Source organism: Cervus elaphus, chromosome 30 (assembly GCF_910594005.1).
Source record: "Cervus elaphus chromosome 30, mCerEla1.1, whole genome shotgun sequence".
NCBI classification, from domain to species: domain Eukaryota; kingdom Metazoa; phylum Chordata; class Mammalia; order Artiodactyla; family Cervidae; genus Cervus; species Cervus elaphus.
This window is the reverse complement of record NC_057844.1, coordinates 1,887,547-1,959,635: the sequence shown is the minus strand read 5'-3', so window position 1 is coordinate 1,959,635 and position 72,089 is coordinate 1,887,547.

Sequence of the window (72,089 nt, the reverse complement as noted above, 5' to 3'; positions counted from 1 at the left end):
TGATTATAGCAAATGTAGTCATATATGGTTTCCAATAATTTTTAATTCTTCAGGCTTTTATCAGAAATTGTTATGTGTTACTTAAAGTGTTCCCCCAAAGAGGGACAATTTCACAGTTTTCTTGAAAGTATATATTCATAATTGTTCTCAAATTGATAAATTACATGGCAGAGAAGATTTTAAGTGGGGTAATAAAAGATTTTTGATTTCCCAAGAAACTATACTTTCATTAATTCTTTTTTTAATTTTTTAATTTTTATTTTTTTATTTTTTAGTTGTGTTGCTTTTTACATAATTACAAAGTAGGTCATTGTATGGAGAGAATAATATATGTAATGCTCTAATAAGATGGTCAGATTATGCTCATGGTCTTGTATAGTAAATTAAAAATAGTGTTTAGCGTGATTTACTGTTTCCTGAATTTCTGGAAAGAAATCTCTCTTGTGCATTCTTGCTCTGCCTCTTTCCGTTTGAATTCAATTTCCCAAAAAATACTGTGGAAGAAATGGGATTTTAAAAGTTTCAAAGAAGGAAATTGCAGTTTCATAGTTACAGAGTGGAACACATGTGCAGCTGCACAATCATGCCAGGTCTTTGTGACTGCATGGACCGTAGCCCATCACGATCCTCTGTTCATAGAATTTTCCAGGCAAGAATACTGGAGTGTGCTGCCATTTCCTACTCCAGAGTGTCTTCCCCATCCAGGTATCAAACCTGTGTCTCTTCTGTGTCCTGCATTGGCAGCTGGACTCTTTGCCCCGGGCACCAACCAAGAAGCACAGAACGAAAAGCTGAGTCCAAAGGAAGGTAAGTGAATGAGAGAAAGATGGGAATTTGAATAGAAAAAAAAAGTCTACAGTATCCTTGCAAAGCTTCTGTCAATGAAATTATGAGTAATGGAAAATAACTCTGGAGACAATATGAAAATTAATAGACTTTGAATAGTTCTGAGTTTTATTTATTTATTTATTGCATTTCATTATGCCAATAATTTATGAAAAAATACTTTTATTTTTTCATTTCCTTGAGAAAAGTACATTCTTCTTTGCCACATCCATGAGGGTTCTCTTGACTTGCTGAATCTTAGGGTATAGATGAATGTGTTTAGCATGGGTGCAACTGAGATACTTAGCGCAGCTACTCCCTTGCTCAAAAGAGACCCTGTCCTTTGCTGATGGATTCATGTACATGAAAATGCAGCTGCCATAAGAGATGGAGATGGCAATCTTGTGGGAAGAACATGTGGAAAGGCCTTTGTCCTCTGAGTGATAGAAGGGATCCTCAAACATGTTCTGATGATATATGTATTAGTTCAGTTCGGTTCGGTCGCTCAATCATGTCCGTCTCTCTGCAACCCCATGGACTGCAGAACTCTAGGCTTCCCTGTCCATCACCAGCTCCCAGAGTCCACCCAAACCCATGTCCATCAAGTCGATGATGCCATCCAGTCATCTCATCCTCTGTCGTCCCCTTCTCCTTCTGCCTCCAATCCCTCCCAGCATCAGGGTCTTTTCAAATGAGTCAGCTCTTTGCATCAGGTGGCCAAAGTATTAGAATATCAGCTTAAACATCAGGCCTTCCAATGAACACCCAGGACTGATCTCCTTTAGGATGGACTGGTTGGATCTCCTTGCAGTCCAAGGGACTCTCAAGAGTCTTCTCCAACACCACAGTTCAAAAGCATCAAGTCCTTGGCGCTCAGGTTTCTTTATAGTCCAACTCTTCCATCCATACATGATTATTGGAAAAACCATAGCCTTGACTAGATGGACCTTTGTTGGCAAAGCAATATCTCTGCTTTTTAATATGCTGTCTAGGGTGGTCATAACTTTCCTTCCAAGGAGTAAGCATCTTTTAATTTCATGGCTGCAATCACCATCTGCAGTGATTTTGGAGCCCAGAAAGATAACGTCAGCCACTGTTTCCACTGTTTCCCCATCTATTTGCCATGAAGTGATGGGACCGGATGCCATGATCTTAGTTTTCTGAATGTTGAGCTTTAAGTCAACTTTTTCACTCTCCTCTTTCACTTTCATCAAGAGGCTCTTTAGTTCTTCACTTTCTGCCATAAGGGTGGTGTCATCTGCATATCTGAGGTTATTGATATTTCTCGCGGTAATCTTGATTCCAGCTTGTGCTTTCTCCATCCCAGCGTTTCTCATGATGTACTCTGCATGCAAATTAAATAAGCAGGGTGACAGTATACAGCCTTGACATACTCCTTTTCCTATTTGGAACCCATCTGTTGGTCCATGTCCAGTTCTAATTGTTGCTTCCTGAGCTGCATACAGGTTTCTCAAGAGGCAGGTCAGGTGGTCTGGTATTCCCATCCCTTTCAGAATTTTCCACAGTTTATAGTGATCCACACAGTCAAAAGCTTTGGCACAGTCAATAAAGCAGAAATAGATGTTTTTCTGGAACTCTCTTGCTTTTTTGATGATCCAGCGGATATTGGTAATTTGATCTCTGGTTCCTCTGCTTTTTCTAAAACCAGCTTGAACATCTAGATGTTCACGGTTCACATATCGCTGAAGCCTGGATTGGAGAATTTTTTTTTCATTTATTTTTATTAGTTGGAGGCTAATTACTTTACAATGTTGTAGTGGTTTTTGCTATACATTGACATGAATCAGCCATAGATTTACATGTGTTCCCCATCCTGATCCCCCTTCTCTACTCCCTCCCCATCCCATCCCTCTGGGTCTTCCCAGTGCACCAGCCCTGAGCTAGGAGAATTTTAAGCATTACTTTACTAGTATGTGAGATGAGTGCAATTGTGTGGTAGTTTGAGCATTCTTTGGCATTGCCTTTCTTAGGGATTGGAATGAAAACTGACCTTTTCCAGTCCTGTGGCCACTGCTGAGTTTTCCAAATTTGCTGGCATATTGAGGGCAGCACTTTCACAGCATCATCTTTCAGGATTTGAAATAGCTCAACTGGAATTCCATCACCTCCACTAGCTTTGTTCATATTGGTGCTTCTTAAGGCCCACTTGACTTCACATTCCAGGATGTCTGGCTCTAGGTGAGTGATCACACCATCATGATTATCTGGGTCATGAATATCTTTTTTTTTACAGTTCTTCTGTGTATTCTTGCCACCTCTTCTTAATATTTTCTGCTTCTGTTAGGTCCATACAATTTCTGTCCTTTATTGAGCCTATCTTTGCATGAAATGTTCCCTTGGTATCTCTAATTTTCTTGAAGAGATCTCTAGTCTTTCCCTTTATATTGTTTTCCTCTATTTCTTTGCATTGATCGCTGGGGAAGGCTTTCTTACTTCTCCTTGCTATTTTTTGGAACTCTGCATTCAAATGGGTATATCTTTCCTTTTCTCCTTTGCTTTTCACTTCCCTTCTTGATATATGTATTATTTCAGTTCAGTTCAGTCGCTCAGTCGTGTCTGAGTCTTTGCAACCCCATGAATCACAGCACGCCCGGCCTCCCTCTATCACCAACTCCAGGAGTTTACTCAAATTCATGTCCATCGAGTTGGTGACGCCATCCAGCCATTTCATCCTCTGTCGTCCCCTTCTCCTCCTGCCCCCAATCCCTCCCAGCATCAGGGTCTTTTCCAATGAGTCAACCCTTTGCATGAGGTGGCCAAAGTATTGGAGTTTCAGCCTCAGCATCATTCCTTTCAATGAACACCCAGGACTGAGCTCCTTTAGGATGGACTGGTTGGATGTCCTTGCAGTCCAAGGGACTCTCAAGAGTCTTCTCCAACACCACAGTTCAAAAGCATCTATTCTTCAGCAGTCAGCTTTCTTCACATTCCAACTCTCACATCCATACATGACCACTGGAAAACCATAGCCTTGCCTAAATAGACCTTTGTTGGCAAAGTAATGTCTCTGTTTTTTAATATGCTATCTAGGTTAGAGGGGAAATAATCACAAGTAAAATGGTCAATAGTACTGGACTTACAATAACTGAGCTGTATGAAGAACATGAGTAATGGGAATATGATTAGGAATGAAGCCAGCCAAGAGGCCAAGACAAGCATTGTGAAGACTATGATTTATGATGGTCATGTAATGCAATGATTTGCAGATGGCAATATAACAGTCATAGAACACGGCAGCCGGAAGGGAAAACTCAGTGACTCCCAAGAGAATGAAAAAAATTAAAATAAAATAACTGAGCCATGCAATCATTAAAAGAAATGGTTTTGTCTCCTGTAATAATGGTGGTCAGAAACTTAGGAATAGTGACAGTTGTGAATGACACTTCTAATATGGAGAAACTCCCGAGGAAGCAAGACACGGGGGTCTGGAGCTGGGCATCCTGCAGGGTCAAGGTGATCAAGGTCAGGTTCCCAGTGATGCTGAGCCTGTAGTTGATGAGCAGAAAGACAAAGATCACATGAAGTTAATGATCATCTGACAGTCCCAGGGATAAAGTCTGTTGTTTCTGTGTAGTTTATAATTTTTGTACTTCTTCTTTTGCATACATTTTGGGAGAAAAATAAAAAGAAGCCTCAAATAAAAGGGACTTATTCCTGAATAGCACTGGAATTTCTTTCTTTAAGTGTTATGCCATATTTGATTTGACTTGGGAGATCTTTAAAACAACTTAATAAAAATAGATAACTTGCTTTAATTTTTTTCACCATATGCTGGTCTGAATTTCTCATATAATTTTTCCTTTAAAACTTTAATTTACTGATTGAAGCCAGGCTAAAATTATTTTTAAAGAGCTAATCCAAATCATGGGCTTTCCTAGTGGGTCAGTAGTAAAGAATTTACCCGCAGTGCAGGAGACTCAGGTCCATTCTTGGTTGGGAAGGTCGGCTGGAGAAAGAAATGGCAATTCATGCCTGGGAAATCCCACAGACAGAGAAGCCTGGCAGGCTACAGTTCATGAAGTTGCACAAGAGTGGGACAGGACTTATCTGCTAAATGACAAAAATCCAAATCACGCACTCTGAATGGGAAGAGCAGGGCTTTTAACATAGGCCTTTCTAAGTGTTTGAAATACTGAAATAGAAATTCTACCTGTTGACTTTTTATTTTTTTTTTAATTAATTTATTTTACTTTACAATATTGTATTGGTTTTGCTATACATTGACTTGAATCCTCCATGGGTGTACATGTGTTCCTCATCATGAAACCCCCTCCCACCTCCCTCCCCATTACATCCCTCTGGGTCATCCCAGTGCACCAGCCCTGAGCACCGTCTCATGCATCAAACCTGGACTGGCGATTCATTTCACATATGATAATTTACATGTTTCAATGCCATTCTCCCATATCATCCCACCCTCACCCTCTCCCACAGAGTCCAAAACACTGTTCAATACATCTGTGTCTCTTTAGCTGTCTCTCATGCAGGGTTATCATAACCATTTTTCTAAATTCTATATATATGCTTTAGTGTACTGTATTGGTGTTTTTCTTCTGGCTTACTTCACTCTGTACAATAGTCTCCAGTTTCATCCATCTCATTAGAACTGATTCAAATGTATTCTTTTTAATGGCTGAGTAATATTCCATTGTGTATATGTACCATGGCTTTCTTATCCATTCATCTGCTGATGGACATATAGGTTGCTTCCATGTCCTGGCTATTATAAACAGTGCCACGATGAACACTGGGGTACACGTGTCTCTTTCAATTCTGGTTTCCTCCATGTGTATGCCCAGCAGTGGGATTGCTGGGTCAGATGGCAGTTCTATTTCCAGTGTTTTAAGGAATCTCCACAGTGTTCTCAATAGTGGCTGTACTAGTTTTCATTCCCACCAACAGTGTAAGAAGGTTCCCTTTTCTCCACACCCTCTCCAGCATTTATTGCTTGTAGACTTTGGATAGCAGCCATTCTGACTGGCATGAAGTGGTACCTCATTGTGGTTTTGGTTTGCATTTCTCTGATAATGAGTCATGTTGAGCATCTTTTCATGTGTTTGTTAGCCATCTGTATGTCTTCTTTGGAGAAATGTCTGTTTAGTTTTTTGGCCCACTTTTTGATTGGGTCTTTTATTTTTCTGGAATTGAACTGCTTGAGTTGCTTCTATATTTTTGAGATTAATTCTTTGCCAGTTGTTTTGTTTGCTATTATTTTCTCCCTTTCTGAAGGCTGTCTTTTCAATTTGCTTATAGTTTTGCTTTGTTGTGCAGAAGCTTTTAATTTTAATTAGGTCCCATTTGTTTATTTTTACCTTTATTTCCAATATTCTGGGAGGTGGGTCATAGAGGATCCTGCTGCGGTTTATGTTGGAGAGTGTTTTGCCTATGTTTTCTTCTAGGAGTTTAATCGTTTCTGGTCTTATGTTTAGATCTTTAATCCATTTTGAGTTTATTTTTGTGTATGGGGTTAGAAAGTGTTCTAGTTTCATTCTTTTACAAGTGGTTGACCAGTTTTCCCAGCACCACTTTTTAAAGAGATTGTCTTTCCTCCATTGTATATCCTTGCCTCCTTTGTCAAAGATAAGATGTCCATAGGTGCATGGATTTATCTCTGGGCTTTCAAATTTGTTCCATTGATCTATATGTCTGTCTGTGCCCGTACCATACTGTCTTGATGACTGTGGCTTTGTAGTAGAGACTGAAGTCAGGCAGATTGATTCCTCCAGTTCCACTCTTCTTTCTCAAGATTGCTTTGGCTATTCGAGGTTTTTTTGTATTTCCATACAAATTGTGAAATTATTTGTTCTAGTTCTCTGAAAAATACCATCGGTAGCTTGATAGGGATCACATTGAATCTATAGATTGCTTTGGGTAGTATACTCATTTTCATTGTATTGATTCCTCTGATCCATGAACATGGTATATTTCTCCATCTATTTGTGTCCTCTTTGATTTCTTTCACCAGTGTTTTATAGTTTTCTATATATAGGTCTGTTGTTTCTTTAGGTAGATATATTCCTAAGTATTTTTAAAAGCCTTTCCCATTGAGAAACTCCTCGTCTTTTCTTCAAACCCAGCAAAATTGTATTATTTCCCAATTTTTCACCTAATTTCTTGTATTTTTCTGTACTAGTTAATATAGTAAATCCAAGTATGTCAGAAAAAGATCATTCAGATGGATCCATCTAAAATGAAAGTCATTAGAGTAAAATCTTTCACAGTGTGACAGATTTCTAAGTTTTCACTAAGAAGACTTTTACCTTCCCAACCTCCTACCCCTCATCTGAAGCCACAGGTAATGCATTCATTGTCATGACCTCCTCAGGTATTAGAGGTGGGGTCCCTGAACTCCATGATCTAATGTCTGATGATCTGAGGTGGAGCTGATGCAGTAGCAATAAAAATAAAGTTCACCATAAATGTCACACTACTTGAATAATCCTTAAAACACCTATTCTGGTCCATGGAAAAATAGTCTTCCAGGAAACTGGTCCCTGGTGTCAAAAGTGTTGGGGACATCTTTAAAGAGTCCAGAGTATAGAAGAGGCAGATTGGATCTTTAGTAGACTGTGATTAATGATCTGTGTCATGGGCTAAGGAAACCAAATATTGCAGAGTTCCAAAGAATAGCCAGGAGAGATAAGAAAGCCTTCCTCAGGGATCAAAGCAAAGAAATAGAGGAAAACAATAGAATGGGAAAGACTAGAGATCTCTTCAAGAAAATTAGAGATATCAAGGGAACATTTCAGGCAAAGATGGGTTTGATAAAGGACAGAAATGGTATGGACCTAATAGAAGCAGAAGATATTAAGAAGAAGTGGCAAGAATACACAGAAGAACTGTACAAAAAAGATCTTCACAATCTAGATAATCACAATGCTATGATCACTGACCTAGAGCCAGACATCCTGGAATGTGAAGTCAAGTGGGCCTTAGAAAGCATCACTACAAACAAAGCTAGTGGATGTGATGGAATTCCAGTTGAGCTATTTCAAATCCTGAAAGATGATGCTGTGAAAGTGCTGCACTCAATATGCCAGCAAATTTGGAAAACTCAGCAGTGGCCACAGGACTGGAAAAGGTCAGTTTTCATTCCAATCCCTAAGAAAGGCAGTCCCAAAGAATGCTCAAACTATGCACAGCTGCACTCATCTCACACGCCAGTAAAGTAATGCTCAAAATTCTCCAAGCCAGGCTTCAGCAATATGTGAACCGAGAACTTCCAGATGTTCAAGCTTGTTTTAGAAAAGGCAGAGGAACCAGAGATCAAATTACCAATATCTGCTGGATCATCAAAAAAGCAAGAGAGTTCCAGAAAAACATCTATTTCTGCTTTATTGACTATGCCAAAGCCTTTGACTGTGTGTATCACAATAAACTGTGGAAAATTCTGAAAGAGATGGAAATACCAGACAACCTGACCTGACTCTTGAGAAACCTGTATGCAGTTCAGGAAGCAACAGTTAGAACTGGACATGGAACAACAGACTGGTTCCAAATAGGAAAAGGAGTACACCAAGGCTGTATATTGTCACCCTGCTTATTTAACTTATATGCAGAGTACATCATGAGAAACGCTGGACTGGAAGAAGCACAAGCTGGAATCAAAATTGCAGGGAGAAATATCAATAACCTCAGATATGCAGAGGACACCACCCTTATGGCAGAGAGTGAAGAGGAACTGAATAGCCTCTTGATGAAAGTGAAAGAGGAGAGTGAAAAAGCTGACTTAAAGCTTAACATTCAGAAAACTAAGATCATGGTATCTGGTTCCATCACCTCATGGGAAATAGATGGGGAGACAGTGGAAATAGTGTCAGACTTTATTTTTTTGGGCTCCAAAATCACTGCAGATGTTGATTGCAGCCATGAAATTAGAAGACAGTTACTCCTTGGAAGGAAAGTTATGACCAACCTAGATAGCATATTAAAAAGCAGAGATATTACTTTGCCAACAAAGGTCTGTCTAGTCAAGGCCATGGTTTTTCCAGTGGTCATGTATGGATGTGAGAGTTGGACTGTGAAGAAAACTGAGTGCCAAAAAATTGATGCTTTTGAACTGTGGTGTTAGAGAAGCCTCTTGAGAGTCCTTTGGACTGCAAGGACATGCAACCAGTCCATCCTGAAGGAGATCAGTCCTGGGTGTTCATTGGAACGACTAATGCTGAAGCTGAAACTCCAGTACTTTGGCCACCTTATGCGAAGGGTTGACTTATTGGAAAATACCCTGATGCTGGGTGGGACTGGGGGCAGGAGAAGGGGACGACAGAGGATGATGAGATGGCTGGATGGCATCACCGAATCGATGGGCATGAGTTTGAGTAAACTCCTGGAGTTGGTTATGGACAGGGAGGCGTGCTGCAGTTCATGGGGTCGCAAAGGGTGGGACATGCCTGAGCTACTGAACTGAATTGAACTGAAAGTAAAACTTAAAGCATTATCTTCCTGAAAACATTTTTTTTTCCTTCAAAATTTCTCCCATTTCAATGATATTAATGCTCTCTTTCTCTTTCCCTCTCCCTCTGTCTGTCTTTCTCTATATACATATATACAGCTTTCTAACCTATATTATATTTTTTCTTTATCTACATTAATATTTTGATAATAGAAAGTCACTATTACCTTGGAATTATCCAAGAAATAGCAAAGAAGGTCTTTTACTTTGTCTTCTAAATAACAGTTATGATAATAATATTGCATTATATAATAAAATTTAAAATGATGCATTTTAAAAAGAAGCAAAGAATTCCCTCCCTACATTAAACCAGTTCATTTTCATATCACTCATTCTGAGAATACTCATTAAATAGTAAAGTTTACACTCCAGTGTCAGAAGTTTTGGCAATAGATTATTTAATATCAAAATATAGGTTTGCTGATTTGTAACATGTAAAGCATCATAATATTGTGAAAATTTTCAGTGTTTTTTTCACTTACTAGTCTGAGACTTCTTTCACTCACTTCATTGAACAGCAAAGGGTATAGCTGCTGTTGAGTTAAGGAAAATTCCTGCTGAGATGTATCATAGTCAGTGCTACAGAGAGAATATGTGATGTTCACAAGAAAATGAACTTATTTTTTCCCTAATCCTCAAGGACTAGAGGGAAAAGAAAGGTGAAGAACACTTGCAAGAAAAAATAGGCATTAAAATTTCATATTCTGTAGACAAATGCATAGCAATTCAATTATGTGATAGGTATTTATAAACACAAAAGTCATTGTTCTCAATTATTAAGCCTCTGTAATTAACAACTCTGTATTACTCTGATCTATAAACATTTTCTAAGGTGTAATCTGTCATCCATTCCTAAAATTTCCTTGGTGAGTAATGAAGAATATTTCTAAGTTTCTAAGACGTAATTTCAGACTTGACTTCCTAACATCTATCCACATTTTTCCTTTAGTCCCATGGAGCTTAAGTTAACAAGCTTCATATTCTTTTCTATCCCTTTCTTTTCAATGAACTCTAATAATGGATACCCAACTGTCAAATCAAGCTTGTAGCTCGTTGAATTTGAAAATTAACCTATTATATAAATAAAGGCTTGCCATCGTGCTAAATAAAATAACTAGAAATGACTTTCAGGACATCTCTGTCATTCTAAAGTAAATTAAGGATGGCTCTTTTGACAAAAGAGTACTATCATTCCCCGAATTCTCCAATTTAAAGAAACAACAATATCTAAACAACTATTAGAGACAAAGACATTGTTTTTCCTTATTTTATATAAATATGCATGTGAGAAGCTTCCTAAATTCTGCAATATAATTGGAAACATAAATTAGCCTCCTGTATTGTCTACATGTACTGAATTCGTTTTTATTATGTTCAGCCTCCTAAGAAGTTTTAAGTGATGCTGCAAACATATTTATCCTTAAGGCATGTTGCACCCTCAAAATTACTGCACAGCATTCCAGTTGCTGATCTTTCCCTCTCCCTTGACCATAAGTTTTTGGTGTTTTTCTTTTTTTTTTTTTTTTGTGCAAAGTTAATTTGTCACAGAAGACAACAGAACATTGGTTTAATTTAATACCTTGGGTAAATTTTTATTTTAAAACAACTTGAATTTTTTTCCCTGGAATGATTTATTCCACTCCTGACAGTGTTTGCTGATTTCTAATATCATGTAAGAACTTCATCATAACTAAATGGAAACAAACTCATAAGAGGAATCAATTTAGATTATTTTCAGATTATTGCTTTAAGACTGCCTTTGATTAATCTTACAATTAGCTCAAAATTCTGTTTCCCTGATTCTTCTGGGGAAAAAAAATGACCTTACATTTTTCCTAATAAAAAAGGGGAGTCAAATTAAGTAGGTCAGTTCAAAGCACCAACCAGTAAGAATAGGAATAATGAGGAAAAACAGTAATCACGTAAAATCACTCTCAAAGTTTTTAGGTTTTCATAGAGATATTCTATTTCTCTCCTGATTGTCTCAGTTTGTTAACTAGTATCTATATTTGAAGAAAATTTTAACTTTAAAGGGAAAAACATGTTTTATAATAAGATGACATCAGGACTTAATTTTAATTTATAATGTGTTTGATTATGTGGCTTTGCATTCTGAGAGAAATGCATTAAAAATACAACTGTCTGAGTTTTAGGTTTTTTTGTTTTTCCACTATGAAAATGAATATAATTTCATGAAATAATTCTGTTGTTGTTGTTCAGTCTCTCAGTCATGTCAGACTCATTGCAACCCCATGGACTGCAGTATGCCAGACTTCCCTGTCCTTCACCATCTCCCGGAGCTTGCTCCAACTCATGTCCATCGAGTTAGTGATTCCATCAAACCATCTCATCCTCTGTTGTCTCCTCCTCCTCCTCCTGTGTTCAATTTTTCTCAGCATCAAGGTATTTTTTAATGATCGGCTCTTTGCATGAGGTGGCCAAAGTATTGGAGCTTCAGCTTCAGCATCAGTCCTTCCAATGAATATTCAGGATTGATTTCCTTTAGGATTGACTGTTTTGATCTCCTTGTAGTCCAAGGGATTCTCAAGAGTCTCCTTCAACACCACAGCTCAAAAGCATCAATTCTTGGGCACTCAGCTTTCTTTGTGGTCCAACTCTCACATCCATAAAGGACTACTGGAAAAAACATAGCTTTTGACTATACAGAATTTTGTCGGCAATGTAATGTCTCTGCTTTTCAATACACTGCTTAAGTTTGTCATAGCTTTTCTTCCAAGGAGCAAGCATCTTTTAATTTCATGGCTGCAGTCACCAAGTGCAGTGATTTTGAAGCCCAAGCAAATAAAGTCTGTTGCCGTTTCCATTGTTTCCCCATCTGTTTGCCATGAAGTGATGGGACTGGATGCTATGATCTTTGTTTTTCAAGTATTGAGTGTTAAGTCAACTTTTTCTCTCTCCTCTTCCACCTTCATCAAGTGATGGCTTATTTAAATTAAAAGTAAAGTATATAAAAACAAAGCTTTCATTGCCTTTTTCTTTACAATCTTATCTCTCCTTGTCATACAAATGCATCATATCAGCCAGTTAAATCATTAAAAAATATAGTGGCCATCATTTCAGTTTTAGGTTAAGTGATCCAGCACTTCTAAGAGTCACCCTCACACGCTGAAAACATTTGGAATTATTTTGTCTATAGATAATATTTAATACATCTCCTATTGTAGCCACGGTAGCAAAAATAGTGAATGGATGCAAGATTTGGAATTACTTGGTCCTTTATGGACATGACTCTATACGGTTTTAACCAGTATGAACCACATGTTGTTTTATCCACCGCATATGCCCCAGGCTCATGGGAAATATGCCAGTGAATCCAAAGTGCCACCAAAGGCCAAGAGGAAAATACTCTAAGGATTATAGACGTATTATCAACTTTTTTGCAACCATGGTTGCAAAAAAAGCCTGCCAGTTTCCCCTGTCCATTATTTTCCAGGCAAGAATACTGCAGTGGTTTACCATTTCTTTTTCCAGAGGATCTTCTCGATCCAGATTTGAACCCACGTCTCCTGCTTGGCAGGTGGATTCTTTACCACTGAGCCATCTGGGAAACACTTTCATGTTATGGTATCATCTAATAAATACATCACAGAAAAATGTATCTATATGATTATTTCTTTAAAAAATGCAATCATTTGAATAAATTGGACAAAGCAAAAGGATTGGTTTAATTTATAGTCACTGAATAATATGACTTATTGTATGAAATTTTCCTAACATCTCCTGCTCGATTTAGAATGAGTGCTAGTAAATAAAGCAGGACTCAAATGTTTTAAGGTACAATGCAAAGAAAATAATCAAAAGAAAATAACATTGGCATGAATATGGAGACTGTTTTAGAATTGTATTCATGATAATGATATTGATCACAATGAACTGAATCTTTCATCTTTTCCCTTTAATACACTTTCCACCTAAATATATTTACAAGAAGGAAAAAGGAGAAAAAGAGACAGAGAAATGAACCACACACCGTGATCACATGGTTTGTCCTCCTAGGCCTTTCTGATGATCCTGTCCTTCAGATTGTGATTTCCCTCTTTTTATTTATCACATATGTATTGTTACTGGAAACCTATTATCACCCTAACCTGAGTGGACTCCCATCTCCAGACACCGATGTATTTCTCCCTCCAAAACTTCTCTTTCTTAGGAATCTCCTTTACTACTGTGTGTATCCCTAGATTTCTGGGGGCAATCATCACCAGGGACAAGACTATTTCTTACAATTGTGCAGCCTAACTATTTTTCTCTATTTTCATGGGGGTGACTGAATTTCACATTCTAACCTCCATGTCCTATGACCACTACGTTGCCATCTGCAAACCCCTGCATTACACAACCATTGTGAGCAGGAAATTCTGCAGCCTGCTTGTGTCTGAGCTTGGCTAGGCAGGCTTCTTACCATCTTCCAACGCCTTATGCTTTTCCTCCAGCTGAATTACTGTGCTTCCAATTGAAGCACAGTAATCACTTTTTGATCACTTTTGGTGTGACTGTTTTCCCCTTTTACAATTGTCTTGTTCACATTGATCATCTTGTGTGTGACTGTTTCCCTCTTTTACAATTGTCTTGTTCAGATACATGACTTCCAGTGGTAATGGGATTTTTACTTTGCTTTTGTTAGTTTGCTGTTCATCTTGGCACTAGCGATTTTGTACTATATGTGCATTATTAGGGCTATTTAGAGAATTCCATCTGCTAGTCAGACAAAAAAGGCCATCTCTACTTGTTCTGCTCACATTATTGCCATTTTCATCTCCTATGGAAGCTGTATATTCATGTATGCTAATCCCTTGGCCAAAGAAATGGAGTAATTAATAAAAGGAGTAGCTATTCTTAGTACCTCTGTGGCCCCCATGTTGAACCCCTACATCTACACTCTTGAGAGACCAGCCAGTAAAAGAAGCCTTCAAAGACATGGTCTATAAAGCAATGTTTCCTGCCAATAAGTGAGATTTTGGTAAAAAATGAAGGCCACTTTAAATAAAAATTAGATTAAACCCTGAAAATCCTAAATATCTGTATAGCTATGCTTGCTGTTTATAGTCTCTTAACAGGCCACATAATAGTTAATATAATAATTTCCCAATGTTTCTTTCACTTCAATGCCTAAGTTTCTCCAGTGCATTGTTATTGGCATTTAAAATTATAGCAACTGTTATTTCTCATGCAGAATTTTCTGGAAATGAAACATATTTCCTTAAGACATAGCAAGATGTGAATAGATAGTTTTAATTCTGTTAATCAGTCCCTGAAAAGATACTATAATGCAACATCATACTTCAAATGTAGAGTTTGAAAATGAGTGTGTAATTTCCGGTGTGTTTTCAGGCTGGACGTTGACAATTTCCTATAGTTGAAGAATTTATATATTGACAATGATAAGGCACTAAAGAGATAAAAGTCCAAAGAGATAAAATGTACTTTAAATGTAGAGTTTTTTTTTTTTTTTGTAAAGTTCAGTACCTATTTTCAAGGTAAATATTTATATTATATACTAGTCATAGAATTCATATATTCTCTATCACTTTTGAAAAATATTTATATTCAAATAATTCAGAGTAAATGCAATAAAACTAAATCACTGCCACTTTCCTGAACTTAGTGATCATATTTATGACAATTGTTTTTCATTCTTGGTGAAGTGTTCACAAACCTCCAATTTTTTAGGGTCTACTTTTTGAAATTTGTTTTGTTTATTTGATTGGGTTATTTTCTCTTTCTTGTAAGTTGGTTGCTACCTACACATTTGACAAAACAGTCACCTCTCCCTGAAGACGGATTTGTTTAGGAGAACCCATAATCATTCGGTCCATCTAGAGTTTCTGGGAGCCTCTCAGATCTTTTCTAAGGATGTGTCTCCTCAGATTTGTGTTTGGAGATTCCTTGATAAACTAAGTGAAGGTGGGAAACATTTCTACTTTGATTCCATTGTATCCCTGTTTTTGTATAGTATCTAAAGATAGCGGGTCTGTAAAAAAAATATTTGTGGAATGAATAACAGAATGAATAACAGTGATTCAGTCAACAGATTATTTTTGTCACTTCTAATATTAGATTAAAAGGAATCTGAATTATAAAATCTTGTAAAATTCCTAGATTTTATGCTTTCTTTAATTTCTGGGGCCCAGTTTACCAATTGAATAACAAGGGACACTTGGACAATAGATCCTTCTCAACAACCTGTTCCATTATTTCTACCAAAAAATAATCTAAGAAGATTCTTGGAAAAGACTGACAATTTTAATGAACATTTTTCCAAAGTTTCTCATGTCTTTTTATGGGAATTCACTGAGCACCATCTTCTATCTCATTCTTCTTTTATTGTTCTAAAGTTCATGTTTTTGGATAATTCATTTTATACTTAATAGATTTGAGAGCTATTTTATGGAGACATTTTATTGTATAAGAAAGGAAACTGTAATGTTTACACATAAGATTCATTCATCTTAGTATTTCAGCCAACTAGGAGAAAAAATATTCTTCAGAGAAATACTGATTTAGGAAATTCAGGAAACCATTTCCATAACTTTTGTACATTTAGATATCTTCACATAGATACTATGCAAAATATTGCATATACCTCTGGCCTATTTCTCATGTTTTTCTATCCCTATGGCCATTGTCTGGCAAGTTTTCTGTTACAGTAGTGATACAAAAGTTGATAATATGTTTATAATCCTCAGTGTATTTTCTTCTTCGCCCTGGTTGGTACATTTCATTCACTGGAGTATATCCAGTGAGCCTTGGGCATATGTGGTGGATAAAGCAATACTTGTCTCATGCAGATTTAATTCCACATAGAAATAATATCCATAAAGGACCACATTAACTCCATATCTGCTTCCTTTCACTATTTTTGCTCTCATGGCTAAATGGAAAATGTATCCAAATATTTTCTATAATAACTATAGAAATAAAATAATTTCAAATGTATTGAGAAAGAATAACTTTCTAGAAGTGCTGGTTTGCTTAAATGAAAACTGAAACTGTTTCCAATACATTATTTGTAATTTCAACTGGCTGATATGATGCACAGTAGGACAAAGAGAGGTAAGATTGCAAAGTAAAAGGCAGTGAAGCTTTTCTAAGCACTGATTTATTAGTTCTTAGCTCAGCTTTTTTATCAGGTTCAGATAAATAATTGGAGTTGCCATTCCTTTCTGATGTATATCAAGGATTATGAAAAATGAACATGCTTACATTTCCTGTTTGTCATAGGAATATATTTTTTCATTAGTTTTCAGAAAATTATTCTCTGAGTTTGGTCTTCCTTACTGAATAAAGGTTTGCAAAGTAACACGTGGTTCTGTTTCAGACAAAAATAGTTTAGAATTCTATTTTGACCATTAACTAACTGTATGATTTTGTTCATATTATTTAACCTCTCAGTGTCAGTTTCTCCAAACTTAACATAGTGTTATTATAATGAGTAAATGAGATAAGTACATCAACTGCAGCACTGTCCCTTAAATGAGGCTCTTCATAAATAGTTACTATTGTTTTATAGTGAGACCATCTTTCTCAAATGTGATATCTGACATTATTTTTAGGAATAATGAAGAGAACAATATTTATGTGAGTAAAAGCTTTAAAAAATTATATAATTTAATTTTACTTTTAAATTAAATAAGCCCTTACAATAACTCAATGAGGCATTGTCCTCATTTTCACATTGGGGGAAGGGGGTAAGCACAGAATCCAAACCAAAAATTCAGAGATGGTTATATTTTTAACAAATTTCTCTCGGAATGCAAAGCCCCAATAATCCCACACATTATAAATTAACTCCTGATTAGTTCATTTGTTCAATCATGTCCAATTCTTTGGGATCCCATGGACTACAGGATGATAAGCTTCCTGTCCGTCACCAACTCACGGAGCTTGCTCAAACTCATCTCCATTGAATAGGTGATGCCATCCAACAATTTCATCCTCTGTTTTCCCCTTCTCCTCCTACCTTCAATCTTTCAAAGCATCAGGGTCTTTCCCAATGAGTCAGTTATTCATACGAGGTGGCCAAAGTACTGGAGCTTCAGCTTCAGTATCGGTCCTTCCAGTGAATATTCAGGACTGATTTCATTTAGGATGTACTGGCTGGATCTCCTTGCAATCCAAGACACTTAAAAGTCTTTCCCACATCACAGTTCAAAAGCATCAATTCTTTGGTGCTCAGCTTTCTTTATAGTCCAACTCTCACATCTGTACATGACTATGAAAAACCATAGCTTTGACTAGGCTGACCTTTGTTGGGAAAGTAATGCCTCTGCTTTTTAATATGCCGTCTAGGTTGGCCATAGCTTTTCTTCAAAGGAGTAAGCATCCTTTAATTTCATGGTTGCAGTCACCATCTGCAGTGATTTCGGAGCCCCCCAAAATAAAGTCTGTCACTGTTTCCATTGTTTCCCCGTCTATTTGCCATGAAGTGATGGGACCAGAAGCCTTGATCTTTGCTCTTTTGAGTGTTGAGTTTTAAGCCAGCTTTTTCACTCTCCTCTTTCACTTTCATCAAGAAGCTTGTTAGTTCTGCCATAAGGGTGGTGTCATCTGCATATCTGAGGTTATTGATATTTCTCTTGGCAATCCTGATTTCAATTTATGCTTCATCCAGCCCAGCATTTCGGATGATGCAATCTGCATATAAGTTAAATAAGCAGTGACAGTGTACAGACTTGATGTACTCCTTTCCCTATTAGGAACCAGTCTGTTGTTCCATGTCTGGTTCTAACTGTTGCTACTTGACCTGTGCACATTTCTCAGGAGGCAGGTAAGGTGATCTGGTATTCCCATTTCTCTCAGAACTTTCCACACTTTGTTGTGATCTACACAGTCACAGGCTTTGCCGTAATCAATAAAGCAGAAGTAGATGTTTTTCTGATATTCTCTTGTATTTTCGATGACCCAAAGGATGTTCGCAATTTGATCTCTGGTTCCTCTGCCTTTTCTAATCCAGCTTGAACTTCTGGAAGTTCATGGTTCATGTGCTGTTGAAGCCTCACTTGGAGGATTTTGCATATTACTTTGCTAGCGTTGAGATAAGTGCAATTGTGTGGTAGTTTGAGCATTGTTTGACATTGTCTTTCTTTGGAATTTAATGAAAACTGACCATTTCCAGTCCTGTGGCCACTGCTGAGTTTTCCAAATTTGCTGAGATATTGAGTGCAGCAGTTTCCCAGCATCATCTTTCAGGATTTGAAATAGCTCAACTGGAATTCCATCACCTCCACTAGCTTTGTTCATAGTGATGCTTCCTAAGGCTAACTTGACTTCAGACTCCAGGATGTCTGGCTCTAGGTGAGTGATCACACCATCATGGTTATCTGGGTCATAAAGATCTTTTTTGTATAGTTCTTCTGTGTATTCTTGCCACCTCTTCTTAATATCTTCTGCTTCTGTTAGGTCCATACCACCTGTCCTTTATTGTGCCCATCTTTGCATGAAATGTTCCTTTGATATATCTTATTTTCTTGAAGAAATCTCTAATCTTTTCCATTCTATTGTTTTCCTCAATTTACTGTATTTATCACTGAGGAAGGCTTTCTTATCTCTCTCTGCTATTCTTTGGGACTCTGCATTCAAATGGGTATATCTTTCCTTATCTCCTTTTCGTTTTGCTTCCCTTTTCTCAGCTATTTGTATGCCTCCTCAGACAACCATTTTGCCTTTTTGTATTTCTTTTTCTTGGAGATGGTCTTGATCACTGCCTCCTATAGAATGTCGTGAACCTCCATCCATAGTTCTTCAATCATTCTGTCTATCAGATCTAATCCCTTGAATCTATTTGTCACTTCCACTGTATAATTGTAAGGAATTTGATTTAGTTCATAACTGAATGTTCTAGTGATATCCCCCACTTTCTTCATTTAAGTCTGATTTTGCCAATAAGGAGTTCATGACCTGAGCCACATTCAGCTACTGTTCTTGCTTTTGATGACTGTATAGAGCTTCTCCATCTTTGGCTGCAAAGAATATAATCAATCTGATTTCAGTATTAACCATCTGGTGATGTCCATGTGTAGAATCTTCTCTTGCGTTGTTGGAAGAGGATGCTTGCTATGACCATTGCGTTCTTTTGGCAAAACTCTGTTATTCTTTTCCTGCTTCATTTTGTACTCCAAGTCTAAACTCGCCTGTTAGTCCAGGTATCTCTTGACTTCCTACTTTTCCATTCCAGTCCCCTATAATGAAAAGGACATCTTTTTTGGGTATTAGTTCTAGACGGTCTTGTAGGTCTTCATAGAACTGTTCAACTTCATCTTCTTCTGCTTTAGTGACTGGGGCATAGGCTTGGATTACTGCGATGTTGAATGGCTACTTTGGAAAAGAACAGAGATCATTCTGTCGTTTTTGAGATTGTACCCAAGTACTCCATTTTGGTTTCTTTTGTTGACTATAAGGACTATTCCATTTTTCTTAAGGGATTCTTCCCACAATAGTAGATACAATGGTCATCTGAATTAAATTTGCCCATTCCAGTACATTTTAGTTCACTGATTCCTAAAATGATATTCTGTCTTGCCATCTCCTGTTTGACAACTTCTAATTTACCTTGATTCAAGGACCTAATATTCCAGGTTCCTATGCAATATTGTTCTTTACAGCATCAGACTTTACTTCCATCGCCAGTCACATCCACAACTGGGCCTTGTTTTGCTTTGGCTCCATCTCTTCATTCTCTCTCTGATGTTATTTCTCCACTGCCTTCCAGTAGCATATTGGGCACCTACTGATCTAGTGAGTTCCTCTTTCAGTGACCAATCTTTTTGCCTTTTCATACTGTTCATGGGGTTCTCAAGGCAAGAGTACTGAAGTGGTTTGCCATTCCTTTCTCCAGTGGATGACATTTTGTCAGAATTCTCCAATGTGACCCATCCATCTTGGTTGGCCCTGCTTGGCATGGTTCATAGTTTCTTAGAGTTAGACAAGGCTGTGGTCCATGTGATCACTTTGATTAATTTTCTGTGATTGTGGTTATAATTCAGTCTGCCCTCTGACAGATAAGGGTAAGGATAATTCCTGATGCCATTTTATTATAAGTATTTATATTCCTTTTTAAGTTAAAATTTATCTTCAAGTATAGATATAGTTTTCAAACTGAGATAATCAGGAGAGAAATAAAAACAGCTCTGAGTAATAATCTGAAAATAATCTTAATTTATTCTTGTCATGAGGTTTTTTTTTTTTCCTTCATGCAATTGTGATGAAGGTCTTCCACAGTATTTGATGTCATGGTAAACACAGTCAGGAGAAGAATGAATCATTCAAAAAAATTAGAGTTGTTATAAAACCAAACTATTTTTCAACATATCAAGTGAAGTGAAGTGAAGTGAAAGTCCCTCAGTCCTGTGGACTGAGATCCTGTGGACAGTAGCCCACCAGGCTCCTCTGTCCATGGAATTCTCAAAGCAAGAATACTGAGGTGGATTGCCATTTCCTTCTCCAGGGGATCTTCTAGACCCAAGGATTGATCCCAGGTCTCCCGCATTGCAGGCAGATTTCTTATCATCTGAACCACCAAGGTCTGTTCTCTGCTATGACAAAATAGCCTAGTTTATAAACCTAACACCCACCCCCCCAAAAAAAAAAAAAGATTAACAAGTGAGAGGGCAAGAGAGAAAATTGGAAAACTGCCAGTAAATCTGAAGCTGTAAGTTGCCTCGATGATATATGTATTCACAGCATTACTTATGATTTCTTAGAAATCTTAATGTTAAGAAGAGAAAATACAGTACACATAGAGAATGCTGGAAGCTAATTTATGTTTCCAGTTATATTGTGGAATTTAGGAAGTGCCCAACCCTCTTCTCACAGTTTGCATAAAATAAGGAAAATAATCTGTTTTTAATGGATACATCAATACTGTTTCTTCTTTTAAATTGGAGAATTTGGGGAATGATAGTGCTCTTTTTGCAAAGAGGTCATCTTTACAATTTACTAAGGAATGACAGAGGTGTCCTGAAAACTATTTCCGTTATCTTGCTCAAAGCAATGTCAAGCTTTTTTGTTATCCTAAATTCCAAGGGAATAGCAGGAAAAATGTGGAAAAGTCCTAAGGAAGGAAAGTCTGAAATTATGTCTTATAGACTTGGATATATTCTTTATTGCTTTATGAAAAACATCCCAGGAATGGCTGACACTTTGCATTCCAGAAATGGTTTGCTGATCTGAATCATACACAGCTGTTAATTACAGACGATTGTTGTTAATTGAAAACAATGACTTTTACATTTGCCTTAGAAAGTATCTATCAAATACTTGAATTGTCATGAACTTGTCTACAGAAAATGTAAAGCCTATTGTTTTTGTAAGTGCTCTTAACATTGTTTTCCTGTGGTCCTTGAGGATTAGCAAAAGGATATGTTCATTTTCTCCTAAACATCACATGATTTCCTAGTAGAATCAGCCACCATTCATCTCAGTTGGAATTTTCCCTGAATATTATAGCTATAGTTTTCTTATACAATAAAGTGAATGAAAAGAGGGCTCAGGCTTATAAGAGAGATAAACACTGAGAATTTTCACAATATTATGATGCAACCTAGACAGTGTATTAAAAAACAAACAAACAAACAACAAACCAGAGACATTGCTTAGCCGACAAAGGTCAATCTAGTCAAAGTTATGGTCTTTCCAGTAGTCATGTGTGGATATAAGAGTTGGGACCGTAAAGAAAGCTGAGCACTGAAGAATTAATGCTTTTGAACTGTGGTATTAGAAAAAACTCTTGAGAGTCCCTTGGACTGCAAGGAGATCAAACCAATCAATTGCAAAGGAAATCAGTCCTGAATATTAATTGGAAAGACTGATGCTGAAACTGAAGCTCCAATATTTGGACAACTGATGCAAAGAACTGGCAAATTGAAAAAGACCCATATGGTGGGAAAGATTGAAGGCAGGAGGAGAAGGGGACAACAAAGGATGATACGGTTGTATTAGGTATTTAGAATAGGGAAAAGGAGTCCAGAATGGCAGTGGCTAAAAGACCTGGAAGGGAAAAGCCCATGAAAATAGAACAAAGGAAGGTCTGAGGACCAGAGTGAGGACCTCAGGTAAAACAAACAGCACTCCTGGCTGGCCCAATTTACATAGGACAGGCCCAGGGAGAGAGAAACATATAAAAAGAGGAGCCAAGTCTAGCTCTTTCTCTGAATCTTAAGATGATTTGGGGTACACGGAGCTCTTCCGGAGTTGCTGTGCTGAACTCGGTGTTCCCCTAGACTTGTGACGGTGTTCTCAGGGAATCTCTGGAGTTGGCTAAAGGAAGTCAAGCCACTTGTCGTGTTTGACGGGGAACACGGGATGGCTCTGGAGCCAATGCAGGAGAATCGGGCCTCATTTCAAGTCGATTTGGGGTACACGGAGCTATTTAGTGTTGCTGCGGTGATCTCAGGGTTCCTCTAGACTTGTGACAGTGTTCTTGGGGACTCTCTGGAGTTCCATAAAGGAAGTCAAGTCTCCTTTCATGGTTGAAGTGGAACACGGAATTGCTCTGCAGGCAATGCAGGTGAATCAGGCCTCATCTCGTGGTGAGGGAGAAGTCTCATGGTTTTTCTCGAGTTGCGGCAGGAACCTGGGGTTTCCTTTCGAGTTACGATGGGGATGGCCCTTAAAAACTCGTGGTTGTTCAGCGATGTCAGGACTCCTGTCTAGTTGCGAGGGACACCTGGGGATTCTCCTCGAGGCTTGGCAGGGCAATAGGGACGCCTCTAGAGGTGAGGCGGGAGACCCCGGGTCCCTTTCCAGTTGTCACATGGATATTGGCATTCATGTAGATTTTCAAGAGGAGTCAGGCATCATCTCCTTTTGAAGCATTAAACTCCACGTTCCTCTCGAGTTGTCAAAGGGATCTGAGGCCTCCTGTCGAGATGAGGCGGGGAACTAGGGCTTTTTCTAGGGTTTCCACAGGGGATTCAGACATCTCTTCATGTTGTGAGATGAAGGACGAGCCTGCATTCAAGTCACTGCAGGGAAATTTCGAGTCAGGGCATCTCGGTGTCCATTCCACTTGAGGCTGCAAACTCAGGGTCCCTCTCACATATCTATAGCTGATAGAAGCCTCCTCTTGAGGTGCGAGTGGAAAGTCAGCATTCCTCTTGAGGTGTAGCAAGGGAATCAGCCCTCATCTCGAGATGATTTGGGGTACATGGAGCTCTTTTGTGTTGTGGCAGTGACCTCGGGGTTCCTCTAGACTTGTGACGGTGTTCCTGGGGACTCTCTGGTGTTCCATAAAGGAAGTCAAGCCTCATATCGTGTTTGATGTGGAACACGGAATTGCTCTGGAGGCAATGCATGGGATCGGGCATCATCCTCCACTGAATGTGAAATTTTGTGGTTTTACCCAAGTTGCGGTAGGGAACTCGTGGTTCCTGTCGAGTAACTACGGGGACGACAGTGAACGTCTCATGGTGTCTCAGGGATGTCAGGACTCCTTTGTCGTTGCCAGAGACACTTTGGGATTCTTCTCGAGTTGTGACAGGGGAATCGGGACGCATCTCGAGTTGAGGCGGAAATTCCAGCATCCGTTTCTTGTTGCGACAGGGTACTTTCGGTTTGTATAGATTCTCTAGTGGAGTCAGGCATCGTCTCGTGTTGAGGCATGTAAGACCTCTTTGGTCTCAAGTTCGAAATGGGGTGTCAGGCCTCATTTCTAGATTGGGCGGGAATTCGTGCTTTTTCTAGAAGTGCAACAAGGGAGTCAGACCTAATTTAGTGTTGCAACAGGAAACTCGGAGTTCCATTCAAGTCGTTGCCATGGAATCAGTCCTTATTTCAAGCTGAGGGGGAACATGATCTCCTTTCGACTTAGCGCAGGGACCTCGGGGTACTTCTCGAGTTTCAACAGGTGAGACTAGGCAGCGCTTCCGGTGTGAGTGGAACATCGGGATTCCTCTCCAATCTAAGAATGAGAATCGGCCCTCGTCTGGAGATGATATGGGGTACACGGAGCTCTTCTCGAGTTGCTGTGCTGACCTCGGGTGTTCATCGAGACTTGTGACGGTGTGCTCGGGAAATCTCTGGAGTTGCTTAAAGGAAGTCAAGCCTCCTGTCATGTTTGATCGTGTACGCGGGTTGGCTCTGGAACCAATGCAGCGTTTTCAGGCTTCAACTCAGTTGAGGGGGGAAATCTCAGGGCTTTTCTCTAGCTGCGGTGGTAACCTGGGGTTTCCTCTCGAGTTACAACAGGGATGTTCTTTAAACACTCGTGTTTTCTTAGTGAAGTTAGGACTCCTGTGTAGATTCCCGGGACACCTCGGGATTCTCCTTGAGTCCTGGCAGGGCAGTAGGGACACCTCTCGAGTTGAGGAGCGAGACCCAGGGTCCATTTTCAGTTGCCACTGAAATATTGGAATTCCTATCGTTTTTGAAGAGGAGTCAGCCATCGTTTCCTGTTGAAGCATGCAGCTACGAATTCCTCTTGAGATGTCAAATGGGTGTGAAGCCTCCTGTGGAGATGAGATGGGGAACTAGGGCTCTTTCTAGGGTCTAAACAGGGTATTCAGTCATCCCTTCATGTTGTGAGAGGAAACATGGGCTTGCCTTTGAGTCACTGCAGGGAAATCACACCTTACCACGAGTGAGGTGAACACAGTGTCCATTCCACTTGAGGCAGCAAAGTCAGGGTCCCTCTCACATAACTATAGCTGAGAGACACCTCCTCTTGAGGTGCGTGTGGAAAGTTGGCATTCTTCTTGAGTCGAAGCCAGGGCATCAGCTCTCATCTTGAGATGTTTAGGGGTACACGGAGCTCTTCTTGGGTGGCTGTGCTGAACTCGGTGTTCCTCTAGACTTGTGACGGTGTTCTCGGGGAATCTCTGGAGTTGCTTAAAGGAAGTCAGGCCTCCTGACGTGTTTGATGGGGAAAGCGGGATGGCTCTGGAAACAAGGCAGGGGATTCAGGCTTCATCTCACGGTGAGGGGGGGAATCTCATGGCTTGTCACGAGTTGCGGTGTAATCCTGGTGTTTCCTCTTGAGTTACGATGGGGATGTTCTTGAAACACTCGTGTTTTCTCAGCGACGTCAGGACTCCTGTCCAGTTTCCCAGGACACCTCGGGATTCTCCTCGAGTCGTGGCAGGGCAGTAGGGATGCCTCGCGAGTTGAGGAGGGAGACCCAGGGTCCCTTTCCACTTGCCACTGTGATATTGGAATTCCTATCAATTTTCAACAGGAGTCAGACATCGTCTCCTGTAGAACCATGCAACTTTGCATTCCTCTAGAGACGTCAAAGGGGTGTGAATCCTCCTGTGGAAATGAGGCGGTGAACTAGGGCTCTTTCTAGGGTCTCAACAGGGTATTCAGGGAAACCTTCATGTTGTGAGAGGAAACACGGGCTTGCATTTGAGTCACTGCAGGGAAACCAGGCCTTACCTCGAGTTAGGGGAACTCGGTTTCCATTCCACTTGAGTCAGCAAAATCAGGGTACCTCTCACATGCCTATAGTTGAGAGACACCTCCTCTTGAGGTGCTCGTGGAAAGTTGGCATTCCTCTTGAGTTGAAGCCAGGGAATCAGCTCTCATCTCGAGATGATTTGGGGTACATGGAGCTCTTCTCGAGTTGCTGTGCTGAACTCGGTGTTGCTCTAGATTTGTGACGGTGTTCTCCAGGAATCTCTGGAGTTGCCTAAAGGAAGTCAAGCCACTTGTCGTGTTTGATGGGGAACGCAGGATGGCTCTGGAACCTATGCAGGGGAATCGGGCTTCATCTTGAGTCGATTTGGGATACACGGAGCTCTCTCGGGTTGGGGCAGTGACCTCTAGATTCCTCTAGGCTTGTGACGGTGTTCCTGGGGACTCTCTGGAGTTCCATAAAGGAAGTCAAGCCTCCTTTATTGTTTGATGTGGAACACGGAATTGCTCTGGAGGCAATGCAGGGGAATCGGGCATCATCTTGCACTCAAGGTGGAATTTTGTGGTTTTACTCAAGTTGCGGTAGGAAACTCGTGGTTTCTCTCGAGTAAATACGGGGACAACAGTGAACGTCTCATGGTTTCTCAGGGATGTCAGGACTCCTTTGTCGTTGCCAGAGACACTTTGGGATTCTTCTCGAGTTGTGTCATGGGAATCGGGACGCATCTCGAGTTGAGGCGGAAATTCCAGCATCCGTTTCCTGTTGTGAAAGGGATCTTGCGGTTTGTATAGATTCTCTAGTGGAGTCAGGCATCGTCTCGTGTTGAGGCATGGAAGACCTCTTTGGTCTCAAGTTCAAAATGGGGTGACATGCCTCATTTCGAGATGGGGCGGGGAACTTGGGCTTTTTCTAGAAGTGCAACAAGGGAGTCAGACCTAATTTAGTTTTGCAACAGGAAACTCGGAGTTCCATTCAAGTCGTTGCCATGGAATCAGTCCTTATTTCGAGCTGAGGGGGAACACGATGTCCTTTCGACTTAGCGCAGGGACCTCGGGGTACTTCTCGAGTTTCAACAGGTGAGACTAGGCAGCGCTTCCGGTGTGAGTGGAACATCGGGATTCCTCTCCAATCTGAGAATGAGAATTGGCTCTCGTCTCGAGATGATATGGGGTACACGGAGCTCTTCTCGAGTTGCTGTGCTGACCTTGGTGTTCATCGAGATTTGTGAGGGTGTGCTCGGGGAATCTCTGGAGTTGCTTAAAGGAAGACAAGCCTCCTGTCGTGTTTGATGGGGAACGCGGGATGGCTCTGGAACCAGTGCAGTGGATTTGGGCCTCTTCTTGGTGTGAGGGGGAAAATATCATGGTTTTTCTCAAGTTGCGGTGGGAACCTGGGGTTTCCTCTCAAGTTAGGACGGGGATGTTCTTGAAACACTCGTGTTTTGTTAGTGACATCAGGACACTTGTCTACTTTCCAGGGACAATTCGGGATTCTCCTCAAGTCGTGGCAGGGCAGTAGGGATGCCTCTCCAGTTGAGAAGGGAGACCCAGGGTCCCTTTCCAGTTGCCACTGGGATATTGGAATTCCTATCGTTTTTGAAGAGGAGTCAGCCACCATCTCGTGTTGAAGCATGGAGCTACGGATTCCTCTTGAGATGTCAAAGGGGTGTGAAGCCTCCTGTGGAGATGAGGCGGGGAACTAGGGCTCTTTCTAGGGTCTAAACAGGGTATTCAGTCATCCCTTCATGTTGTCAGAGGTAACACGGGCTTGCCTTTGAGACACTGCAGGGAAATCAGGCCTTACCATGAGTGAGGTGAACGCAGTGTCCATTCCACTTGAGGCAGCAAAGTCAGGGTCCCTCTCACATAAGGATAGCTGAGAGATGCCTCCTCTTGAGGTGGTTGTGGAAATTTGGCATTCTTCTTGAGTCGAAGCCAGGGCATCAGCTCTCATCTTGAGATGATTAGGGATACACGGAGCTTTTCTCGAGTTGCTGTGCTGAAGTTGGTGTTCCTCTAGACTTGGGATGGTGCTCTCAGGGAATCTCTCGAGTTGCCTAAAGGAAGTCAAGCCATTTGTCTTGTTTGATGTGGAATGCGGGATGTCTTTGGAGCCAATGCAGGGGAATCTGGCCTCATCTCCAGTTGATTTGGGGTACACGGAGCTCTTTCATGTTGCTCTGGTGACCTCAGGGTCCCTCTAGACTTGTGACAGTGTCCTTGGGAACTCTTTGGAGGTCCATCAAGGAAGTCAAGGCTCCTTTCATGTTTGATGGGGAATACGGAATTGCTCTGCACGCAATGCAGGGGAATCGGGCCTCATATCGCGGCGAGGGGGAAGTCTCATGGTTTTTCTCGAGTTGCGGCGGGAACCTGGGGTACATTCTCGAGTTACAACGGGGATGGCCCTTCAAAACTCGTGTTTGTTAAAGTGATGTCAGGACTCCTGTCTAGTTGCGAGGGATAGCTCAGGATTCTCCTCGAGGATTGGCAGGGCAATAGGAACGCCTCTCGAAGTGAGGCGGGAGACCCAGGGTCCCTTTTTAGTTGCCAGAGGGATATTGGGATTCCTATCAATTTTCAAGAGGAGTCAGGCATCGTCTTCTTTTGAAGAATTGAAATCCGCGTCCCTCTCGAGTTTTCAAAGGGATGTGAGGCCTTCTGTCGGGATGAGGCGGGGACCTAGGCCTTTCTCTAAGGTCTCCACAGGGGATTCAGACATCCCTTCATCTTGTCAGATGAAAGACGAGCCTGCATTGCAGTCACTGCAGGGAAATCCAGCCTTATTTCGAGTCAGGGCATCTGAGGGTCCATTCCACTTGAGGCAGAAAACTCAGGGTCACTCTCACATACCTATAGCTGAGAGAAGCCTCCTCTTGAGGTGCTTGTGGAAAGTTGGCATTCCTCTTGAGTTGAAGCCAGGGAATCAGCTCTCATCTCGAGATGATTTGGGATACATGGAGCTTTCCTCTAGTTGCTGTGCTGAACTTGTTGTTCCTCTAGACTTGGGACGGTGTTCTCGGGGAATCTCCGGAGTTAACTAAAGGAAGTCAAGCCACTTGTCGTGTTTGATGGGGAATGCGGGATGGCTCTAGAACCAATGCAGGGGAATCGGGCCTCATCTCGAGTTGATTTGGGGCACACGGAGCTCTTTCTTGTTGCTGCGAGGACATCAGGGTCCCTCTAGACATGTGACAGTGTTTATGGGGAGTCTCTAAGGTCCATCCATGAAGTCAAGGCTCCTTTCCTGTTTGATGGGGAACCCAGAATTGCTCTGCATGCAATTCAGGGAATCGGGCCTCATCTCTCGGCGAGGGGGAAGTCTCATGGTTTTTCTCGAGTTGCGGCGGGAACCTGGGGTATGTTCTCGAGTTACGGCGGGGATGGCCCTTCAAAACTTGTGTTGGTTCAGCAATGTCAGGACTCATGTCTAATTGGGAGGGACACCTCGGGATTCTCCTCGAGGCTTGGCAGGGCAATAGGGATGCCTCTTGAGGTGAGGCGGGAGACCCAGCGTCCGTTTCCAGTTGCCAGAGGGATATTGGGATTCATATCCATTTTCAAGAGGAGTCAGGCATCATCTCCTTTTGAAGGATTAAACTCCGTGTACCTCTCGAGTTGTAAAAGGGATGTGAGGCCTCCTGTCGGGATGAGGCGGGAACCTAGGCCTTTCTCTAGGGTCTCCACAGGGGATTCAGACATCCCTTCATCTTGTGAGATGAAAGATGAGCCTGCATTGAAGTCACTGCAGGGAAATCTGGCCTTATTTCGAGTCAGGGCATCTCGGGGTCCATTCCACTTGAGGCAGCATACTCAGGGTCCCTCTCACATACCTATAGCTGAGAGAAGACTCCTCTTGAGGTGCTTGTGGAAAGTTGGCATTCCTCTTGAGTTGAAGCTAGGGAATCAGCTTTCATCTCGAGATGATTTGGGGTACACGGAGCTTTTATTGAATTGCTGTGCTGAGCTTAGTGTTCCTCTAGACTTGGGATGGTGTTCTCGGGGAATATCTTGAGTTGTCTAAAGGAAGTCAAGCGACTTGCTTTGTTTGATGACCTCAGGGTCCCTCTAGCCTTGTGAAAGTGTTCTTGGGGACTCTCAGGAGTTCCATCAAGGAAGCCAAGGCTCCTTTCATGTTTGATGTGGAACACGGAATTGCTCTGCACGCAATGCAGGGTAATCGGGCCTCATCTCGCATCAAGAGGTTATAAAGCTAAGGAGGTTATAAAGATTTTAATCCATGAAATTACCCCCAGGTTTGTATTGCCACAGAGCTTTCAGAGTGACAATGGTTCTGCCTTTGAAGCTGCTGCAACTCAGGGGGTTTCTAAAGCTCTAGGAATAAAATATCACTTACACTGTTCCTGTAAACCCCAATCCTCAGGGAAGTTTGAAAAAGCTAATGACATTATCAAAAGACATCTGCATAAATTAACTTGAGACACAGGACAATTGGTTTAAAGTCCTACTCATAGCTTTAATGAGGAGGGACTGTTTCCTTTTGAATGTATTTGTGGAAAGCCTTTCTTATGCATAGACATTGTTATAGACCCTGAAGCCTTGGACTTAACTAATTATGTAACTCAGCTCTCAGCTTTTCAACAGGCATTAACAGAACTCTGGGAGTTGACTCCTGACCCAGCTTGAGTCAAGCAAGCCTCTATTTGAGCCAGGAACCGAGGTCCTCATAAAAACATTGGGGTCTGGGGGCCCATCCCTTGAGCCCCTCTGGGAAGGCCCTTACCAGGTTATTCTTTCTTCTCCCACAGCTGTCAAAGTGCCAGGAATTGATTTGTGGGTACATCACACTCGAGTTAAGAAGTGGCACCCTGACCAGAACTAAGTGACTTCATTTTATGTCCTTACTTTCTATGCTCTGGCTTTGTACTTTTCAGATGGGCATGATAATCTATGTAAGCTTACTTATGCTGACTCCAAAAATCCTGAGTCTGCCGTTTGAACCTCAAGACAATGCTTGGGCTCACTCCTACGCAGCATTTCACAATCAGTCTAACTTCTGGGTCTGTGGAGAGCTCCCCTCTTCATCAGTGGAAGGCTTCCTGTGGTGGACATCTCCACTTCAAGGAATGGACTTTCTCCAAGTCTGCAAATACCTTCAACAATCACATGTGATGCCTCTTCTTAAACTGATGACATCTAAAGAACACTAAGATGGACTGATGTAACTATGGGCATAATGTGACTTTTCATTTTGATTTTAACTTGGTTTAAAGAGTATTTTGCCTTACACCTATAACTGTATAATGGGGTTTTCTAACCGTCTAAAAGCTTTTAAGTTACAAATGGTTGTCCAAGCTCCTATGAGTGCCACAGCCTCCTCCAACTATTACTTGGGGACCCTGGATCAGAGACACTCATTATTAGGGTTAGGAGAATATGTTGCCTTTACAATTTAGGGACCATGCCCCTAGACAGCAGGAAGTATTTATGAAATGAAAACAATGCCCCTTTCCCTTGGCAACATAATCCTCCTTAAACAAAAGGGGGAAATGAGAAAGTCAATTCCTCGGCAGATTGATAAGAAGTCCAGGGGTCCCCAAGGAGAGAGGGATCTGGAATTCTCAAGGAGGAAGAAAGGACAAACTTTTTTTGTCCCTCTACATTCCTTAGGATTATATAGCAATAATGTATCCTGCTTGAGGACAGTCTCTCGAAAAAAACCTTTGGGCTAATCCTGTTATCTTAAGGTGTAAATTATGGGAGTAGGTCTAGCAAGGTCTTTACAACCTCCAGACATTCTTTTGATTCACTGTAATAACTAATTACCTTGGATGTGTTGCAAGAGAGCATCAAAGGGCAGGCACACTGAAACCATAATCACAGGAACCTAGCCAATTTGATCACACGGACCACAGTCTTGTCTAACTCAGTGAAACTAAGCCATGCTGTGTGGGGCCACCCAAGACAGAAGGGTCATGGTGGAGAGGTCTGACAGAATGTGGTCCACTGGAGAAGGGAATGGCAAAACACTTCAATATTCTTGCCTCGAGAACCCCATGAACAGTATGAAAAGGCAAAATGATAGCATGCTGAAAAAGGAACTCCCCAGGTCAGTAGGTGCCCAATATGTTACTGGAGTTCAGTGGAGAAATGACTCCAGAAAGAATGAAGGGATGGAGCCAAAGCAAAAACAATACTCAGTTGTGGATGTGACTGGTGATAGAAGCAAGGTCCGATGCTGTAAAGAGCAATATTGCATAGGAATCTGGAATGTTAGGTCCATGAATCAAGGCAAATTGGAAGTGGTCAAACAGGAGGTGGCAAGAGTGAATGTTGACATTCTAGGAACCAGTGAATTAAAATGGACTAGAATGGGTGAATTTAACTCAGATGACCACTATATCTACTACTGTGGGCCGGAATCGCTTAGAAGAAATGGATAGCCATCATGGTCAACAAAAGAGTCTGAAATGCAGTATTTGGATGCAATCTCAAAAATGACAGAATGATCTCTGTTCGTTTCCAAGGCAAACCATTCAATATCACGGTAATCCAAGCCTATACCCCAACCAGTAATGCTGCAGAAGCTGAAGTTGAACAGTTCTATGAAGACCTACAAGACCTTTTAGAACTAACATCCAAAAAAGACGTCGTTTTCATTATAGGGGACTCAGATGCAAAAGTAGGAAGTCAAGAAACACCTGGAGTAACTCAAAGGCAAATTTGGCCTTGGAGTACAGAATGAAGCAGGACAAAGGCTAATAGAGTTTTGCCAAGAGAACACACTGGTCATAGCAAATGCCCTCTTCCAACAACGCAAGAGAAGAGTCTACACATGGATACCACCAGATGGTCAACACTAAAATCAAATTGATTATATTCTTTGCAACCAAAGATGGAAAAGCTCTATACAGTCAGCAAAAACAAGACTGGGAACGGACTGTGGCTCAGATCATGAACTCCTTATTGCCAAATTCTGACTTAAATTGAAAAAAGTGGGGAAAACCACTAGACCATTCAAGTATGGCCTAAATCAAATCCCTTATGAATATACGATGGAAGTGAGAAATAGATTTAAGGGACTCGATCCGATAGACAGAGTGCCTGATGAACTACGGATGGAGGTTTGCGACATTGTACAGGAGACAGGGATCAAGACTATCCCCATGGAATAGAAATGCAAAACGTCAAAATGGTTGTCTGAGGAGGCCTTACAAATAGCTGTGAAAAGAAGAGAAGCAAAAAGCAAAGGAGAAAAGGAAACATATTCCCATTTGAATGCAGAGTTCCAAAGAATAGCAAGGAGAGATAAGAAAGCCATCCTCAGAGATCAATGCAAAGAAATAGAGGAACAGAACAGAATGGGAAAGACTAGAGATCTCTTCAAGAAAATTAAAGATACCAAGGGAACATTTCATGCAAAAATGGGTTCGATAAAGGATAGAAATGCTATGCGCCTAACAGAAGCAGAAGATATTAAGAAGAGGTGGCAAGAATACACAGAAGAACTGTACAAAAGGTCTTCATGACCCAGATAATCACAATGGTGTGATCACTCACCTAGAGCCAGACATCCTGGAGTGTGAAGTCAAGTGGGAATTAGAAAGCATCGCTACGAACAAAGCTAATGAAGGTGATGGAATTCCAGTTGAAGTATTTCAAATACTGAAAGATGATGCTGTGAAAGTGCTGCACTCATAATGCCAGCAAATTTGGAAAACAGCAGTGGCCACAGGACTGGAAAAGGTCAGTTTTTGTTCCAATTAGAAAGAAAGGTAATCCCAAAGAATGCTCAAAATACCACACAATTATGCTCATCTCACAAGCTAGTAAAGTAATGCTCAAAATTCTCCAAGCCAGGCTTCAGCAATACGTGAACTGTGAACCTCCAGATGTTCAAGCTGGCTTTAGAAAAGGCAGAGGAACCAGAGATCAAATTGCCAATATCTGCTGGATCATTGAAAAAGCAAGAGAGCTCCAGAAAAAAGCATCTATTTCTGCTTTATTGACTACGCCAAAGCCTTCGACTGTGTGGATCACAATTTACTGTGGAAAATTCTGAAGGAGATGGGACTACCAGACAACCTGACCTGACTCTTGAGAAACCTGTATGCAGTTCAGGAAGCAACAGTTAGAACTGGACATGGAACAACAGACTGGTTCCAAATAGGAAAAGGAGTACGTCAAGACTGGACATTGTCACCCTGCTTATTTAACTTATATGCCGAGTACATCATGAGAAATGCTGGGCTGGAAGAAGCACAAGCTGGAATTAAGATTGCCAGGAGAAATATCAATAACCTCAGACATGCAGATGACACCACCCTTATGGCAGAAAGTGAAGAAGAACTAAAAAGCCTCTTGATGAAAGTGAAAGAGGAGAGTGAAAAAGTTGGCTTAAAGCTCAACATTCAGAAAACTAAGATCATGGCATCAGGTCCCATCACTCCACGTGAAATCGATGGGGAAACAGTGGAAGCAGTGTCAGACTTCATCTTTTTGGGCTCCAAAATCACTGCAGATGGTGACTGCAGCCATGAAGTTAAAAGATACTTACTTCTTGGAAGCAAAGTTATGATCAACCTAGAGAGCATATTAAAAAGCAGAGACAACACTTTACCAACAAAGGTCCATCTAGTCAAGGCTATTGTTTTCCCAGTAGTCATGTATGGATGTCAGAGTTGGACTATAAAGAAAGTTGAATGCCAAAGAATTGATGCTTTTGAACTGTGGTGTTGGAGAAGACTCTTGAGAGTCCCTTGGACTGCAAGGAGATCTAACCAGTCCATCCTAAAGGAGATCATTTGAAGTGTTCATTGAAGTGTTCATTGAGTATTCATTGGAAGGACTGATGTTGAAGCTGAAACTCCAATACTTTGGCCATCTGATGTGAAGAGCTGACTCATTTGAAAAGACCCTGATGCTGGGAAAGATTGAGGGCAGGAGGTGAGGGGGATGACAGAGGATGAGATGGTTGGATGGCATCACCGACTCAATGGACATGGGTTTGGGTAGACTCCAAGAGTTGGTGATGGACAGGGAGGCCTGGCATGCTGTGGTCCATGGGGTCGCAAAGAGTCGGACACGACTGAGTGAACTGAACTGAACTGATGTAACTGTCCAGTTATGAAACAAATCTGTCATTTAATTTTGTCTGGCAAGTCATAGCTCTTACTGCCTGGTTAACATCAGAATGAACTTACCCTTAGATTGTTGGGGTCTAGTCACATTGGTAAATAGGCTAATTTTACTGCTATTGTTTAATGCCAAAGGTCTCTTTGCAGAAAGATTTTAATATCATGTTTATTTTGGTTTCATTTGAAATCATAAGGGAGATTTTAAATGTTACAAATTATCTATGGAATCTAAGTTAACCAGTTTAGATTCACAAATTTGAATACATCAAGTTGTATCCTTACTCCACATAATCACAAATGTGTGTAAATGTAATTGATCTCAAAAGACTAGAAGAAAATGGGCCAATATTTTAATAGTTACCTCTAAATCCTGGAGAAGTTTTATATAGTTTCTAAATTTTCCATAGTGAAAGCATATCACTTTCAGGAGTACAGAAAGAACTTTTTGTAGAGTGGAAACCAGATATTTTAAAATTCAGTGTAATGCACACACATAGTTCAAAAGTCAAATTTGTCTGAAAGGACTAATAATGAAAATAATACTCTGTTCTTCACTCTCACCCTGTCTTAACTCCCCAAAATCAGCCCACTAACTCTATAACTTGTTTATTCTGTAGCTACATCAAAATTCTGTATTTCTTCTATGATTCTACAGTAAATGTGAGTTTATATACAATGTCTGAATTTGTCCATTTTAGATATTCAAGTTGCTGCTATAAGATTCAGCTCACTTATATCACCTCACATCTATCTTCCCCAATTTCCCTGTGTAATTATAACACATATTTGTTTCTCTACTGTTTGGCTATCTTTGAAATTTTAGGCAGTAAACATACACCAAATATAGTCGGTCTCTTAACAACCCCTTGGGTTTAAAGAGAACACTGGTGCTCTTAGACTTATCTTTAGCTCTGCTGTCTTCCTTTTCTGACATTCCAATCGTAGAGCATTCCAGGTGGTAACATTTACATTTGGTTCTATAATTAAAATTACATCTTCCATGCTTTCTCTATCAGTATATTTTAAAATTTGTAAACTAATAACAACGTTTTACATCATTGTGACTTTGTAAGCATTATTCACGAAGTCAAGTGGTATTCTGTGAAGTTAACTGTCTCCTTATACTTGTTTTTATTTCTTCTAATTCTCACAGTATTTTTAAATTTTCCATGACAACAGATATTCTACAACGTCTCCTTTTGTCCCAGGAGTCCTCTCCCCCAGAGCCACCTGTCCTCCTGTTTTACCTGGACTGTACGTTCTGCAGGTACAGTGGACAGTTTGACTGATTCCCCAAATCCATTCCATCGCAGACAATGACTGAGGAGACAGTCATGTCCCCTCATTAGACTGAGGAGACATCCTCAGTGAGGATGTTCCAAACACCATTCCTAAAGTTCCAGCAGTCTACAACACTTCCTATTTCCTCCTCTACTTTATTTATTACACCAACACATATCACTTTATAGCATAGTTGCTTTACATCTCTTCACCTGAATGTAAGCTCCATGAAGGCAGGAAAGTTTGTCTTTATTTTCTGATTCTTTTCCCATATATTTCATATATTTTCATATTTTTCATATATTTCCATATATTTCCAGATATTTCATATATTCACATTTTCATATTTTCATATATTTCATATATTTTCACATATTTCATATATTTTATATATTTCATATATTTTCATATATTTCATATATTTTCATATACTTTAATATATTTCATATTTTCTTATTTTACATATTTTTCATATTCTTCATATATTTCATATATTTTCATAATTTTTACATATTTTCATATTCTTCATATATATCATATATTTTCATATATTTTCATATGCATAATATATTACATATATTTCCAAATATTTAATATATTTCATATATTTTCATATATTTCATATATGTTCATATTGCACATATATTTCATATATTTCATATTCTTCATATTTTAGGAATATTTTCTATTCTTCATATTTTTCACACATTTTCATATTCTTGATATTTTTCACACATTTTCATATTCTTCAAATTTTTCACATAATTTCATATTCTTCAAATTTTTCACATAATTTCATATTCTTCATATTTTTCATATATTTACATATTCTTCATATTTTCAGAATATTTTCATATTCTTCATATTTTTCACATATTTTCATATGCTTATTTTCATACATTTTCATAATCTTCATATTTTTGGAATATTTTCATATTCTTCATACTTTTGGAATATTTTCATATTTTCATATTTCTGGAATATTTTCATATTCTTCATATTTCTGGAATATTTTCATATTCTTCTTATTTTTGGGATATTTTCATATTCTTCATATTTTTCACACATTTTCATATTCTTAATATTCTTGGAATATTTTCATATTCTTCATATTTTCAACACATTTTCAAATTCTTCATATTTTTCACATATTTTCATATTGTTCATATTTTTCACACATTTTCAAATTCTTCATATTTTTCACATATTTTCATATTGTTCATATTTTTCACATATTACCATATTCTTCATATTTTTGGAATATTTTCATATTCTTCATATTTTTCACATAATTTCATATTCTTCATATTTTTGGAATATTTTCATATTCTTCATATTTTTAGAATATTTTCATATTCTTCATATTTTTAGAATATTTTCATATTCTTCATATTTTTCACACATTTTCATATTCTTCATATTTTTCACACATTATCATATTCTTCATATTTTTGGAATAATTTCATATTCTTCATATTTTTCACATATTTACATATTCTTCATATTTTTAGAACAGTTTCATATTCTTCATATTTTTGAAATATTTTCATATTCTTCATATTTCTGGAATATTTTCATATTCTTCTTATTTTTCACATAATTTCATATTCTTCATATTTTTCACACATTTTCATGTTCTTCATTTTTTTCTCATATTTTCATATTCTTCATATTTTCAGAATATTTTCATATTCTTCATATTTTCACATAATTTCATATTCTTCATATTTTTGGAATATTTTCATATTCTTTATATTTTTAGAATATTTTCATATTCTTCATATTTTTCACATAATTTCATATTCTTCATATTTCTGGAATATTTTCATATTCTTCATATTTCTGGAATATTTTCATATTCTTCATATTTTTCATATATTTACATATTCTTCATATTTTTAGAACAGTTTCATATTCTTCATATTTCACATATTTTCATATTCTTCATATTTTCAGAATATTTTCATATTCTTCATATTTTTCTCATATTTTCATATTCTTCATATTTTTCTCATATTTTCATATTTTTCATATTTCTGGAATATTTTCATATTCTTCATATTTCCGGAATATTTTCATATTCTTCTTATTTTTGGGATATTTTCATATTCTTCATATTTTTAACACATTTTCATATTCTTCATATTTTTCACATAATTTCATATTCTTCATATTTTTAGAATATTTTCATATTCTTCATATTTTTGGATTATTTTCATATTCTTCATATTTTCAGAATATTTTCATATTCTTCATAATTCTGGAATATTTTCATATATTTCATATTTGTCAAATATTTTTATATCTTCATATTTTTCACATATTTTCATATTCTTCATATTTTTGAAATATTTTCATATTCTTCATATTTTTAGAATATTTTCATATTCTTCATATTTTCAACACATTTTCAAATTCTTCATATTTTTCACATATTTTCATATTGTTCATATTTTTCACACATTTTCAAATTCTTCATATTTTTCACATATTTTCATATTGTTCATATTTTTCACATATTTCCATATTCTTCATATTTTTGGAATATTTTCCTATTCTTCATATTTTTCACATAATTTCATATTCTTCATATTTTTAGAATATTTTCATATTCTTCATATTTTTCACATAATTTCATATTCTTCATATTTTTAGAATATTTTCATATTCTTCATATTTTTGGATTATTTTCATATTCTTCATATTTTCAGAATATTTTCATATTCTTCATAATTCTGGAATATTTTCATATACTTCATATTTGTCAAATATTTTTATATCTTCATATTTTTCACATATTTTCATATTCTTCATATTTTTGAAATATTTTCATATTCTTCATATTTTTAGAATATTTTCATATTCTTCATATTTTTGGAATATTTTCATATTCTTCATATTTTTGGAATATTTTCATATTCTTCATATTTTTGAAATATTTTCATATTCTTCATATTTTTAGAATATTTTCATAATCTTCATATTTTTAGAATATTTTCATATTCTTCATATTTTTAGAATATTTTCATATTCTTCATATTTTTCACACATTTTCATATTCTTAATATTTTTGGAATAATTTCATTTTCTTCATATTTTTCACATATTTACATATTCTTCATATTTTTAAAACAGTTTCATATTCTTCATATTTTTGGAATATTTTCATATTCTTCATATTTTTCACATAATTTCATATTCTTCATATTTTTCACATAATTTCATATTCTTCATATTTCTGAAATATTTTCATCTTCTTCATATTTTCAGAATATTTTCATCTTCTTCATATTTTTCACATAATTTCATATTCTTCATATTTCTGGAATATTTTCATATTCCTCATATTTCTGGAATATTTTCATATTCTTCATATTTTTCACACATTTATTTCCTGTGGTTATCTCTGAGTGAACTAGCCAAAAAGTAAGTGAAGAGGTGAGAGACAAGAGGTAATCACTTTGCAAAGTAGTGGTAAAATCAACCAACGTAAAACTGGTTTAAAGAAATTCGGAGAACTATAGAGTTGAGAGAAAGTTTTAAAACTGACTTTAGCCTCAGTTATCTAGGTCAGCCCACCTTTTATAGGTGACACTACCCAGGCTAACAGAGTGGAAGAGACTTGCCCAGAGTCACCGAACCAGACTAGACCAGTTCCCGATTCCCAGTCCAGTGTTTACTCCCCTTCATTGCTGCTGGGGGTTAGGACCTATTGCACAACAGCTCTATTTAATCATCCTGACAGCAATCCTGAGAATGATAAACTTTCTCTGCAACAATCTGACTCAGCTCAGGGTAGCAGCTTCACCAAATGCCCCATTAAAATGCAGTCAACTCCAAGGGGAGGTGAAAAAAAAGGAAGGGGGTTGTGGTCCAGAGGGCTTGGAAAAGTTTTTCCTAACCAAAAATATTGCCCGCACCCACATACCTGTGTGCCTGAAATTAACCACTGAAAATGTCTGCTGTAAGGCAAATTATCATCTTTAACATTTTGCTTGGATCTTTGGAGAGGCTCCTTAACAAAGAAGAAGGTCTTAATGGTATATGACACCAGACAAATACATTGTGATTGAACATGGCAGAATGACTAGACAGTGGTCTGAAATGTATTAGGACCCATCAGGTACACATAGCAGCAGGTGCCTACTTTACCATCATCATTTCACATCAGAACAAAGCAACAGATTGCTTTGTGCTCTAATCATTTCCCTGTCATCAGATTTCACTTTTGGTGTCTGATGTCACGGTAAGGTACTTTAGTAGACCCAGTTTCCTTGATTACTTGAATAATTCACATTTTGATTCTGAATATGGGATGTTTTCAGCAGAACAAAGGCCCTTTAAATGGCAATTGCGATTTCAGCATTGAGACTCAGTTTGTCTGAACTCAAACTTCAAAATGTATTTCCCACACCTTAAGGTCATTTGCCTTCTTCTTTTTGTGGTCAAAAGTTAAGCAAGATGAGGATCGAAAGATAACCATTTGCTTTTGTTAATGAAGAGGTAGTTTTAACCAGAGCTGGTGTAATGATGGTTAGGAGGTCAAGGGCAGATTGCCATGCCTTGCTAAGAAACAAATGCAGGTGGAAAGGTGGAGAAAAATTAACGCAGATAACCTTTTAAGGAGGTTGACTAGGACCAAAAAGAGAAAGTCTTTTATTGAAATGTTTGGATGGATATTGATTGATTGGTTGATTTTAAAGGGCATAGGGGAGACATGAGCATTTCTATTACCTGGGGCGGGGGGGTGTGTGGGAGTCAGGTCCTTAGCTTCTCCATCCAAATATTGCAGAAATGTTAATATAACTGTAAACAAACAGTCTGTCCAAGGTCATCCAGCCAACTGACCAAAGCATCAGAATTAAAATCCTGGTCCTTCAACAGCTTGTTTTCTTGAGTACATGAGGTCTCTCCATTTTGCAACTGTTTTTGATTTCAGTGGGTCATGGGAGGATGAAGGTGGTCATTTCTGTATAACTGCATTTGTAAAGACCTATAAGGTCCTCTTGGGCACGGAAGGGATAAGGAGAATAAATACTTGATTAAGTTAACATTTTCCATTTGCCAGACACCAGGCTAAGTGCTTTACCTAAATAAGTTACTCAACCCTCACAGCAACATATGAAGCAGATTAAGTTATTATCTTTTCACAGACAAAGAAATTGTGGCTCGAAGAGATTTAGTAATTCACCTGAAATCACACCAGCAAAAGCCAAACAAAAAAAGGGGGGGGTTTAACCAGTAGATTATCCCATCTCTCATATGCTATTTCAAATCCTGAAAGATGATGCTGTGAAAGTGCTGCACTCAATATGCCAGCAAATTTGGAACATTCAACAGTGGCCACAGGACTGGAAGAGGTCAATTTTCATTCCAATCCCAAAGAAAGGCAATGCCAAAGAATGCTCAAACTACTGCACAATTAGTGATATTTTTAAATATCACAATTCATTTTTTCTAGGTACAGTCACATTTTTGTCCTGTTTTATTTCCAGAAAATGCTGTGAGACAACTGAGAACGTCAACTCCATTTGAGAATAGGGACAATGAAACATATTCTCTCTCTCTCCCCTGCTCCCACTTCTTTCTCATACACACACATACACACACATACACACACCATTAGGGAGGAAAGCCCATTAGAATGGAAATAATAGAGCCTAGATAGCTCGGTGGCCGAATTTGCCACAGAGCTGCCAGGACCCTTAAGAGAAGAGATTCAGTCCTCTGCTGTTTTTAGCCAGCAGCACCTGGTGTCCAGGGTAAAGGAAATAAACCCATTCCATCAAAATGCCAGAATGTATGCCTGCAAGCAGGTTTATCGGAAGACCAGGTGAGAGGACTTATAAATAATAACTAGGAAAACTATTTCCAAGTGGAACAAACTCTTAAAATAATAAATGCAGCAGATCTTGACCACTACTAGAATTCTTTCCTCTCCCCAGTGAACTACAATGAGTCTCTTGGCATCACAGGGCTCTGTGCTGAGATGAGAATTTGCAATTAGCTTTAAGAATAAAAGAGTAAGTACAAATTGGCCCCATATAGCCTTGATTCATAACATACCACTTAAAAGACAGTATCCATCAGTTACAAAAAAGACTCTCTGTGCGAAGGTCAGCCTAGGTATGGTTTGATTGTAATTTTTGTGCAAGAGCTATGTCTTACTCATCGTTGCATCCCCAGCACCCAGCATAATGTCTGTCACATTGTTAGTACCCAATAAGTTTTGTTTAGTGATTAGTGAATATTAGCCAGGATATAATGATGCCATGTCTGCCACTTTGCTCCAGTTCTCTAAAACCAAGGAATATATTTAGGATTATGTTAATCAAATATACTTAGTTGGATGAAGGTAACACTGGATTGACATCAAACAGCTCTAGCCTGAATTTCCTAGGGAATTGCCTCAACTTTTAACTTACATGGTTTGTAGCATTCTGATTTAATGGAAGCAATTCCATTATTAATGGGTGAGTTTCTAGATCAGCTTGTAAAATTCAGTCAGTTAGTTCAGTCATTCAGTCATGTCCAGCTCTTTGCAGCTCCATGGACTGCAGCACACCAGGCCTCCCAGTCCATCACCAACTCCCAGAGCTTGCTCAAACTCATGCCCATAGAGTCGGTGATGCCATCCAACCATCTCATTCTCTGTCATCCCCTTCTCCTCTTGCCTTCAATTTTTCCCAGCAGCAGGGTTTTTTCAAATAAGTAAGTTCTTTGCATCAGGTGACCAAAGAATTGGAGTTTCAGCTTCAACATCACTCCTTCCAATGAATATTCAGGACTGATTTCCTTCAGGATGGACTGGTTGGATCTCCTTGCAGTCCAAGGGACTCTCAAGGGTCTTCTCCAACACCACAGTTCAAAAGCATCAATTCTTTGGCACTCAGCTTTCATTATGACCCAACTCTCACATCCATACATGACTACTGGAAAAACCATAGCTTTGACTAAATGGACCTTTGTTGGCAAAGTAAGTCTCTGCTTTTTAATATACTGTCTAGGCTGGTCATAACTTCCCTCCCATGGAGTAAGCGTCTTTTAATTTCATGGCTGCAGTCACCATCTGCAGTGATTTTGGAGCCCCCCAAAATTAAGTCTCTCACTGTTTCCATTGTTTCCCCATCTACTTACTATGAAGTAATGGGACTGGATGCCATGATCTTAGTTTTTTTAATGTTGAGTTTTAAGCCTGCTTTTTTACTCTTCTCTTTCACTTTCATCAAGAGGCTCTTTAGTTTCTCTTCACTTTCTGCCATAAGGGTGGTGCCATCTGCATATTTTAGGTTATTGATATTTCTTCCCGCAATCCTGATTCCAGCTTGTGCTTCATCCAGCCCAGCATTTCACATGATGTACTCTGCATATAAGCTAAATAAGCAGGTGACAATATACAGCTTTGATGTACTCCTTGTAAAATTATTTTATCAGAATATAGAAAACTAATGGCATTCAATTATATTACAGACCTGTTTTCCCATTGTAATCGTTCTTACTTGGCAATATTTATTTGAAGTTCCAGTCTAAGATGGCAGAAAGAGACTACCTGCTGTTCAGATTCGGGAATTCCTTCTTAACTCTCCACTCTTTCTTACCTTCCATTACCTGTATTCACCTACCCACCTTCCTCCAAATAAAGCCTACTTCTCCTCCTGCTTTCTGAATCTCAGTGAGTAGCACTTGTTGTCTACCATTGACTCAAGTCTGACACTTTGGAGTCATTCTCCCTTAGTGTGCCCCCTCACTCGCATTACATAGATCCACATCCACACAGACATGTCTAGTGGGCTACCAGGTACTGATGATTCTATCCCAGCCACTGCTTTAGTTCAGGACATTATCTTTCTCGACTACTTCATATAGTTTCTGGGTTCCAGAGAAAAGAAATCTGTAAATATGGCAAGTCTTCTTGCCATTTCCATGCATAGAAAATTTACCTGAATTCATAAGTTAGTACATATACTCAGGTGAAGACAACACTGAGGTAATAAATAAGGTTTTAGTAGTGGATAAACTCTCCAAAGAAGGACACAATCTCTCATCAGGACCTTGGAGAGAACCAGCAAAGGTAGCTGATAAATAGAACTAGGCAAGTTCTGTCAAAACCAGGATTACAAACGGGCAAATACTGGAAAGAAGTCAGCTTAGACTTTCCAGCCACAGGTTGACTTTCTGATCCTTAAATGCTTCAAGTCCAGTCCTGTGACAGGCTTTTGCACCAGATATTTCCCTTGATTGCAACCCTCTTCCCCCATATCTCTGCATTGCTGTCACCTTCTCACCATTCAGGTCTCAATCCAAATGACTGTGCAGTACAGCTTTTCCTCAATCACTCCTATCCCATTTCCCTATTTTACTTGCTTCATAACAATTATCACTGCTTGAAACTGTGTTATTTATTCGTTTGTTTACATGACTATTGTCTCCCTAGGCTTCACAGAGAGTAAGCTTTGTGGGTGAATAGACCATGTCTATGTGATTAACTGTCATATATCTTTAGTGTTTAAAACATATCTGACACCTAGGAGGCAGTCTATAAATATTTGACAAATGAGAAAATGAAATAAGACAGGCAATTAGATTTGAAGTTTAGGAGACTAGTGAGGACCTTGAACTGAGAAGTTGGAACTAATATCAGACACTAATTATTGAGTTTGGAGAAATAGGATTCAAGATGCCATGTATAGATTTGTGTTCGCATGACCCACGTAGGGCCAAACATCAAACACACCCATTGGGTAGCATGCATACCAATACTACATTTTAATTTCTAGAATAATTACTATAGTAGAATATAGAATATAGTAATATAGAATAATTACTATAGAATAAAAGCAAGATAGCCCTTATTTTGATCTCTGCAAAAGGAACAACACTTTCCCCTGCATTTTCTCTAGAAAGGGATTTTTATTCTCTCAGTGGCATTAAGTGGGAACTGACCAAGCAAATCAGTGGGTGGGTTGTTTGACCACTCCAGAGGTCAGTGAGTTAGGACTATTTCCCTTGAGCCCTCACTTCCAGAATTCTTAGAAACGAGAGAGTCCTGTAGCTTGGAAGCTTGGATCTTGCAATTTGTCTCTGCAAATGGAGAAGGCACACAAACGGTGCTAGGGCAAACTATATTAAAATCCTATATTATATAGGATTTTAATTAGGTACGCATGTTTCATTTGACCAATGCAGATGTTTTAAATGTTTTTGATTAGTCACCAACATTATAAAAATCAGGAGATTTCATATAAAGAAAGATTTCCAGCCTCTCTTAGAAATACAGAAGTTCTAGAAGTACTAGCCCTTGATTTCCCACATGACAAAAATCACCTGACATGGAGTGGCAGCTGCCCCTTCAAACAGGACTTGTAGTCTCAACACCGCCTCTGTCTCCAGGTCTCTACCTACTTCACTCATTTACCATAACTACATGGCCTTTGAAGGTGTTTGAGTCTGAGGTCCTCCAGTATGAAATACAAAAATTAGATGATTCTAAGAATTGGAGACATGGGAATAATTATGAAGGTAAACTATCTATAAGGAATCACAGTGTGCATTTCCCCAAAAAAGCAACTAATTTTTGGTATATTGCTATGGGTATGAAACTTGTATGTATTATAAGATACTTATGAGGATATTGACACCATTCACACAGTGGCTCCCTAAAAGAAGATCTAAGGAAATTGTGTTTATGTGTGTATGTGTTCATATACACACAGATATGCACAGAGTAAATACTCAGTAAATATTTCTTGAATAAAGTAATGAGAGGCTCAAGAGCATTCATCAAAACCCTAAGCAATAATAAATATTATGAACTGCTGCTGTACACCTCACAGCTTATGAACTCACTCTACTTCTCTTTTTTCTCTTATTTTCCCCCAGTTGTAGTCCAAGACTGAGAATCTAATTGAGATATAATGAAAATTTATTAATTAATTGTAAATAGAACGGGTTGATCAAGCATCAGTTAGCCTACCTGCATTAGTTTGATATGGTCTGAGAGTGAATTCATTACTATAGTGAAACCAGAACTTCTTAGTTTGGAGATATGGATTCTGGCCCTGATTCTGCCACTAACTGTAGTTCTTTGAATAAGTCACTTGGCTCTCTGGCCAAAGTTTGATCATCCATAAAATTATATGGTCTTCAGGGCTTCTCTCTGCTTTATGATCTCTCTTTATGTGAAAAACAAAGACACATCAGAGGTAAGAGCTAGAAACTCAGAGCCAGCAATGTCTAGCAAGGAAAGACCAAGAAGAGATTTTCCCCCCAATAATTAAGGCAAGGAAGTCTCCAAATGCATGGGCAACAATCCATGGAGGGACAAGAGTGGAATATGAACTCATTAGCAGAATGTTGAGTAAAACTCAGGGAGGAAAAGAGAGTAATAGAGAGGGAGTCCAACTGTAGACTAAGAGAATTCTAAAGAAAAAAAATGGAAAAACTGCTGCTAATTAGGTCATTTAGAAACTGAACAACCGAATGTAATTCTTGCTGAAGCAATAAGGAAACAACCATGGGATGCACGATAATAACAAGAATACATGCTAATAGACAAAACTAGGATCCCCCAAGTAACTTAACAAGTCCCATGCAAGCTAGTAGATATCAGGTGGAAAACAACACTTAAATTTCATACAGATTTTTAAAATATACTGAAGAAACATGTAGCAAAGGATCAGATAATATTTGCTGAATCAAATTCTGTTATTAAAAACTCTGGTATGCTTCACTATTTAAAAACTTTAATGTGAAAAATTAAAAATTTGAAAAATCTGAGTGATTATTTCTCTTTATAAAAGAATTCACTGCCAGTATATTTTAAACAGAAATCTTTCACCCTTAAAATTAAAAAAAAAATGAAACATTTCCTTTTACAAAAATCTTTCATTAACAAAAATGAGGTAGAGCTCAGAATCAATGCTTTATTTAGTCTTACATTCACATCACCTAATGCAGCGTCAGGCACAGATGGACAGTTCAGTAACTTTCAGTGAATGGATTATGTGTGGTTTTCTACTGCTGCATAACAAACCACCCCAATTTAATGGCTTAAAATGACTTTACCTTTCACAGTTCCAAAGGTTGACTAGGCTCAATGGGAAGTTCTTCTGGTGGGTTCACTTGGATTCTCTCGTGTGCCTGCAGTCAGGTAACAGCTTAGCATGGGTTCATCTGGAGGCTCAACCAGGATACTGGGTTGACATGGTCTCCCTCCCTCTCCATAGTCTCAAGTTTCTTCCTCTCTATGTAGACTCTACATGTGGTCTTTGCAGCAGGGAAACCAGACCTCTTACATGGTGGTGGCTCAGGCATCCCCAAAGTACAAAATCAGAAAACTGCCATTGTCCATTGGTTAAAACAGATCACTGGGCCAGCCCAGATTCAACGAGTAGGGGAACCACAGAAGAATATGAACAGGAGGTGTGATTCATTGGGGCATGTTCATAGACTAGCCACCCCAGTTTGCCTTCACTTTGGGCCCTTAACTTCCAAAGAGATAGGAAACAGGTTTAGAGTTATACAGCTACAAACATAGGCCACTTTAATGAAAATGGAAGAATGACTCAGAGCCAGAACCCAGAGGATAAAACCAAGAGCAGAGGGAAACCATTCCTAAAAAGCAAAACTGTACCTTAATCAAGGACTATCCTCTGCCTTGAGTTAGAGAAATTGGGGTATGCACCAGGTTGGATTTTAGAATTGCTATAAATCAGGAAATGCTCATGTCTCCCTTTTCTCCTCTTTTTGAACATGGGAGTCTGCTGAAGTTTTTCTGTCTCTTTCACCATTACATGAGAGAGATGGGTTGGGGGTGGGTGGATAATCTGCTCTTCTTCACTGGTCTCTGCACCTGAGAAAGTGCATATGAGAAGATGCCTTCGAGCAGTCACATCCATACCAGCACCTGATTTTGTTGACAATATCCTGGAATTTAAACTGATACCATATTTAGGATGAGATTTGCAGAGGTAAGCACATTTTTCATGTAGAAAGGCCATGAATCAGTAAGAGCCAGAGGATGGTACCCCGGTCTCCAAAGATGGCTCCCAATGAACCACATCTCTTTGAATTTACACCATGTGTAGACCCCTCCATCATTGAAGCTGGGCTTTCCTGGGACTTGATTTAAATAACAGAATATGGCAGAACTGACACTATACCAGCTAGAGCCTAAGCTTTATAGACCTGGCAGCTTCCACTTTTTAGTTTTGAAAACCTTGAGTCTTCACATAAGAAGTCTGGCTTTCCTTCTGGAAAGATCACATTGACAGAAAACGTAGAGAGGCCACACAGAGAGACAGAGGAGGCCACTTAAAGTGGGAAAGAGGAGCAACTATCCTGGCATCTCAGCCAAGCCTCCATCTAACTACAACTGCGTGACAGAACTCAAGAGTGATCAGCCGAAGAACTGCCCCGATGACCCTAGGCATCCCACAGAAATATGAAAGGTAATAAAATCATTGTTTTAAGCCACCAAGGTTTTCAATAGCTTATTAATGCAGCTATAGATAAATAAAACAGTATACATAAATGAATATGGACAAAGTACCCTATTTAGGGGAGTTACAGTTTCACATACTAACCATAAAGTTCTTTTCTCTATTCAAGAAATATTTACTAAGCCCCTACATCAGTTAACACATCCTTCTTATGTATAAAAGAAAGATTTAGGCTTATGGAAAAACACCTTTAATTGAAAACTGGAATGTTTAGTTGAAAAAAACTTACATCTATCATTTGCTCCAGCATCCTCAGGCCTCAGGGGAGATAATTTCGATACATTAGCAACAGGAAACTATTGCAGACTCTTGGGGGAACAGTGACATGATGGAAATGGTATTTGGAAAGGTTCATTTGGCAGTAGAAAACATGGTTAGTGGCAGGGTTAGTGAGGTTAGTGAGGCAGTTTTGCTTTTTGCATCTAAATCTTAGATGCAAGTTGATCTGGATTGAAACCAGGGTAAATGGAAGAGGAAAGAACTTGATTACAGATCTTGAAATTTTGTTGAAAGAGTAAAAGAAAACATGTCCAAGATTACAGAAGCTGGGAGAATAATGGTGACAACAACAACTAAAGGAAGAATGTGGGACACTTGGAAAAAGAGTCATGAATGGGAAGAACAGATCCATACAGATTTGGATTTAATCATTTGGATAAGAGGAAAATTGAACAGAGCTATCTGATAGGCACCTGGTATTTCGTTAACTTAAAAACAAAACAAACAAGCAAAAAGACTAGGGCAGCAAACCACAGTGAGAGAAAGGATAAGGATTCAGGAGATGATGATCTGCTTCTATGCTTACACCCTTGGATTCAACATGGCTTTGCCACACCAGCCAGTGAACTGTGTGGTCTAGGCCACAATGTCTAGATCTGAGACCTGGAATTCTGCAGACCTATCCAGTCATCCTGCTTCTAATGAAGATCCTAATGCATGTGGGAGGATCCAGGAAACAGTGGAGGGCTGAGTGCTAGCAAGGAGCAGATATCAAAGACCAAATCTCTGTGGAGCAGCCAGTGGCTAAGCTAGCAAAATTTGAACACAGAGCATATCATTTTCTGACTTCTCCCTCAAATTATCTTCAAAGTGGTACAATTTCATTACCAATTGTCTTGGACTGAATGTTTGTGTCCCACCTCAAATTTATTTCTTGAAGCCCTAACCCTAAGGTATAGCATCAGGAGGTAGGGCTTTGGGGATGTGATTGAATTTAGATGATTTCATAAAGGTGGAGCCCCCATGGTGGGACTAGTGCCCTTATAAGAAGAGGAGTAGACATCAGAGTTTCCTTTCTCTACCATGTGAGGATACAGCAACAAGACAGCCATTTGCAATCCAAGAAGAGAGCCCTTACCAAGAACCAAACTGACCAGCATCTTCACCCTGGACTTACCAGCCTCCAGAACTGTGAGAAACAAATGTCTGTTGTTTAAGCCAGCCAGCACGTGGTATGTTTTATAGCAGCCCATGCTGACTAAAACACTTTATCCTTTAAGTAGATACTATATTCTATATGGAAGTGAATTTGGTGAGCTTCCAATAAGTTCATAATGGTTTAGCATAAATGGAAAAGAATTGACAGTCCCTTGAACTGCTAGGAGACCAACCCAGTCAATCTGAAAAGAAATCAACCCTGAATACTCATTGGAAGGACTGATGTTGAAGCTGAAGCTCCAAAACTTCAGGCACCTGATGTGCAGAGCCAACTCACTGGAAAGGACCCTGATGCTGGGAAAGACTGAGGGCAGGAGGAGAAAAGGGTGATGGAGGATGAGATGGTTGGATGGCATCATCGACTAAATGGGCATGAGTTTGAGCAAACTCCTGGAGATAGTGAAAGACAGGAAGCCTGACATGCTGCTGTCCATGGGGCCACAAAGAGTTGGACATGACTTAGCAACTGAAAAACAACAAAAGATCCCTTTGGGATCACTTTGTGTCTCCAACACCTGTGGTACTAGATATTCTTGCATTTAAGCTGTAAAGCAAAAATAAACAATGCTTGTGAAGATGATGGAACAGAAGCTGAGTTCCTTTAGTTCTAACATTCTATGTGACCACATGCTTTCTATTTGTGTTCAAAAGTTTAGAACATGAAACATCCCACCCTGCCTTCTCCCACTGATGATTTGAAAGAATAGCAGTGAAACATGTACATTACCATATGTAAAATAGATGACCAGCGCAAATTCAATGCATGAAGCAGGGAATCCAAAGCCTGCTCTGGGACAAACAGAGAGGGTGGGGAGGGAGGTGGGAAGGGCGTTCAGGATGGGGGAGAGGGAAACATGAATACCTGTGGCTGATTCATGTTGATGCATGGCAAAAACCATCACAATATTGTAAAGTAGTTATTCCCCAATTAAAGTGAGTTACTCAATTTAAATAAATAAATAAATAAAACACTGAAACAGAGTGACCAGGGTGATTATTTGAAAACATGCTCAAATGAAACTGAAATCCAAATACCTCTGTAATGTACTCCTCAAGTGTGCAGTTGGGCCCTTGTGTGTTAAGGGCCCATTCTAGCTACATAATACAACTAAATCTCAACAGTATTGCAGTAACTGTTTAGGTCTTCAGTTCATTTCAGTCGCTCAGTCGTGTCCAACTCTTTGCGACCCCATGGACTGCAGCACACCAGGGTGTCCATCACCAACTCCCAGAGTTTCCTCAAACTCATCTCCATTGAGTTGGTGATGCCATCCAACCAGTTTATCCCTTGTCATCCCCCTCTCCTCCTGCCTTCAATCTTTCCCAGCATCAAGGTCTTTTCAAATGAATCAGTTCTTCACATTAGGCGGCCAAAGTATTGGAGTTTCAGCTTCAGCATCAGTCCTTCCAATGAATATTCAGAACTGATCTCCTTTAGGATGGACTGGTTGGATCTCCTTGCAGTCCAAGGGACTCTCAAGAGTCTTCTCCAACACCACAGTTCAAAAGCATCAATTCTTCCATGCTCAGCTTTCTTTATAATCCAACTCTCACATCCATTCATGACCACTGGGAAAACCATAGCTTTGACTAGACGGACCTTTGTTTGCAAAGTGTCGTCTCTATTTTTTAATATGCTGTCTAGGTCGGTCATAACTTTCCTCCCAAGGAGTAAGCGTCTTTTAATTTCATGGCTACAGTAACCATTTGCAGTGATTTTGGAACCCAAAAAAATTAAGTCTGCCACTGTTTCGACTATTTCCCCATCTATTTGCCATGAAGTAATGGGACCAGATGCCATGATCTTAGCTTTCTGAATGTTGAGCTTTAAGCCAACTTTTTCACTCTCCTCTTTTACTTTCATCAAGAGGCTCTTTAGTTCCTCTTCACTTTCTGCCATAAGGGTGGTGTCATCTGCATATCTGAGGTTATTGATATTTCTCCCGGCAATCTTGATTCCAGCTTGTGCTTCCTCCAGCCCAGCGTTTCTCATGATGTACTCTGCATATAAGTTAAATAAGCAGGGTGACAATATACAGCCTTGGTGTACTCCTTTTCCTATTTGCAACCAGTCTGTTGTTCCATGTCCAGTTCTAACTGTCGCTTCCTGATCTGCATACAGATTTCTCAAGAGTCAGGTCAGGTAGTCTGCTATTCCCATCTCTTTCAGAATTTTCCACAGTTAGATAACAGTTTTTCTTTTAGGAAGGAATATTTTATTATTATTTACTGGCATATGACAATAATTAAAAAAAGACCAACTCACAGATGGTTTTATAATTTAAAAAATTTCCTTGCAAAAATTGTACCCACTCATTTCCTGCACCCAGGGAAAACCATTCATATCCTTCTTCCTTGGTATGCCAGATAGGGCCTGATTCTCAAAAACAGCATAATAATATGGCATTAAACAGCCTCAATTCCTAGTATGAATGGACACAAGCCAGAATGAAAAGACAGATTGGCATGAGGTCACTTCTACATGATTGTACAATCCACACTGGACTATTTAACTATCAAAGAAATCAAGTAACTTGCCTAATTACCTAGTTAATGAATTGCTAAATGAGACAGACTTCTGTATCTCACCAATATGTACCTTCTCTCTTTCCTTGGCACTCTACTGGATCATGTTCCCAGTCCCTTTACATCTAGGTGGAACCATGTGACTAGTTCTAGCAATGGAATGAGTTAACTTCTGGCATTTACAGCCCTTGCCCTTAAACCCACCAGATTCTCCATGTTCTTTTTCTTTTCTCGTCTCCTGGCTGGTTGCAGAAGATCCAGTGGAGGACCCAGAGAACACACTAGGTGGAAGGAGCCTTGGTCCCTGACTCTCTACATGAATATACATGAGTGTGATCATGCACAAGTTAGCCAGCTGGAGGACAAGATACCATCCCAACTGAGCCCTCTTAGACCTGGCAGCCAGCCAGCTCTGCAGATCATCACAGATGTGTGAAGAGTGTTAGTTGTTCAACCATGTCCAACTCTTTGCAATCCCATGGACTGTAGCCCACCAGGCTCCTCTGTCCATGGAGTTCTCTAGGCATGAATACTGGAGTGGGTTGCCACTTCCTTCTCCAGGGGATCTTCCTGACCCAGGGATCAAACCTGATCTCCTGCATTGCAGGCAGATTCTTTGCCATCTGAGCCACCAGGGAAATACCATCGCATATGTATAGGGCACCAAATATATAAATATATAGATAAGCAGTGACATAGGAGAGAAATACACCTTTCTGGTGTGAAGCCACTGAGATTTTGATGTTTTTATACCATTGAGATTTTATAGCTGTTACTTCCACACTGACATAATGCCATGATTCGAATCAATGCCAATTTGACTCCAAAGCCTGTGCTCCCGAACAGCACAGAGCATGACTGGTAACAGCCCACCTGCTAGCTCAGTTCACCCACATTACCCTTGGTGCAGTAGAAAATGTCGCTAAAATCCCAGCCATGTGATCCCACCAGTGGCACTGGGCTCTAGGAGAACACTTAGGGAAATATCTGTGTCAGTTAACTTTTGCTACATAACAAAACAGTTCAAAACCAGGTGGCCTACAACAACAACAAAAAGAAAAAAGGAAAAAAAAGACATTACTTTGGCTTACAATTTGAGAAGTTGCAGTGTAGGCCTCTTGTGCCTGAGTGGTTCTTGCAGCTTGGGACCAGACTCTGCTAATATCAGCTGGGCACTCATACATCTGTGACCAGCTGTAGAGTTGACTGGCAACTGGCTAGTCTATGATGGCTCGAGTGGGATGGCTTATCTCTGATCATGTGATATCTCCTCCAGGAAGCAAGCTTGTGCTTGATCATTTGGTGGCAGCAGCAGTGGTTGCAAGACCAGCAAGAGGACCAGCCCCAATATACAGGCACTTTTCAGGCTGCTCCCTTGGCCAAATCAAGACACGTGACTGCCAAAAGTCAGTGCAGGGGGGCATTATGAAAGGCCTGGATACAGGTGGTGGGAAAAAATTCAGACATTACTACAATCAACCAACCCCAATATCCAAGGTTCACTGGGTGGAGACAAGAGCACAGAACAAATGTGTCCTAGATGTTCAGTTCAGTTCAGTTCAGTCGCTCAGTCATGTCCAACTCTTTGCAACCCCATGAATCACAGCATGCCAGGCCTCCCTGTCCATCACCAATTCCCGGAGTTTACTCAAACTCATGTCCATTGAGTTGGTGATGCCATCCAGCCATCTCATCCCCTGTTGTCCCCTTCTCCTCCTGCCCCCAATCCCTCCCAGCAACAGGGTCTTTTCCAATGAGTCAACTCTTCACATCAGGTGGCCAAAGTATTGGAGTTTCAGCTTCAGCATCAGTCCTTCCAATGAACACCCAGGCCTGATCTCCTTTACAATGGACTGGTTGGATGTCCTTGGAGTCCAAGGGACTCTCAAGAGTCTTCTCCAACACCACAGTTCAAAAGCATCAATTTTTTGGCACTCAGCTTTCTTCACAGTCCAAGTCTCACATCCATACATGACCACTGGAAAAACCATAGATATTAAAGCTCCTCAAATAATTTCTTCCAGCTTCTGACTTCCATACCTGCAGCACTCCCATGGTAATACTGATATAATCTAGGAGACAACAGCATCAGTTTGTTGCTTTTTGTGTTTTTCTGTTTTTGTTTTGTTTTGTTAGTTTATTGAAAGCCATGCTTGGGAGGAAATGACCGACTGACTACTCTTGTGGACGGTTTGGCAGAACCCTGGAGGCAGAGAGCCTTCTCTATCTGACAGAAGGGTGGTTCCACTGGGTGCGAGGAATCTTCTTCCTGCAAAAAAAAAAATGAGTCATGATAAGAATAGAGTGCCAGACCTCCTTCGTACTCCTCAAGTGGAAAGGAGAATGTGACCAAATCCCTGGTAAATACAGCCCTTTTCCTAAGAGGGAAGAGAAAAAAGGCTGTCAGGGAGAAGAGAACTGCTACTGAAGCTACTGCATGGTCTACTCTCTCCTAGAAGTTTCCTTTCTGTCTTCATTTCTATGTTCAAGATTTTCTCTTTGTGGCTTGCTGTTATTTCTATAAAAATGCCTTTCACTTGGCAACATCTTAGCCAAGAAAAGCAAAATATCTACCATGAAAAAACACGGCATGTTGAATTTGGTGTTCCTTTAGACTTGAGACGGTATCTCAGGGAAACTCTGGAGTTGCCTAAAGGAAGTAAGCCCCTTGTCGTGTATTATGGGTAATGCAGGATGGCTCTGGAGACATTGCAGGGGAATCGGGCCTCATCTCGAGTTGATTTGGAGTACACGGAGCGCTTTTGTGTTGCATCTCATGTTGCATCTCTAGACTTGTGACAGTCTTCTTGAGGACTATGTGGAATTTCATCTAGGAAGTCAAGGCTCCTTTCATGTTTGATGGGGAACACGGATGTGGTCTGCATGCAATGCAGTGGAATCGGGCCTCATCTTGAGTTGATTTAGGGTACACGGTGCTCTTTGATGTTGCTGCGGGGACCTCAGGGTCCCGCTAGACTTGTGACAGTGTTCTTGGGAACTTTCTGGAGGTCCATCAAGGAAATCAAGTCTCCTTTCGTGTTTGATGAGGAACACGGACTTGCTCTGCATGCAGCATTGCAATTGGGCTTCATCTCGCGGTGATGGGGAAGTCTCATGGTTTTTCTTGAGTTGCAGCGGGAATCTGGGGTATGTTCTCATCTCATGGGGATGGCCCTCAAAATTTGTGTTGGTTCAGCGACGTCAGGACTCCTGTCTAGTTGCCAGCAATACCTCGGGATTCTCCTCAAGGCTTGGCAGGGCAATAGGGACGCCTCTCGAGGTCAGACAGGAGACCCAGGCTCCCTTCCCAATTGCCACAGGAATATTGGGATTCCTATCAATTTTCAAGTTGAGTCAGGCGTCGTCTCCTTTTGACGCCTTGAACACTGCACTCTTCTCGAGTTGTCAAAGGGATGTGAGGCCTCCTGTCGAGATGAAGCAGGGAACTAGGGCTTTCTCTAGGGTCTCCACAGGGGATTCAGGCATCCCTTCTTCTTGGGAGATGAAAGATGAGCCTGCATTCAAGTCACTGCAGGGAAATCCAGCCTTCTTTTGCGTCAGGGCATCTCAGTGTCCATTCCACTTGAGACAGCAAAGTCAGGGTCCCTGTCACATACCTATAGCTGAGAGAAGACTCCTCTTGAGTTGCTTGTGGAACGTTGGCATTCCCCTTGAGTCGATGCCAGGGAATCCACTCTGATCTCGAGATGATTTCAGCTACACGGAGCTTTTCTCGAGTTGCTGTGCTGAACTTGGTGTTCCTCTAGACTTGGGACGGTGTTCTCGGGGAATCTCTGGAGTTGCCTATAGGAAGTGAAGCCACTTATTGTGCTTGATGGGGAACATGGGATTGCTCAGGAGCCAATGCAAGGGAATCGGGCCTCATCTCGAGTTGATTTGGGGTACAGGGAGCTCTTTCGTGTTGCTGTGGTGACCTCAGGGTCTCTCTAGACTTGTGACAGTGTTCTTGGGGACTCTATGGTGTTCCATCAAGGAAGTCAAGGCTCCTTTCGTGTTTTATGTGGAACCCGGAATTGCTCTGCACAAAATGCAGTGGAATCGGGCATCATCTGGCAGAGAGGGGGAAGTCTCATGGTGTTACTAGAGTTGCGGCGGGAACCTAGGGTATATTCTCGAGTTACGACGGGGATGGCCCTTCAAAACTCGTGTTTCTTCAGCGACGTCAGGACTCCTGTCTAGTTGTGAGGGACACCTCGGGATTCTCTTCGAGGCTTGGCAGGGCAATAGGGACCCCTCTCAAAGAGAGGCGGGAGACCCAGGGTCCCTTTCCTGGTGCCACAGGGATACTGGGATTAATATCAATTTTCAAGAGGATTCAGGCATCGTCTCCTTTTGAAGAATTGAACTCCGTGTGCCTCTAGAGGTTTCAAAAGGGTGTGAGGCCTCCTGTCGTGATGAGGCGGGGAACTAGGGCTTTCTCTATGGTCTCCACAGGGTTTTCAGACATCCCTTCATTTTGGGAGATGAAAGACGAGCCTACATTTAAGTCACTGCAGGGAAATCTGGCCTTATTTCGAGTTAGGGCATCTCAGTGTCCATTCCAGTTGAGGCAGCAAACTCAGGGTCCCTCTCACATACTTATAGCTGAGAGAAGCCTCCTCTTGAGGTGCTTGTGGAAAGTTGGCATTCCTCTTGAGTTGAAGCCAGGGAATCAGCTCTATCTCGAGTTGATTTGGGGTACACGGAGCTTTTTCATGTTGCTGCGATGACCTCAGCGTCCCTCTAGACTTGTGAGAGTGTTCTTGGGGACTCTATGGAGTTCCATCAAGGAAGCCAATGCTCCTTTCGTGTTTGATGGGTAACACAAAATTGCTCTGCATGCAATTTAGAGGAATCTGGCCTCATCTCATGGCGAGTGGGATGTCTCATGGTTTTTCTCAATTTTCGGCAGAAACCTGAGGTATATTCACGAGTTACGACGGGGATGGTCCTTCAAAACTCGTGTTTGTTCAGCGACGTCAGGACTCCTGCCTAGTTGCGAGGGACAACTCAGGATTCTCCTTGAGGCACGGCAGGGCAATAGGGATGCCTCTCAAGGGGAGGCAGGAGACGCAGGGTCCCTTTGCAGTTGGCACAGGGATATTGGGATTCCTATCAATTTTCAAGAGGAGTCAGTCATCGTCTCCTTTTGAAGCATTGAACTCTGCATTCCTCTCGAGTTGTCAAAGGGGTGTGAGGCCTCCTGACGAGATGGGGCATGGAACTAGGTCTTTCTCTGCGGTCTTCACAGGGGATTCAGACATCCCTTCTCTTGTGAGATGAAAGACGAGCCTGCATTGAAGTCACTGCAGGGATATCCGGCCTTATTTTGAGTCAGGGCATCTTGGTGTCCATTCCACTTGAGGCAGCAAACTCAGGGTCCCTCTCACATACCTGGAGCTGAGAGAAGCCTCCCCTTGAGGTGCTTGTGGAAAGTTAGCATTCCTCTTGTGTCAAAGCCAGGGAAGCAGCTCTCATCTCGAGTTGATTTGAGGTTCATGGAGCTCTTTCTTGTTGCTGTGGTGACCTCAGGGCCCCTCTAGCCTTGTGACAGCGTTCTTGGGGACTGTCTGGAGTTCCATCAAGTAAGTCAAGGCTCCTTTCGTGTTTGATGTGGAACACGGAATTGCTCTGCACGCAATGCAGGGCATTCGGGCCTCATCTTGGGTCGAGAGGTTACAAAGATAAGGAGCTTATAAAGATTTTAATCCATGAAATTATCACCAGGTTGGATTGCCACGAAGCTTTCAGAGTGACAATGGTTCTGTCTTTGAAGGTGTTAAAACTCAGGGGGTGTCTAAAGCTCTAGGAATAAAATATCACTTACACTGTTCCTGTAAACCCCAATCCTCAGGGAAGTTTGAAAAAGCTAATGACATTATCAAAAGACATCTGCATAAATTAACTTGAGACACAGGACAATTGGTTTAAAGTCCTACTCATAGCTTTAATGAGGAGGGACTGTTTCCTTTTGAATGTATTTGTGGAAAGCCTTTCTTATGCATAGACATTGTTATAGACCCTGAAGCCTTGGACTTTACCAATTATGTAACTCAGCTCTCAGCTTTTCAACAGGCATTAACAGAACTCTGGGAGTTGACTCCTGACCCAGCTTGAGTCAAGCAAACCTCTATTTGAGCCAGGAACCGAGGTCCTCATAAAAACATTGGGGTCTGGGGGCCCATCCCTTGAGCCCCTCTGGGAAGGCCCTTACCAGGTTATTCTTTCTTCTCCCACAGCTGTCAAAGTGCCAGGAATTGATTTGTGGGTACATCACACTCGAGTTAAGAAGTGGCACCCTGACCAGAACTAAGTGACTTCATTTTATGTCTTTACTTTCTATGCTCTGGCTTTGTACTTTTCAGATGGGCGTGATAATCTATGTAAGTCTACTTATGCTGACTCCAAGTATCCCGAGTCTGCCCTTTGAACCTCAAGACAATGCTTGGGCTCACTCCTACACAGCATTTCACAATCAGTCTAACTTCTGGGTCTGTGGAGAGCTCCCCTCTTCATCAGTGGAAGGCTTCCTGTGGTGGACATCTCCACTTCAAGGAAAGGACTTTCTCCAAGTCTGCAAATACCTTCAACAACAATCACATGTGATGCCTCTTCTTAAACTGATGACATCTAAAGAACACTAAGATGGACTGATGTAACTATGGGCATAATGTGACTTTTCACTTTGATTTTAACTTGGTTTAATGACTATTTTGCCTTACATCTGTAACTGTATAATGGGGTTTTCTAACCGTCTAAAAGCTTTTAAGTTACAAATGGTTGTCCAAGCTCCTATGAGTGCCACAGCCTCCTCCAACTATTACTTGGGGCCCCTGGATCAGAGACCCTCATTATTAGGGTTAGGAGAAGATGTTGCCTTAACAATTTAGGGACCACGCCCCTAGACAGCAGGAAGTATTTATGAAATGAAAACAATGCCCCTTTCCCTTGGCAACATAATCCTCCTTAAACAAAAGGGGGAAATGAGAAAGTCAATTCCTCGGCAGATTGATAAGAAGTCCAGGGGTCCCCAAGGAGAGAGGGATCTGGAATTCTCAAGGAGGAAGAAAGGACAAACTTTTTTTGTCCCTCTACATTCCTTAGGATTATATAGCAATAATGTATCCTGCTTGAGGACAGTCTCTGGAAAAAAAAACTTTGAGCTAATCCTGTTATCTTAAGGTGTAAATTATGGGAGTAGGTCTAGCAAGGTCTTTACAGCCTCCAGTCATTCTTTTGATTCACTGTAATAACTAATTACCTTGGATGTGTTTCAAGCGAGCATCAAAGGGCAGACACACTGAAACCATAATCACAGGAAACTAGCCAATGTGATCGCACGGACCACAGTCTTGTCTAACTCAATGAAACTAAGCCATGCTGTGTGGGACCACCCAAGACGGAAGGGTCATGGTGGAGCGGTCTGACAGAATGTGGTCCACTGGAGAAGGGAATGGCAAAACACTTCAATATTCTTACCTTGAGAACCCCATGAACAGTATGAAAAGGCAAAATGATAGGATACTGAAAGAGGAACTCCCCAGGTCAGTAGGTGCCCAATATGCTACTGGAGTTCAGTGGAGAAATAACTCCAGAAAGAATGAAGGGATAGAGCCAAAGCAAAAACAATACTCAGTTGTGGATGTGACTGGTGATAGAAGCAAGGTCCGATGCTGTAAAGAGCAATATTGCATAGGAATCTGGAATGTTAGGTCCATGAATCAAGGCAAATTGGAAGTGGTCAAACAGGAGGTGGCAAGAGTGAATGTTGACATTCTAGGAACCAGTGAATTAAAATGGACTAGAATGGGTGAATTTAACTCAGATGACCACGATATCTACTACTGTGGGCTGGAATCGCTTAGAAGAAATGGATAGCCATCATGGTCAACAAAAGAGTCTGAAATGCAGTATTTGGATGCAATCTCAAAAATGACAGAATGATCTCTGTTCGTTTCCAAGGCAAACCATTCAATATCACGGTAATCCAAGCCTATACCCCAACCAGTAATGCTGCAGAAGCTGAAGTTGAACAGTTCTATGCAGACCTACAAGACCTTTTAGAACTAACATCCAAAAAAGACGTCCTTTTCATTATAGGGGACTCAGATGCAAAAGTAGGAAGTCAAGAAACACCTGGAGTAACTCAAAGGCAAATTTGGCCTTGGAGTACAGAATGAAGCAGGACAAAGGCTAATAGAGTTTTGCCAAGAGAACACACTGGTCATAGCAAATGCCCTCTTCCAACAACGCAAGAGAAGAGTCTACACATGGATACCACCAGATGGTCAACACTAAAATCAAATTGATTATATTCTTTACAACCAAAGATGGAAAAGCTCTATACAGTCAGCAAAAACAAGACTGGGAACGGACTGTGGCTCAGATCATAAACTCCTTATTGCCAAATTCTGACTTAAATTGAAAAAAGTGGGGAAAACCACTAGACCATTCAAGTATGACCTAAATCAAATCCCTTATGAATATACAGTGGAAGTGAGAAATAGATTTAAGGGACTTGATCTGATAGACAGAGTGCCTGATGAACTATGGATGGAGGTTTGTGACATTGTACAGGAGACAGGGATCAAGACTATCCCCATGAAATAGAAATGCAAAAAGTCAAAATGGCTGTCTGAGGTGGCCTTACAAATAGCTGTGAAAAGAAGAGAAGCAAAAAGCAAAGGAGAAAAGGAAACATATTCCCATTTGAATGCAGAGTTCCAAAGAATAGCAAGGAGAGATAAGAAAGCCATCCTCAGAGATCAATGGAAAGAAATAGAGGAAAAGAACAGAATGGGAAAGACTAGAGATCTCTTCAAGAAAATTAGAGATACCAAGGGAACATTTCATGCAAAAATGGGTTCGATAAAGGATAGAAATGCTATGGACCTAGCAGAAGCAGAAGCTATTAAGAAGAGGTGGCAAGAATACACAGAAGAACTGTAGAAAAAGATCTTCATGACCCAGATAATCACAATGGTGTGATCACTCACCTAGAGCCAGACATCCTGGAGTGTGAAGTCAAGTGGGAATTAGAAAGCATCACTAAGAACAAAGCTAGTGGAGGTGATGGAATTCCAGTTGAAGTATTTCAAATACTGAAAGATGATGCTGTGAAAGTGCTGCACTCAATGCCAGCAAATTTGGAAAACTCAGCAGTGGCCGCAGGACTGGAAAAGGTCAGTTTTCATTCCAATTAGAAAGAAAGGTAATCCAAAAAAATGCTCAAAATACCACACAATTATGCTCATCTCACACGCTAGTAAAGTAATGCTCAAAATTCTCCAAGCCAGGCTTCAGCAATACGTGAACTGTGAACTTCCAGATGTTCAAGCTGGCTTTAGAAAAGGCAGAGGAACCAGAGATCAAATTGCCAATATCTGCTGGATCATCAAAAAAGCAAGAGAGCTCCAGAAAAAAGCATCTATTTCTGCTTTATTGACTACGCCAAAGCCTTCAATTGTGTGGATCACAATTTACTGTGGAAAATTCTGAAGGAGATGGGACTACCAGACCACCTGACCTGCCTCTTGAGAAATCTGTATGCAGTTCAGGAAGCAACAGTTAGAACTGGACATGGAACAACAGACTGGTTGCAAATAGGAAAAGGAGTACGTCAAGACTGTACATTGTCACCCTGCTTATTTAACTTATATGCCGAGTACATCATGAGAAATGCTGGGCTGGAAGAAGCACAAGCTGGAATCAAGATTGCCAGGAGAAATATCAATAACCTCAGATATGCAGATGACACCACCCTTATGGCAGAAAGTGAAGAAGAACTAAAAAGCCTCTTGATGAAAGTGAAAGAGGCGAGTGAAAAAGTTGGCTTAAAGTTCAACATTCAGAAAACTAAGATCATGGCATCAGGTCCCATCACTCCACGTGAAATCGATGGGGAAACATTGGAAGCAGTGTCAGACTTTATCTTTTTGGGCTCCAAAATCACTGCAGATGGTGATTGCGGCCATGAAATTAAAAGAAAATTACTCCTTGGAAGGAAAGTTATGACCAACCTAGATAGCATATTAAAAAGCAGAGACACTACTTTGCCAACAAAGGTCCATCTGGTCAAGGCTATACTTTTTCCAGTGGTCATGTATGGATGTGAGAGTTGGATTGTGAAGAAAGTTGAGCACTGAAGCGTTTATGCTTTTAAACTGTCGTGTTGGAGAAGACTCTTGAGAGTCCCTTGGACTCCAAGGACATCCAACCAGTCCATCCTAAAGGAGATCAGGCCTGGGTGTTCATTGGAACGACTGATTCTGAAGCTGAAACTCCAATAATTTGGCCACCTGGTGTGAAGAGCTGACTCATTGGAAAAGACCCTGATGCTGTGAGGGATTGGGGACAGGAGGAAAAGGGGATGACAGAGGATGAGATGGCTGGATGGCATCACCGACTCGATGTACATGAGTTCGAGTAAACTCTGGGAGTTGGTGACTGACAGGGAGGCTTGGCGTGCTGTGATTCATGGGGTCCCAAAGAGTCAGACATGACTGAGCGACTGAACGGAACTGAACTGATCTGAATAACTAATTAAAACTAAATTAAAGTTGCTCAGTCGTGTCCAACTCTTTGTGGCCCCATGGACTGTAGCCTACCAGGCTCCTCTGTCCATGGGATTTTCCAGGCAAATGTACTGGAGTGGGTGGCCATTTCCTTCTCCAGGAGATCTTCCTGACCCAGGGATCTAACCTGGGTCTCCAGCATTGCAGACAGATGCTTTACCATCTGAGCCATATAATTCCATTGCTAACACTTGCAAGGGGCTACTCTTTCTGCCCCCTTCTGAGGCCTATGTCAGAAGCTTTCTCTATCTCCTTTATACTTTAATACAACTTTATTACACAAAAGCTCTAAGCAATCAAGCCTCGTCTCTGGCCCCGAATTGAATTCTTCTCCTCTGGAGGCCAAGAATTCCAGTGTCTTTGTGTGGTTCAGCAATACCTTTCAAGATCATCCTGGAGATTCTGGCCATGCACCCCAGGAACATGGTCAGATAGGGGGTCACCCTTGAGACTGTGGGCTTTTGTCCCAGGTGCAGGGTGTTGGAGTGGCGGGAATCCTGGATAATTTGCACATGTGACCCCAGGTAAAGGGTCTGGGAGGTAAGGTCACCTTGGAGACTGTGAATATGTTACCCAAGGTGCAGGGTGTGGGAGATAATGTCACCCTGGAGAATGTAGACTTCTAGCACAAGGGATAAGTTCTTGACATTGGGGTCTCATGGGAGACTGGATGATTCCGCTCAGACAGTGTGTGGGGATGGGATTCACCCTGGAGAATGTAGATATGTGGTCTCAGGTACAGGATTTCCGAGGGGGTCACCCTGGAGCCTGTGAATATGTGATTCCAGGTGCAGGGTCTGTGAGGGAGTCACCATGGAACCTGTGTTTGTGTGACTCCAGGTGAGGTCTACAAAGTTTTGACAAACAGGAGGCTGTGGACATGTGACCCCTATTACAGGGTCTTGGAGGGGGTAACCCTTGTGGCCAGGGTCATGGGATGCAAGATTATATGTCTGGGAGGTGGGGATATCCTGAGAGTATGGAAGTGTGGCCCCAGGTACAGGTTCTGGGAGTTGGTGCCATCCTGAAAATGGTGGACATTTCACCCGAGGTATGGTTTCTGGGAGGTGGGGTCACCCTGAAGACTCTGGACATGTGACCCCAAATGCAGGGTCTGGGAGGTAGACTCACCATGGAAAAAGTGGACTTGTGACCCCAGGTACAGGATCTTGAGGGTGGGGTCACCTGGAGGCTGTGGACTTGTGACACCAGGTACAGGTTATACAGGGGGCCACCCTCGAGACTGTGGACATGTGATCACAGGTGTATGGTATGGGAAGTGCGGTAACCCAGGAGATTGTGGATATATGACAGTAGGTACAGGGTCTCAGGTATGTCACCATGGAAAGTGTGGACATGTGACCCCAGGTGCAGGTTTGGGTGGGGTCACCCTGGAGACTGTGGTCGTGTGACCCAAAGTTCAGGGTAGGAAAAGGGTTTCACCCTGCAGACTGTGGATCTATGACCACAGGTACAGCATCTGGTGGTAGTCACTGTGGCGTTGGTGGACGTATGAAACCAGTACAAGTTCACGGAGGGGGTCACCCTCCAAGACTGTGGACATGTGACCCTCGTTTCAGGGTCTGGGTTGAGGTCACTCTGGAAACTATTTGCCGTGTGACTTAGGGGCAGGGTTAGGGGATGCGTTCACTTTGGAGATTGTGGTCATGTGACCCCAGATGCACCCTTTGGGAGGCAAATCATCTTGGAGACTGGATACGTGACCCTAGATCCAGGGTCTGAATGGGATCCCCCAAGGTGAGATTGTGAATATGTGACTCCAGGTGCAGGGCCTGCGAGGGAGTCACCTTGGAACCTGTGTTTGTGTGACTCCAGGTGGAGGGTCTGGGAAGTGACGACACTCTGGAGACTGTGAACATGTGACCCCATTACAGGGTCTTGGAGGGGGTAACCCTGGCATCCAAGATCATGGGACACCATGTTAAATGTCTGGGCGTGTGGTAACCCTGAGACTATGGAAGTGGGACCCCAGGTGCAGGTTCTGGGAGTTGGGGCCAACCTGAGTGACTGTGGATGTTTCACCCTAGGTACAGTTTCTGGGAGGTGGGGTCACCCTGGAGACTCTCGACAAGTGACCCCAAGTGCAGAGTCTGGGAGGGGGGCTCACCCTGGAAACAGTGGACTTGTGACCCTAGGTACAGGATCTTAACGGTAGGGTCATCCTGGAGTCTGTCGACTTGTGACACCAGGTACAGGTTTAGGAGGGGGGGGGTCACCCTGTGTGATCCCAGGTGCATGGTATGGGAAGTGGGGAAGCCCAGGAGACTGTATATATGACACTACCTACAGGGTCTGGGGGATGACACCATGGAGAATATGGACTTGTGATCCCAGGTGCAGGTTCACAAGGTTCAGGGCACAAAATGAGTCTCATCAGGCAGACTGTTGAACTGTGACCACAGGTTCAGGATCTGTTGGTGGTCACTGTGGCAATGGTGATCGTGTGAAATCTGGAACAAGTTCAGGGAAGAGGTCACCTGTGAGACAGTGGACATGTGACCTTAGGTGTAGGTACTGGTATGTGGTCACTCTGGAGACTGTGGATGTGTGAGTAAGGTGCAGGGTTAGGGGATGGGGTCACTTTGAAGATTGTGGACATATGACCCCAGATGCACTGATTGGGGAGGCAAGTCATCCTGGATACAGGACATTTGACCCTAGATGCAAGGTCTGAACTGGGTCCCCCAAGACACTCCGATATCTGAACCCAGGTACAGGGCCTAGGGTGGGGGTGACCCAGGAAACTCTGTATATGTGACCTCAGGTACAGTGTCTGGGAGGTACGGGGTCACTCTGGGGACTGCAGGCATTTAATGGCAGGGAAATGGTCTGGAAGGGGTGTCACCCTGCACGATGTGGATATGTGAGCCCAGGTGCAGTGGGTGAAGTAGGGTTCACGCTGGAAACTGTTGACATGTGACTCCAGGTGCAGGGTATGGGAGGGTGAACATCCTGGAGATTGTGGATGTGTGTAAAGAAGCACAGGGTCTGGCAGGGGAGGGTTACCCTGGAATCTGTGGCCAAGTCACCAACGGTATAGGGTATGAGAGGTGGGGTCACACCAGATACTGAGAACATGTGACCCAAGTTACAGAGACCAGGAAGGGGGTCACCACGGAGCCTGTGAATCTGTTAGCACATGTGCAGAGTCTGGGAAATGACATCACACAAAAGTCTGGGGACATGGGATGCCAGGTGAACGGTCTGGGAGGGAGTCACCCTGGAGTCAGTTGACGTGTGACCCCGGCTACAGGCACTTGTGGGTGGGGAAAGTCTCGAGACTGTGGACATGTGATCCCAGTTACTAGCCCTTGAATGTGGGTAAATCCAGGAGACTCTGGACATGTGACCCCAGGTACAGGGTGGGGAAGTTGGGGTCACCCTGGAGACTGTGCCAATGTGATCCCGTGTACAGAGTCTGGGGAGGCGTGTCTTCCTGGCCACCATGTACATGTAACCCCAGGTACAGGGTTAGAGATATGGGGTCACTCTGGAGACTGCGGCAATATGACCAGAATTACAATATTCTGTGAGGTGTAGTCACCCTGGAGACTGCGGAGGTATGAGGCCTGGTGCATGATCTGGGAGGCGTTGCCACCCAGGAGACCATGGATGTGTGACCCTAGGTTCACGGGCTTGGAATTGGTGTCACCCTAGAACCAGTGGGTGTTTGAACCCAGTACAATTGTTTGACAGGTGGTGTTACCCTGGGCGCTGTGGACATATGAACCCAGGTGCAAGTTCTGGTGAGTGGGGTCACCCTGAGACTATCTACGTGTGACCCTAGGTACAGTGTTTGGGAGTTGGTGAATGTGCCCATGTGACACCATGTACAGTGTCTAGGAGGGTGTTCACCCTAGAGACTGGGTATGTGTCCCAAGGTACAGTGTCTGGAATGTGGGGTCATGCTAGAATCTGTGGACATGTGATGCTGGGTGCTGGGGTCAATAGTCCAGCATCTGGAAGACTGTGGTTATGTGAGCCCTGGTACAGTGATTTGGATGAGTCACCTGTGAGACTGTGGATATGTGGCTCCAAGTGCAGGGTCTATGAGGGAGTCAACCTGGAACCTCTGTTTGTGTGCCTGCAGGTGAAGGTTCTGGGAAGTGATGACACACAGGAGACTGTGGACATGTAAACCACATTACAGGGTCTTGGAGGGTGTAACCCTGTGGACCAGGGGCAAGGAACAGGCTCAATGTCTATGGAAGAGTGACTCCAGGTACAGTTTCAGGGAGTTGGGACCATCCTGAAAACTGTGGACGTTTATCCCCAGGTAAAGTTTCTGGGAGGTGGGATCACACTGGAGACAGGAATGTGACCCCAGGGATGGGATCTTGAGGGTGGGGCCATCCTGGTGGCTGTGGACTTGTGACACAAGGTACAGGAATGGGATCAGGGTCACCTTGCAGACTGTGAGCGTGTGATCCCAGCTGCATGATATGGGAAGTGGGGTAACCCGGGAAACTGTGGATATATGACACTACGTACAGGGTCTGGGCGGATATATGACACTAGGTACTGGAGTGGGCAACCCACTCCAGTACTCTTGCCTGGAAAATCCCATGGATGGAGGAGCCTGGTAGGCTGCAGTCTATGGGGTCGCTAAGAGTCGGACACGACTGAGTGACTTCAATTTCACTTTTCACTCTCATGCTTTGGAGAAGGAAATGGCAACCCACTCCAGTGTTCTTGCCTGGAGAATCCCAGGGATGGGGGAGCCTGGTGGGCTGCCATCTATGGGGTCGCAGAGTTGGACAGGACTGGCATGACTTAGCAGCAGCAGCAGCAGCACAGGGCCTGGGGGATGTCACCATGGAGAGTATGGACATGTGACCCCAGGTGCAGGTTTGGCAGGGATGACCCTGGAGACTGGCTAGGTGAACCAAGGTTTAGGGTACAAAATGGTCTCACCCTGCAGACTGTGGACCCTGACCATAGGTACAGGATCTGGTGGTGGTCACTGTGGAGATGGTGCATGTGTGAAACCTGATAGAAATTCAAGGAGGGGGTCAATATGGAGAAGGTGGTGGTGTGACCCTATGTGCAGGGTCTGGAGTGAGGTCATTCTGGAGACTGTGTCTGTGTGACTAAGGTGCAAGGTTAGGGAATGGGGTCACTTTGCAGAATGTGGACATGTGACTCCACATGCACCATTTGCGTCATCCTGGAAACTGTGGACAAGTCACCAAAGTACAGGGTATGAGAGGTGGTGTCACACTGGAGACTGAGGACATGGGATCCAAATTACAGGATCTGGGAAGGGGATCACCACGGAGATCGTGGATCTGTGACCACAGGTATAGAGTCTGGGAAGTGATATCACACAGGAGACTGTGGACATAGGATGCCAGGTGAAGGGTCTGGGAGGAAGTCACCCTGGAGACTGTGGACGTGTGACCCCAGGTAAAGGCTCTTGAGGGTGGGGAAAGCCTGGTGACTATGACCTGTGACTCCAGGTACAGGGTTGGGAATTTAGCGTCGCCCTGGAGACTGTGCCAATGCGACCCCAGATACAGGGTCTGGGAGAGGTGTCATCCTGGCCACCGTTGATATGTAACCCCAAGTACAGTGTCTGAGATATGGGGTCACCCTGGAGACTGAGGCCATGTGACCGGAGGTACAATAGTCAGTGAGGTGGGTTCGCCTTGGAGACTGTGGACGTGTAACCCCAGCTGCAGTGTCTGGGAGGGGTGTCAACCTGGAGACTGAGGACGTGTGAGACCAGGTGCATGATCTGGGAGGGGTTGCGACCCAGAAGACTATGGATCTGTGTCCCCAATATCAGACTTTGGTGTGGATGTTATCATGGAGACTGTGGATGTTTGACACCAGGTGAAGGGACAGGGAAGGGCATCACCCTCGAGACCCTGGAGGTAGGATCCCAGATTCAGAGTCTGGGAAGGGAGTTCTTCAGGAGTCTGTGGAAATGTTATGTCAGAAAAACGGCCTGCAGTGGTTACCCTGGTGACTATGTACATGTGACACCTAATACAAATACTGAGATTGGGGGTCATCCTGGAGACTGGAGAAATGTAACCACAGGTGCAGATTCTGAGGACGGGGTCACCTTGGAGACTGTTGACATGTGACATCAGGTGCTTCATCTTGGAGGTAGATCATTCTGGAGATTCTGGACATGTGACCCCAGGAACAGGGTCTGAGAGGGGGTCACCCTTGAGATTGTGGGCTTTTGACCCAGGTACAGCATGTTGGAAGGGTGGTAACCCTGGAGAATGTGCACATTTGACACCATGTACAGGCTCTGGGAGGTGAGTTCACCCTGTTGACTATGGCTATGTGACCCAAGGTGTGATTCTGGAGACTATGGATATTTCTCACCCAAACCAGGTCTGGGGATGGGGATCACACTGGAGGCTGTAGATATGTGACCCTAGGTGCAGGGTCTGCAAGAGGTACACCCTGGAGCCTGTGGATATGTGACCCTGGGTGCAGGATCTGGGTGCTTGGGTCACCCTGGAGACTGTGGTCATGTGAGCCCCAGTGTGGGGTTTTGGATGAGTCACCCTGGAGACTGTGGATAAGTGACTCCAGGGGCAGGGTCGGCAAGGGAGTAACCTGGAAACTGTGATTGTGACTCCAGGTGAAGGGTCTGGGAAGTGACGACACACAGCAGACTGTGGACATGTGATCCCCATTACAGGGTCATGGAGAGGGTAACCCTGGCTAGCAGGGACATGGGAAACCAGATTCAATGTGTGGGAGGTGGGGTAACCCTTAGACTATGGAAGTGTGACCCCAGGTACAGGTTCTGGGAATTGGGTCCATCCTTAAAACTGTGGATGCTTCACACCGGTAGCTTCTGGGAGGTGGGGTCACCCTGAAGACTCGGGATATAGGACCACAAGTTCAAATTCTTGGAGGTGGACTCGACATGGAAAGAGTGGACTTGTGACCCCAGGTACAGGATCTTGAGGGTAGGGTCATCCTGGAGGCTGTGGATTTGTGACACCAGGTATAGATTTTGGAGGGTTCACACTGGAGACTCTGGATGTATGTTTCCTCTGCAGGAGAGCTCCAGTGAACCTAGGTCTGTCTGAAAAATTCTTGGATCAAGTGGGGAAACACCCTGTGTGTTAATCTGGACACCCAGGTTCAAATTTGCATATTTTTCTCAGGTGGCCCTAAAGCAGTGTGACCTATCCACATCTTGAAAATCCGTCCAATTGCCATTTTCTTACTTTTGACAGAGCTACCTTTGTTCCACCCCTGGGGTTTCTGAAGCACATGGGAGGCTCGCAACTCCTATCTTTGGGCCTATTTACAGTGGAATGTCACCTCACAGAGGTGACCACAGTAAGGGACCCAGCACTCTGAGACATATTCCCGCAGTCTGCTTCCTCATGGGCAGTACCAGTATCACCTAGATATGTGTTTGAAAGGTGGGAAAATGCACCGAGACACACGGCACAGACTCTCGAATTTAGGTCCTCTGAGCAGAACTGGAGGGTTCATGTCTTAGGAGCTAAAGAGTTCCTGCAAGAGCGAGGTTTGAAAACACACTCTCTGTCGATGCCTTTCCTTCCTTGAAGAAATATAGGTTTCCCAGTATCCTGCGAACTGAGAGTCACACAGTGCTTAAAAAGTGCTCCATTAGACATGAGTTTTCAGTGGTAATTTCCACTTGGGACTGTAGCCAAACAGAGGGGTCCCACGCTCACTGGGAAAGGCAAAGCAATATCTAAATGTTTGTTCCATCCCGTTTTCTCTGTAGGAGAGCTCTAGTGAGCGTAAGTCTGTCTGGAAAATTCTTGGATCCTTTGGGGACACACCCTGTTTGTGAACCAGGATACCAGGATGAGGGGGCACAATTCGTGTTTCTCTCTGTGGGCCTTAAAGCAGTGTGGCCTAGCAACAGCTTGAAAATCCATCCAATTGCTCTTTTCTTGATTCTGAGAGAGCTAGATTTGCTCCATCCTTTTTGATTTCTGAAGCAAGTGGGTGAATTGCATCTCCCAGCTGTGGGCCTTTTTACAGTGGAATGCCACCTCGCAGAAGTGAGTATAGTGAGGGACCTAGCCCTCTTGGACACACTCTCGCAGCCTGCTTCCTCATATGCAGTACCGGTATAACCTAGGAATGGCTTTGCAAGGCTTGGAAAGTGCAGGGAGAAACACGGCCTTGACTCTGGAATTTAGTTCCTCTGAGCAGTACTGGAGGCCTCCCATCTGGGAAGCTAAACAGTTCCTGCAAGATAGAGGGTTGAGAATACACCCTCTTTTGATGCCTTTCTTTCCTTGAAGGAAGATATCTTTCCCTGCATTCTGTGAACTGAGAGTCACACACTGCTTGAAAAGTGCTTGCTTGGAGGTCATCTTTTAGGGGCACTTTCTCCTTGAGTCTGTGACAATAGGGAGGGGCAAACCAACTTCCAATGTCTGTTCCATCCCATTTTCCCAGCAGGAGAGGTCTAGTGAGCCTAGTTCTGTGGAAAATTCTTGGATCCTGCCGGGACACACCCTGTGTTTGAACCTGGATACCTGACCTACAGGGCACAATTCGCATTTTTCTGTCAGGGGGCCCTAAAGTGGTTCGGCCTAGCAACAGCTTGAAAATCCGTCCAACTGCTATTTTCTTACCTCTGACAGAGCTAGCTTTGCTCTACCTTTTGGGGTTTCTGAAGCAAGCGGGTGGCTCAGACCTTGTAGCTTTGAGCCTGTCACTCGAATGTCACCTCACACAGTTGACCACAGGAAGGCACTCAGCCCTTTCAGACACACTCCTGCTGCCAGCTTTCTCATGGTCAGTACCGTTATGACCTAGGAATGTGTTTGCCAGACTCGGAAATTACAAGGAGACACACGGCCCTGACTCAGGAATTTAGGTCCTCTCAGCAGACCTGCTGGTCTCATGTTTTAGAAGCTCAAAATTTCCTGCAAGATAGAAGTTTGAAAACACACTCTCTGTGGATGTCTTTCCTTCCTCAAAGGAAGATAGCTTTCTTCACATTCTGCGACCTGAG